The following is a 70,133-nucleotide window of genomic DNA, read 5'->3' as shown; positions in this document are numbered from 1 at the left end:
AAGGGCTGGGGGGACCCCAAAATCCCACCCCAAGGTAGCTGGAGCCCAACAAGCTTGGCCCAAGGGTCCTGAGCTGCTTTCTGGGTCCGGTGTTCAGGGATGGAGGCTGGGGTGGGAAGGATGGATGGATGGATGGATGGATGGATGGATGGATGGATGGGGGCTGGGATGGGAAGGATGGATGGATGGATGCATGGAGGCTGGGGTGGGATGGATGGATGGATGGATGGAGGCTGGGGTGGGATGGATGGATGGATGGATGGATGGATGGATGGATGGATGGATGGATGGATGGGGGCTGGGGTGGGAAGGATGGATGGATGGATGGATGGATAGAGGCTGGGGTGGGAAGGATGGACGGATGGATGGGATGCAGGGCTCAGTCCAGGGCTCCCCTTCCCCACACCTTTCTGTCCCTCCCCCTGCAATCCCACTGGAGGGTTTTAAGGGGGCTGGAGATTTAATATAAAAGCTGCATCTCACCTTGTTCTTATGAATGCATTCACAGTCTTACCCTATGTCATACATTCCCAGCTCTGGTTTGCCAGGAAAAGCTCAAAACCATGACCAAGGTCACCCTAAAGACTCAGGATCAAACCCAGGAAAACGGAAGCGAAACACATTTCTGACCGCAGCAAAATGAGCCCAAGGGCTATAACCCCGCCCACCCCCAAAAGCCAATACCCCTGCCACAGCTAAGACCCCAGACCCCATCCATCCCACAGAGGGCGTCTGGGGGAGGCTGCCAGCTGCTGGCCCTTCTCTTACAGCACATTTCACATTTTACCCAGGACACAGCTCTGAATTCGGAGGCGGAGAGCCGCCAGCCGGACAGAATATAAATGTAGACCCGCAGGCCAACAAATGAACAATATCTTTATTAGCATCTTCTTTTTATTATAGGTTATAAGGATTCCTCCCCCCCCCCCCGCCTCCCCACCTTTTATTGCCTTTCTTATCCTTTTATTCCCATGAACCATGATATTTATGGGACTAGACGGGCAGGATGCCTTTGCCCAGCAACCCCCAGGGGACATAAAGCCGCCCTGGGGACACTGGTCTCCCTTCAAGGAGGGCAGCAGACAGGTACAGTGAAGGAATTGCAATGGCCAAGAAGGGCCTAGGGAATTTTCCCCCCATCAGCAGCAAAGGGCAGAGGGGGGAAAAACACCCATCCTGTAGGAGTTCCCAAAGCTTTTGCTTCCCGAGGAAAGCGCTGAGCTGGGAGCTCACCCCGCCGATGAGCCAGACATCGCAGATGGAGGGACGACAGGCAGAGCTAGACACGTTCCTCAGCACCAAATATAGGAGACCCATCTTTTCCCCACCTCGGAGCCAGCCCATTTACACCGCAAATCAAAACTCCCTGATTATCGAGTTGGAGCATCCCTTCGCCCCTGCGTAACAGACACTACATCCCCCCCCGGCCCCCGGGGACCTCCCATGTCCTCCAGCATCTTCAACCGCTCCCGTGAAAGCTCCCTCCCTTCCCCACAGGCTGCTCTCGGTACCTCGCGTCCCCGGGGAAGACAGAGATGCTCGGTGATGTGCTTAAAAGCAAGCTGACCTCTTTAGCCATGCATGGATGCTGCCGAACAGCCGGCGGGCCAGGAAAACATCTGCGGCTCCCCCTCCTAGGGGATTCAAACAGCCTCCGGGTGAGGCTGGGGGGCTCGGCAGGATCAGCCCCCCTGCTGGGGAGCTCCGGCAGGTGGGTCATGCACAAGAAAAAAAGTGCCTCTATAATAATAAATATATCAGCAACGCGCCCATCCTGGCAGAGCCGTTAAGCTTCCCAAAAAACATCCCAACCTGCCGCTGAGCTCCCCAGGAGCAACACGACTTGGTTTGCAAAGAGGACCATGGTTTCCTCTCAGCCCCTCCCCATGGGGTAAAAATGGACTTTTTTTTTTTTTTAATTATTGTTCTTTTTCTTCCCGCCCTGTAGGTGAGACTTTGCATTTAGAGGAAAGAGCAGATTGCAGTTTTTAATTAAGAGCTCTAAGCCTTTTCCTGCTTCGAGTTGCACTAGGAGCCATCTCTAAACAACGTTCAGCAGAGAGGAAACAGCCCTGACTGCTGCTCTGCTTTAAAAAAAAAAAAAAAATTGAAAAAAAATAAAATAGCACAAGCCATGGAACAGGGAGTTCTTCCAACAATCTGTTTTCTGTACCCTGGAAAATAATAGCAACCCATATGGAAAGCCCACACAGCTATTTTCCAGGTGCCTCGTACGGCGTGAGATCCCCCGGAATAAATTACCTGTGTAACAGGGGAGGGATGCTGGGACTGTGTTTATTTGCTGCATCTCATTCCCTCGGGATGCAAACGCGCAGCGCGGTGCAGGATTTCCCCCTCCGTGGGAAACGTCACCCTAAATACCAGCGGCAGGGGGGCATCGCCGCGGCAGAGCCCTGTTCCCAGCCCAGCTGGGAGCAGTCGGTGAGGGAGGGGGAAGAAAAAGGCTGTGAAATATGTTCCAGGCGCATCTGATCACCAAGGGGTGAAATTTAATGGTATTTTTTTCCTCTGTGTTGCTTATTCAAGGTGTTTATGGGGCGCCCGGATCCTCCAGCAGAGCTGGCATTGCAGGGGCAAGGGGTGAGGGAGCAAAGCTGGCAGTAAAAGGGAAACTGAGGCACGGCGACATGCTGCAGGATGATGCTTAAATCGAATACACGAAGGAGATCAGAGTAGCTAAAGCCATGAAAATTTTCCGGTTTTCAGAGACGCCAGCAAGATTTTGCCTGGGCCACGATTAAAACCCTGAAGCCACTTGCAGGCACTCGGGTTTCTTTCTCAAACCCCAAAAATGCTCCCCAGCACCCAACCCTGCCCTGCCCCCGCGCAGACAACCAGCTCTTCTGTTCGATGAGGGGATGAAGGACATTGGGGACACGCTCCCAAAGACGATGCTGCTCTTGGTCAGCCGTTCCCCAAACACCTTGGAAAGCTGTTTTCGTTCAGAAAATGTGGTGATTCTGTTCTCCTCCTGCCTCAGCTTTTAAACCCAGGGGTTTATTTTATTTTATTTTATTCTCTTCCAGGCCAAAACGGCATCAGTTTGCGTACATGCTCACGCTGCCCGAATCTCCCCTCCAAGCCAGTGCAGGAGCCACAGCAGGTCCTGGCACAGGGTCACCACCAGCTTGCAGCATCGAGCAACCCCTCCATGCCCTCAAAAATCCCCTGCAACTCCCTTTGACCCCTCCTAAATTGGCTCGGACAGGTTTAAGCCCTTTTCCCTCCTGTTTTTAACCCAAAGCAAGCAGATCTCCATGGCTAGAGCCGCCAGGCCAGGCTCTGCTCCAGGTGCTGGGATGGTTTCACCTCCTGGATGTCATAGATGGGTGGCAAGGAGAGAGCCAGACTCCCGCGTCCCGAAAATTTACTTGGGGTACCCCTACAGAGCCCACTCAGGTGGGGTGTGAAATATATTTAATTAAATTGGGAATTAAAGGCTTTTCAAGCTGATGGGAAGAAAAACAAGCCTTTCTTTCTGGAGAGCCAGCGCCAGCATCTTCTGGGGTGAAGATAAATGGGCTGGTGTGATTTCGTCCCTCTCCTCGAGAGCGAAGCATCCAAGAGGTGTCTCAGCAAAGACCAGCACAAACTCAATGCAGAGGTTCGTCTCCCGCTCTTCCTCCTCATCCTCAACCACACCGACGTGTTTTTCCCACCTCCCCATCCTTAAGGCGCTTACTTGCGGAGACATAACGCAAATCCAGACAGAAAATTAAAATGTTGTAAAAAAAAAAAAATAATGTAGAACTAATTAAAGCTATGATCATCCCGCACTGCAAAATGATCTCAGGTTTTCCTAGCTGATAAATCAGAGGGGGAGGGCGCTGGGGATGCTTCTCCACCTGGTTGAGCTCTTACAGCCATTGTCAACACTAGGAGAGAGTAATTAGGAAGCTGGACCATAAACTTTTATAATTGGTGGGCCCTTTCCCTCCCTTCACATCTGCTCCTACCTCGAAGGCATCGCCCAGCGCTACCTTTGATCCCCGTCTCCCAAAGTCCTGGCTTTTTTCTTTTAAACTCTCCGCCTGATAATCCCCATTCCTCGCACCTTGTCAGCTCCGTTCTCACCCTCCGCTTTCCTTTCAAGCCTCCCTAAGCTGCGGGCAGGGGAGAAACGCTGGCAGTGTCGTCCCTCCTTCCCGTCCCCATGGGGGGACATCGCATCCCACTGCCAGGGCTGAAACACCGCTCGGGGAAGGACGTGCAGCTCCACCGTCTCTCCCAGGTCATGGTTCTGAGGGAGCCCTATTCCTTCGCAAGGGAATTAGCAAAGCCTCCAAAGCCCGGCCAGCAAAGAAGGGTTTCTGCCTCAAAATGGGGATGACCACTGGTAGCCCAGTTTGTTGCAGCAGGATGCTAAAGGGTAAGCTGCCAGGCTCTGCCCTGGCACTCACTCGGCCCCATCCAGCCTGGATCCTCATCCCAGCACTGCCTGCGAGTGGGTCCTGCCCCGTAGCCCACCCCCAAATCCCTCCTGCCATGGCGACGCAGCTCCGAGCGCAATCAGGAGCATCCCTGGTGCTGGGCTGACACAGGGGGCCCATCACCCAGGGGCCCGCCCTGACCCCCTCGGCCCAGCAGGCACCGCTGGGGCAGGGACCCCCATCCCGCAGATCCAAATTTGGGGTTCTAGTTCCCCCATCGTGGCCAGCAGAGCCGTGCCCCTGAAGCACCGAGCAGCTCCCATGCCTGGCAGCAGCCGTATTTTGGGGATGCTCAGCCCCAGCCTTCTCTAAAGCACTAAAGGGCTCCCTAAAGGGCTTAAACCCCCCCCCGCCCCAACCCAGACAGTGAGAAAAGCAGATTATGGTTAACCCACACTTGGCAGGGGGGGCGGTCACTGGAGGGGAGGGCAGGGTGTCCCCATGCATCAGGGTTTGCCCACCCTGAATAACCTCACGGGAGGAGGACAGGACAGACAGCCGTACGCGGGGCGCTCCGCTTCCTCCAGATCTCCCCCCAAAAAAGCCACCTAGCAGCACCTGCTTCCATCATCCCACTGGGGAGGGACCAGCACGTGTACCCGGAATTAATATTATTCTCATTTTCTAGTGCTGGCTCCCAAAAACACATCGTTTGAGCCTGGGGGAACGTTCCAAGCAGCCCCTGGGGAAGATGCTCATCTCCAAGATGCCTGTCAACCTCAGCACCCAATTTACAGCATAAAACCAGCCCAGGGTGTGAAGAATTTAATAATACAAGCTATTGCGTGACAAAGCCCGGAAAGTAATATCCATATTACGGTTATTATTAAATCGGAGCAGTCTCCTATGTTTTGTCCTGCTTGTAATTTAAATGGATCCTTGGCTATATTTGGGTGCTTTCGCAGGGAAAATACCGTGAGTTCTATCCGAGTAACCATTAAAAATGTCCGAGGAGCAGCATTCCTCTCTCCAAATCAAAATCTAAATATGAAAAATACATATTTTAAATATTTTATAGGGTTTTTTTGCCACCCTCCTAGTGCTGGTAAAGACTCAGTGGGTGTCCTTTGCCCAGCAAAACAGGAATGTCCCCACGCGACAGGACATCCCACACGGAGAGGGGACATTTTCACCAGTGCTTCCCCTGAGACGGTTCAATCCTCATCTGAGGGAATTTCTTTCTTTTTTTTTTTTTTTTTTTGGCTTTTCAATCTCCCCGCTCATTTGCACAGCCAATGCTCCTGCGTCCCGCTGGCCGGCAGCATTTGATGAACACCGCGGAGCTCCTTCCTCATTAAAAACCGAAGTTCTCAATTTTAGTATCCAAGGGGGGGGGCGGGAAAAAAGAAAAAGAAAGAAAGAAATAGAAAAAAAAAAAAAACTCACCGATTTCCCTAGCTTCAAAGCGCTTTTGAAGATCAGTCGGGAGAGCACCAGTGGAGTTACAGCCTTTCCCATCAACTTTTCCTCCCTGGAAACAGTCAGCCCATGGCATGGAGCCGGTGGGTGATGGAAAGGGATGGAGAGGGTTCTGCAAGCCCCAGGGAAAGGAGTTTGGGCTGGACAACATTATCCGACAGAGCCCGCAGGGCTGGGATTTGCAGCCAGGTGTGTTTAGATGTACCTATTTCCCCTTGTCTAACACCAAGGATGCTGCTCCTCACGGAGGATGCCGTTGCGAGGAGCTGGTCCGGCCCTCTGCTTTCCCCACGTGGAAAAACCCTCTAAAATTCGGTATTTCGTGCAAACACTGTGCAGGAAGACAGCAGGGAAAAGGGAAATTTTCCTTTTGGATGACTGGAAATATGTCATTCGCAGGCCCGACGGGAAGGTGAGGGCCAGCGGTGGCCGTCCTACGCCAGGGATGAGCCGTGCAAATGCCGTAGGCAGGAAGCTAAAGCCAGGCTGGCCGGCTTTCAGAAATGAAGGATTAGCGTCATTTTCATGCGGCGCGTGAGCCGACTTGCTGAATTAGCAAAGCCAGGCTGAGGGGCAGGGACGGGGTGGCACGGGAGCCAGCGACAGAGCCGTGACTATTTATAGAAAGGCTGAACTCGGCTCTGCCGCAGGCCATTTTACAGAGGGGAAATAACATCCCAGCTTCGCCGCCGAGTTTTGTGATGAGGAATATCAATCGGCCACACAACGGCGGAGTTCGGAAAGGGGGCTGTTGGCTCTGCGCCGGAGCAAGCTGCCGCAGGGGACCACAAGTGAAATGAGTTGTGTCGGGTCAATGCGATTCCCGGCGCTGGCTCGCCTGCTGCACTGGATCCCAGGGGGATCCCTTTTGGGGGAGCGGAGCACCGGGACCAGATCCATCCCCCTCCCTGGCGTCGGGGCTGGGGTGCCATTTGCTCCCCCGTGGGATGCCTGAAACAAGCACAGACCAGGTGCCACCCAGCCGGGTGCTCCTGGTCTCGTGCCTCAGTTTCCCCTTCTGCTGCATGGGTGCGAGCGACTCAGGGAGTTGTTGAGATGGTGGCTCAGCTCAGCAAGGGCCATGCCAGAATGACGCCTGCCCCCACACACCTCAAAATGAGCCCTGAAAACCAAAAGAAGACCTAAATAAAATTTAATGGAGATGCCACACGATTAAAAGAGGGGAAACCCAGCGAAGGTCCACGGGCAGCCCGAGAGCTCCAGAGACTTGGACTGGCTCCGAGACTCTCCGAAGAGACTGGAGAAAAGCAAAGAGAGCCCCTGAATCCCTAAACAGCACTTTGCAGGATCAAACTACCCTCCGGAGCTGGGACTGCCTCTCTGTAAAACACTCGAGCTCTCTCAGCCCGCTACATTTAAAAAAGGAAAGGAAATATGTTTCCCGGTAGGTGAAAATGAGTTTGCTTCTGGGAGGTAGGAATCACCTTTTCGTGGTAATTATGAACAAAAAACATCATTTACTAAATGCCTGCACGGTGGTTAATTAGCAGAGAAGTGAGCCTCTAGCAATTACAAGGCGTTTTTGCGATGATTCAGGGTGGCAGGGTCAGGAAACAAGAGGAATAGAGGATCAGAAGGAGGGCTCGGCTTCGGCATCCACCACTGTGCAAGGACATGGAAAGGCTCAGCCCCAGGGACAGCCCTGGATCCACACGCCCCCCCCAAAAAAAAAACAAAAAAACCCCACAGGTATTGCACGATTTTTGGGTTGGAGAAACCATCTCCTGCATAGCCCTTACACAGCGGGGCTGCCCTGTGCCTCAGTTTCCCCATCAGCACCACCTATGGCTAGGGATGCTGGGGAGATGATGCTGTTGGTGCTGCTCCCAGCTGAAGACCGTCTGCTTCAAGACATCCCCTTCCCCTCCCTGTGAGCACCTCCAGCCTGGCTAATCCCCCTGGCAAGGCTCTTCTTTGGGGACACAGACGTCACATCCCCTCCTGTTTGTCCTCGACGTCCCCAGCTCTGCCTCGGCATTCCAACAGCAGACAGATTTCAGCAGAACCCCAGCCCTCTGCACCACCGGGGCCGTCCCCATTTAACGGGTTATTTGCTTCCCCTTTCCGCTCCACCGCATTTCGGCATCTGCAAATATGTCCAGCGCTTATTTTAGATCATTTTTCAGCTCAGTGACAAATATAGCAAAGAGCAGAGGAGCGACACCGACGATCTCTCCATTAACCGGCTTTTAATCCATTTAACGCGGGCCGCCCAGGGCTGGCGCGGTGCTGGATTTTTATCAGGCCTGGGACGCACGATTAAGTCAAATGCCTCACACAAGTCAAAGTGCATTAAGTCAAGTTGTCTTTATCAACCGACCTTGCGAAGTAATAATAATAATAATAGAAAAATAGTCGCGAGGTTGTTCAGCAAGAGCGGGCTCCAGCATCGCTGCAGCTCTGAGGTGGCAATAATCCCCCCGTCCTGCTGCTCTGGGATGGAGAAACACGTGCCGTACCCTTGCCTTCATCCCACAGTGTGCTCCTGTCATTCAGCAGCGTCACTTGAGCACGTGGAGAAGATTTAAATACCACTCTGGGGGAGAAAGAGCCTTGGAAAGAGGCTCTCCTCCAGCCTCAGGGACCAGGGATTGCTGAGCTGGAGGTCCGGGATGCTGGGAGAGGGCAGGACCAAACCCCTCCCCGTCCTCAAAGCCCTACACATTGGGGATAAAAGCGGGCAGGTGATGGGGACACCTTAGGCACAAGGGCTGGCAGGAGCTGCTGGGGACATCCTGCAAACAGCATGGGTCAGGATGTGGTGCTGCCCATTGGGATCTCCGGGGATGGATAAGGGGGGTACCGCTGAGCACACGAAGGGGGCTGTGGCTGCAATAAAGGGTGTTGGGGGGCCACTACCTTCCCTCCAGCCTCCCCATCCTCGCTGGAGGCCATTTCCTACGGAGGACCCCGCAGCATCTGCCCGCGACTCTCCAACTGCCTGTCCCAGTGAATCATCCCGGGAGACTCCCATCTCCAGCGATGCACGAGCATCCCAAAAAAGCGACCGTACCATCCCCTCTTCGCCCCCACCATGAGCCTGCGGCCACGGCTCCCCAAAGGGCCTCATCAGCTATAAAACCATCCCAACTGCCATGACTTTCCCTCTCCGGGCTTCCTGAGCACAGAGCAAGGAGAAAAGGAGCGAGAAGAGAGAGGACAGGCTATGGAGGAGAAAGCAGACTTGTCCTGCTGGATAAAGCCGGGAATAAGGAGTATTCAGAAGGGAGATGGGGACACCTCCCCATCCCAGAAGGGTAAGGTTTCTGCTCTGCCCTAAGAAAACACCACCAAAATGTTTTTGTTCTGGGTGGTTTGAAAGCAATAAAACGATGAATAAATCCAAGATGCACCGGGGAAGGAGGAATGTTAAATCCCGCGCTCTCTCAATCGCATCTCTCTGGCTTCATCCCATCCCTAAAGCACCGCTGATACCCCGGTGCCCCCAAATCCCCAAGCCAGAGCAAGGATTACGCGCCTTCTTTGCACTCACTCTCTTGGCCCTGCCCCGGCCAAGCTCCCCCAGCTCCCCACAAGGATTTTTCTTTTTTTGGCTAGTTTTGACTCTTTCGTTTAGTTTTTCATGGGGTTTAAGCTCAGGCTGTCGGGAGCAGCGGGTGGAGGCAGGAATTAGGGGGGAAAACACCAAAGCAGCACTGGGAGTGCTGCATTCCCTATCTGATCATACTAATTTGAAGCAGATCAAATTTGATGCCTAGAGGCTGATGGCAACCCTCTAAATGATTCTTTTTCCCCCCTCCCTTCTTAAATATTCCACTTTAAGGAAACAAGTGTGGACAATGAAATTAAACCCGTTCAGATTGCCCGTTGATACTGGGATGTAGCTGTTCACCTGCGGTGGGATTTGCTCTGATTTGGGCATCTCCATTTTGGATGATCTCAACTGCTCTGGACCCCCTTTTCTATCTGAGAAATGGTGTGAGCATCAATTTTTCACCCTGCTATGGGGAAAAAAAAAAAAGGCTAGCCTGCTGTTTCCAAAGCGCTTGCGTGGCCGGGTGCCTCCACATGCTAAAGGGTGCTCCATCATTGCACCATGCAAGCAGGTGCTTTGAAGACCATCAACATGCAGCCAGCATCTACCTCTGGACCAGCTTTTGTTTTTTTCCTCCCTCATTGAACACATTTGCCCATTCTCAAGAGCTCACCATGAACCAGAGAAGGTCTCGCACTGGTCCAGCACCAGCAGAGCAACCTGATTGCAACGGTTGGCAGCAAGTGGGCCGACCCTTCAACCCCAGCAACCCTGGATGAGCTTCAGGGTGGATTTTCCCTTGCTCGATCCTTGCAAGAGCATAGCATGGGACACCGTGCAGACCTACCTCAGCAGATCTGGCTTGAAAAAGCCTCGTAGGTGCTCCCACGGCTTGTGGTGGCTCTTCTGCAGATGGTGAGTGGATGATGGGAACTTGAAGAGCAGGGTTACGAACACGCAGCATGGTGGGATGCAGAGGTCCACCCAAATCAGCTCTCTGGTACCTATGCTCTTCAGCTGGACTCTGTGTGAGGAAAGAGAGAAGGTACCAGTGAAGGTCTATGTCTACCTCTACATGGAGCAAGTAACAGCATAGACAGTTAGCTCAGGGAACAACCCAAAATCTTGAGAGAAAAAAAAAAAAACCAAAAAAAACCCACAAAATGTTTAGGTTGATAAGAAACAGAAACTTTTTCAGAAAGCTGCAGTAAAATCAAAGAGAAAAAAAAATGGGTGGAGGACAAGCAGATATTTTCTTTGCCTCCAGACAACATGTGTTTCTTTGCCCCAACGTGACGCGTGCTATTTCAGGTTTTTATATCCTCTATTTAGATCCATTTTTCTACTTAAAAAAAAATAAATTTAAAAAGCAAAAGTCAAACCGTTTGCTTTTTTTAAATTAGCAGTGTGCCAGGATGCCTGAAAGAAAACATTTAATTAAAAAGAAAACAAAAAGGCAAGATGAAAGATCTCGGAAGTTCCTCCTTTACTTCCCCCAAGGGCAAAGGTTGACACAATGCTCCCCAGACCCCTGAAACACCAACGCCCACATAGCGCACTCACGGAATGTGCTGCCTGGGTGGCCACATACAGGCTTGTCTGAGACATCCATCCCTGGGATGTGACCTGGTTGGTGGGACCACCACGTGGACACCCAAGTGACTCCCATTGGTCCATATGGTCCTTCTAAACGGCGCCACCTCCATCCAAGCTCAGGTTTGCAGGGTCCTGGTGGTAAAGTGACATCAAGGCCCCCTTAGGAAGGACCCAGGATGTCATCTCTGCTTGGTTTTGGGGTAAACGTGGAGGAAGCTCTCTACCCCGGAGCAGGGAGCAGCTCCTCCATGCATTGGGTCTGGCACCTGGGAGGGACCTCACTCCTCATGTGGATAACATCTGCATCTCGCCACCTCCCTTGTTTATCAGCGAGTTTACTCTGGGAAATCTAATCACCATTTTGGAGTTAATCCCTCTAACAAACCCTTGCAAATCCCTTCATCCAGAAGTTTATTAATATTAGCTCCTCTCGAGCAGAAGTGAATTAAGCGCCTTTACCTCCCGTTTGGCTTTTTGTTCCTCTTCTCTTCACTGCTGTTAACAGGAGCAATTCAATTAAGGAAGAAACAACTTCCCAATAAAAATCCTTCCTCGCCGCCTCCCTCCTCCTTTTGCTCAAGTACTAATAATGTTTAATTGGGGAAATGAGCTCTGCTGGTTGTGCTGCTGGGGGCAAGGAGAAGCCCTGGTGAGCTCTGGGCATGCAGCAGAGGGGCTCGGCTCATCCCAGGGAAATGAGATGTTTGGATGGGCACCCCACCCGAACCCCAGATTTGCTGGAGGGAGGTCTTTCAGCCCCAAAGTGGCTGTCTCAGTGCCCAGCTGATGCCATCCTGCTTGGTTGACAGAGCAGGGAATGCTTGAAGGCAGGATCAAATTGGGAGTGTGGAGGGCAAGCAATGCTCTCCAGCTGCCCATCGTCTCACTGGTGCTCAACAAAGCCCTGAGACTTCCCCCATCTTGATGCAAAATCGTATGAACCTCAGCAGACACTGCTGCAGGTCCACCAGGACAGGACTCTGAACCTGGCACCGTCTGAGCTGGCTGCAGTGGAGGGATCAGGACCCACATCCAGAACCCTGCAACTGGCGAAAGGGGATAAAAACAGCAACAAGGCTTGAAAAGAGGACAACACGCTATGGGTGTAGCTTGCACCCTGCATGCAAAAGTACAAGCCGCTTCCAAGGGGGGCTCCAAGGGGTCCAAGCCTGCCTTTACTGACACCATCTCTAAGCACCGTGTTGCCGCAGGCACGGTCCCCGCTGAGCAGCTCTGGAAGAGGAGACTTAGCCTGCCCAGGGAGCAGCACTGCCCGTCAGCTCAGCTCCATCGCAAAGGCGGCGGCATTTCCTGGCTGTCAAAAAGGATTTGTTCGGTGCTACACGCTCCCTCTTCCACCTCCTCCAGTGGCAGAGCTGCTCTTCTCCTAAACCAGAGGTTAGCCTGGGAAAGGAGGTTGCATCTCTCTGCCCAGCCCAGGCTCCTTCCATGCATTTGGCTTGTACCCATCTGCATCAGTGGCAGGAGGACGTGAGGGACCAAAGATGCTCAACCAGGAACTGAGGTGCCACCTGTGAGGACAAGACACATGTGAGCAAGGACAGGGAGCAGATCCAAGACACAGAAAACACATGAGCCTGGGAGAGCTGGCTCAGGGAGTCACATAGACGTGGTGCTTAGGGACACGGTTTAGTGATGGTTTTGCCAGTGTTACGTTGATGGTTGGATTCGATGATCTTAAAGATCCCTTCCAACCTAGACAATTCGGTGATTAAATACCAGCTCCCCTGATATATGCTCATCATCTCCCCAGACCTCCTGGTGAAGTTGGGGGGCAGCCAGAGAACAGTGACCCCCCTTCCTTTGGCGTGTCCCACTTGCTGGCCAAGCTCGGCGTCTGCCCTCCCGACTCCACCTGGGAGGCCATACCACACCTTCACCAGCACCGAAACTCTTTAACAGGGAACTGATGTGAGAAAAAGTCATGGCGTGGTCTGGGGTGACCTCTTGACATGCTCCACTTGCACGTCACCCCAGGGTCTGCCCGGTGACAACCCAACATGCATTCACCCATGTTTTCCTATGGTTTTTCCTTCCAGAATATCTCCTTTTTCCAGACCTCAGGGTCATTCCCGTAACACCTTCCTGCCGTGCCCGGGGATGCATTGAGTGGCATCCCCCTGCCCTGATTGCCAGCAGGGGAGGATGAGGTGTGGGTACCCAGCCTCGCTGGTGGCCACATTTCGGTGCCAGGAGAAGCAACACAGCTTGCAAGGTGCTCAGGAATCCCTTCGGGAAGAAAGGTGCTACTGAAACATCAGTGGCAGTTATAGTAATGGGAGAGAGAGATGTATCTGCTAGGGGACGGTTCAGATCAGGACCTATGGGTGTTTGATAAAGGTGTTTCAAGCCAAGAAAAACTCTGGCCCCAGGGCTGGTGGCCCTGCACCCCTCCTGGGTGGACTGCAGGCTGGCAGAGGGACAGAGATGGTACTGCCAGCAAGGAAAGGGCTGTGGGATGCTCTGGAAATGGTCACGTCACCTGGACTGACCTATCTTTAGGCAGAAAGAAACAGAGAGCCACACAGCTCCACCTCCAGCTTAGTCTTGTTGCCCAGGGACCGCGCCTCTTCTCAGAGCCACTGGAAAGTCTCCAAGACAGGGCTGCAGGAAGGGCAGAGCTGCTTTAAAAAGAAGATTTCCATGAAGCAAAGCGGATTGAGCACACCAGCAATGAAAAACGTTTCATTTCCCCTCTCTGCTTCTTCAGATGCCCCAGGAGACACTTTCACCGCGGTCACATCATCACCAGGACTTACACCTGGGTTTCCTCCGGACTCGTGTTCCTTCCAGACCCCAGAGTTACCCGCGAACAACAGGGTCCCATCTTTATCATGTCAGGGTGGTCGCATCCAGCCCGTGCGCCCAGCAAGTCAGGTCTCACCTTAGCATGGTCAAGGTGATGGAGCAGCAAGTGTGCTTATCCAGGCATGTCTGTGTGAGGGTCATCACCTGAAGAACAGCAAAAGCTTGAGACTAACACATCAACAAGCATATGATGGCATCCTTGAGGGGGTGGGAAAAGGATTATTCCCCCTCCTGAGGCTGAAAACAGAAAAAAAGCCCCAGGTACGAAGCTCTCTGCATCAACATTTTCTTCTCCAGGGCAAGGGGAAGACACCAAGCTGCTCCACAGGGCCAGTAATACAGCTAACAGGCCCCCTTGCCCTTCCTTGGGCTTCACTGAAGGGACGGCTGCTCATTAGCGAGTGGCACTAATTAAGAGGAATGAACCTAATTTGCAAGAGCAGAGTGAACAGCCTCCACCTGCTCCCCTTTGCACCAGCAAGCAGCTTCACAGGGGATTATTTGGCCACTAGACCACATTGAGGGCTGTAAATGCTGGACACAACGTGTCCCATCGAGGATGAAGAAGCTCCTCTGGGACACACAGGCATTTGCAGACACAGATCACAGGAGTTTCAGCAGAAATCAGACTTTTTTTTTTTTTAAATGACACAGTCACAGAAAACCACAGTTGAAAGTATTTCCAAACCTTGACGGGCCTGCCTTTGATTTCTTCAAAACAAAATGAGGTTTCCACAAATAAATTAATTTATTTTTAACAAGGAGTTTCTTGTCAGGTCCTCTGACACCTGCTGACCCAAAATGGAAACTTTAAAAAAAACCTCCCCGCCCCCCCGCCAAAAAAAAAAAAGAAAAAAGATTCAGTTCACATTGACCCAAATTCAGAACTTTTTTTATTATTAGTTTTCACTCCGGACAGAAAACAGAAGCAGCAACCGCTCTCCCATCTCCAGGGGACCCCCAACTGATGCTGTCATGAGAACAGGAACGTGATCAAACATCCAGGTGGGATCAGCAATTCCTGCCTTCGAAGGAGGCCAAGAGGAGAGGTGGGAGCTTGCAAGCAGCAAACCGAGAGCACGGAGATGCTTTTCCTGTGTTTAAAAACTCATTTCTGGCTTTTAGTGTGTCCTAGCGCAGGGCTGCTGGAGGCTGTATCCAGACCATGGTACCCAAAAGCCCCTCAAAAAGTCTTCTCTGCAAGCTGGCGAAGACCATTTTGTCCTCCAGAGCATCCCGCAGCAAGGAGTCCAAGGAGTGAACATCCCACTGCAATGGAATTACATGGCGGGGGGGGGGGGGGGGGGGGGGGAGAGGGGAAGGAAATCAGGTGATTTGAGTTTTTTAATTGATTAAAAGACATTAACCGAGTTATATAGGGCAAGCTTGCCCTTGGACCTGCCAGGGAGCTTGGCAAGACCCGGCTTGCAGATGGAAATGGGGAAGGAGAGGAGAGCTGAGCCACCAGCGGTTCCTTGAAGCTCTAGATTTCACCTTTAATGTATTTCAGCGCATGATTCAAGCACATTATCTGCATGAAATGCTGCATTAGCATCAAAATGAGGGGAGTTCTGTTCAATATATTAAAGTGTCTCTGATGGGTTTGAAGGTAGCTTAGCACAAGAGAGGCATTAAGGAAGTAAATGCCACATTTGTATTCAAAAGAGCTTTCTTTTTTTCACTTAAAGCCGTTGATCTAAGAAGTGGTGTTTAAGACGGGCTTATAAAAGCAAAAAGTGCATCTTTGCTATGAGACAAAAAGCTGTGTTTATGGTGAATGGTAAAGGAAAGCAAATAGCCCATTTAGAAAATATATTTCTTTGGGCTTTTGGCACATCAGCTGGAAGAGTCGAGGGCTGGCAGGGACAGGGCCTTCTGGTGGTGCCACCACAGAGAGCTGTTTTCTTCCCCGATATCTCCCCTGATGCCTTTTTTTTTTGGTTTGAGGCTGGAATTAGATATGGGTTTTCCAAGTTGGCCACCCCCACCATCCTTTTTCCTGGGGGCCATAAAACCAAAAAACCAACCAAACCAAAAAAAAAAAAGGAGATTCATTGACCCAACTGCCTGTTGGGCCAACACCAAACACCCAGTTTGCCTTTTTTCTGCTAAATTTCCAGCAAAAACATGGCCTGTTTAAGCTTTATTATTATTATTATTATTTAAATTAGAGTGGCTTTCTGCTTGACAAAACAGCTTCAAACTTAATTTGAGCACCAAAAAGTTGAAGTCCTGTCAAAGCAAGCAGCATCGGCAGTTCCTCTAGGACAATTCTGATGGTCTTGTTCACTATGAATTTTTAAAAAAATGGTAATTCTACTTCAGAATATTCCTTATCCTGAAATTGCCACGTAACTAAAAAAAAAAAAAAGTCTGTTTTTTTACCCGGCTCTGAGAAAAGCAAGTTTTGCCCAAAAATCAGACTCCACACCACAGTCCTGTTTAGACCACGATGAATTTTTACTTGCTCTGTTAATGCCGGACAAGGAGCATTTTGGCTAAAAACGCTGGGATTTCTGCTGAGTTTTGCGGGGGGATCAAACTGGTTTAGTTTCATTATCTGAAGAAAACAGAAACTGCGCTGAAAGCTCAGGGCGAGCATTAACTGGCTTCATCCATCTTTGCCACCTCCGAGGGCAATTAATAATCCCCTTGTCTTTCCAAATGGAGAAAGTGAGGGGTTAAATTAATTGCTTCTGACCACTTAATGAGTCAGGGAGACACCCTGGGAAGTTTGTCTCGCTGCTGCCTGCAAATCAGCCAGGGGAAAAATATACTTTTCTTGGCCAAGGTGCATTGCCTATGGAAATATTTATGGCTTGGAGCTGGCGCGGGTGCTATCACCCCCTGGACGCGGGGCTGGTGGAGGTTGTCACCCTGCAAAATTCAACCACGTATGGCTTCCCCGGCCGTTGGGGTGAATGAAATAAATTAGAATATTTGTTCCAAGGGGAGCTGTGAGCAGCACAACCGGGGAGAGCTGCTTTCTCATGGGCGCTGGGAAATTTTGGGGTTGTCCAGCACAGAGCACCACCAAGCCTTGGTACACATCAGGACCTCCCACGACCACACTGCCGACGTGTCACCGATGTCACCCCTCCCTGGAGAGCCACGCCAGGAGGAAAAACACACCAAGAAAGAGCTGGACATCTTACAAGTCTTAATAAATTAACAGCCCCTTCCTGCCAATGGCAGTAAATCAACAGCCCAGAGGATGGTCATTTTTTACCTCTCAGCCTCCAGCCTTCCTCCCCTCCCTGCATCGCGCTCTTCCTCCATCACCCCACAAGGCAAAACTGGGCATCTTGGGGACATGTCAGCACTCCCCAGCTTTCCACCCAGCTCCCCCCAAACACAAGCTGTCCCAGAGGGCATCCAGCCCCTGGAGCATCCCCAGCCGACCCATGAGGATGGGGCTTGTTGGTGAGGAGAACATTTCCCACTTTGGGGGCAGACCCTTCTCCCACCCCAGTATCTCCCTCTGCCAGCTTTCTTTCCCATCACAGCTCGTTTTCTCCCTCCTCCCCGCAGGGGGTTGTCATGTCAGAGAAGAAGGGAAGGAAACAATGCAGAGGAAATTGATAAGCATGGCTTGAAACCCAGAGAAAAGGAACATTTGCCTGGGAGAAGCTGTGATTAGATCCATGTGTGTGTGTCCTTTGCCAGCGCTCCTAAAAATAGAGCTTGGCTGCACAGACTGTCACACGCATGCAGACATGCTCTCGCTGAAGCTATATTTACCAGTCTTGGAGACAGCCAGAATCCCATATATGAGCTGTACTTCCTCCCCCAGCGCCAGCACACGAGGTTCACGCAGCCAGGAAGGGACCATAGTGGTGGTGAGGGACCTCCCCAAGCATCCATTCCTGTGGGCTTGGGGGCACTGAGAGAAATGGGGTGGGGAGCACAGGAGTGGGGAAATTTATTTCTGGAAGGTCCTTGAGACCATCTAGAAAAGGAAAGAGCGTGATTTAGAGACATGCACATGGGACAAGCATCGCAGAGGCCTTCCAGACAGCCAGCTCGCTCCTGGTCCTACTACTCTGCGTGGCTCCCAAAGCAAGAGCTGTCAAAAGGGGTACTTATCCCCCAACCCATCTTCCCACTTCTCTCCAAAAGCAAGCAAGCGCTCGTGGCCTGGTCCTCCAAGCCCAACATCCGGACAGCACAAACATCTGCAGCCATGCGCTGGAGAAGGTTGACAGTGAGCTCCAGTGTTTCTCCAATGCGTGAGACCTCGCTGCCATCGGACACGATGCTGCAGTCGTGGGTCTGGATATGAATAGGTTTGGAAGGAGAAAGGTCCCACAGCTGCTTATTGGAGAAAGAAAAACTAGAGCATGACCTACATCGCCTGCTGGAAACCAGCTCCTCCGCCCCCCGCTGTGCTCGTTAGCCTCGTGATGAAGCAGGGAGTGTTTAAAGGGACAAAATTGAGGCATTTTAGTCATATTCATGAGATTTCTGAAGAGGATATTTGAAAACCGAGGTATTATTATCTACATATGTCTTCACAGAGGTTGCGTGCAATTAGCATTATTCAAGAGATATGCAATTAGCATTATCCAGAGATATGTATTTCGGGTGGCAAAATAATTGTTTTTCTTCCCAGAGAAGTTGTTTTCTGCACAGTTTTCTCAGCTCTGAGTGTTTGGGTCCAATTGGAAATTGGAAGAGTGCCATTTGCCCCAGCTTACCCCTGGAAGCAGAGCGGGCAGCAGCAAAGGATAGCTCTGCCACTGCAACTTCTGTTGAATCGGTGAATTTTGGACAAGCTCAAGGTGTCTGTAGATCCAACGGGCACCTACGCAACAAACTGGCCCAACACCACCTGCGGCATCATTCCCTGGTGGCCGATGTCATGTCCCCAGCATCTCCACTCCCCATCCTGCCTGGTGCAGAGCATCTGCCCCAATCCTCTGCCGTTCCCAGGAAAATGAGTCTCATCTCCAGACTCTAGTCATGGCTTTGGTTGCAAACCTTCCCCTGTGACACCTGGGGGTGATGCTTGGGTTGGACCCAGGCTTCAGAGGTGTTCCCATGGGGGAAGCAGGGGATGGCAGCTCCAAGGGGGTGGCACATGGGTCTCCTCAGTCCATTTTCATGGTCTCTTGGCAAAACAAAATCATCTTGCCTCGCACAGAGAGCAGCGGATGCCTTCTGGGACTTGTCTTCATTTTTCAACTCAAATATCCTCTGTTTAATCAGCTAGTTGTAATATCACCTTGCGAAATGTCATTAACGGAGGGTGAGAGGTGAGCTCCATCCCATTATTGAAATGCAGAAGAGCAGGGTGCCTTGCCCCAAGTGTGCACGTTTGGGTGTCTGGGCACACAGAGAGCATTTGTGCTCACCAACCTCAGAGCACCGCTTCGAAAGCCGCAGAAGAGACTTTCCAATGGGGAAAAATCGATTAGGTTGACTGTACTAACAGCCGCCGGTTTTAAGAGCAAGCTGTAGCACCCTAAATCATGCCAATAAACACTGAAGAAACAGCTTGGATTTAACTTGGTGAAGATCTGAGCTGCATGTGAAGAGGCATTTTGTAAATTAGGAATTTGAGGGTCATTTAGCGAGGCCAACTCCATAAATCCAGCCCTTCCCCTGGCCTGCCTCAGCTTTAAGTTTAAAAGCCCAGGCAAGGGAAAGGTCTAGACCTACCCAGATGCTCTAGGGATAACTTTACCACCTGCAGGAGTTGTCCTCAACATGAGGACTCCAGGCGATCATGCTGCAGACACGACTCGTCTGGCTCCAGGTAGATTCTTTCTCCATTGCTGACAATTTGCTCACTGCATCCATAGGGTCCTTTGAACCGAATCCAACCGGTCTCTGGAGACACTGATGCTCTGAGGAGCAAACTAAACCCAGAAAGTGATATTTCACTGAGCTCTTTAGGCAAGATGAAGGCGTTGGGTGCCATAAGGGTTACTTAAAACTGCTTGAAGGCGACAGTTGTTTGGGCATAGCTGAGTACCTTGACTTCTCAGGTGACTTGACTTGAGATGGGAATGTGGACCACCACCCAGGAGCCCCCCTCCCACATAGCCGTGCAGCGCTGTGGGAGCACTCATTCCCAAATCCTCCCCCCATCCTCCTGGGAGGCAGGTTAACCTAACAAGACAGTGCAGAGAGACCACACTACAAGTGTGGACATGGGCTGATAGTCAAGCCAAGAGCAGAGCCCAATGCCCTGCCTCCACCATGGACTCTAAGGGCAGCAGGGCACCACTGTACATCTAACCAAGCCTCCCAGCTCAGAAGAACCACCAGGACCACCACATGGTCCTGCTGTTTCTTTCAGGAAGAGCCAAGCCCTGCAAAAATACATCATTTTTCACCAGCAGCACTTGCTCCAGAGCTTCCCATACCAGGTGGCTCCACACTGCGCCAGTCCCCACTGTCACTCCCCGCTCTCCCTGGCTGCAGACAAGGACTTTCACAAATAAATAATGCTCTACTCCAATCTGTTTGAAGAAGCTGGCCTCCTTGATGCCACCAGGGAGGGCAGCAGATGAGAAAGGGTGGAGGAGCTGCATGGAAAACACCTGCCCATTGCCCAGAAATACAGACAAGCTGCCTGGGTGCTCTGAAAATATCTGAAATGAGGAAATCTGACATTACATCTGTCAGTGGTGCAGCCAGCACCAGCTTCCAAAACGTCACGGCAAAGAGGCACAACGTTGAGGGAGGTTCAAAGGACCCCAAAGACTTGAGGTAGGGGCATGAAGATTTTCCAAGGGATGGTGTCCCAGATGAGGGGTTGGTTGAAGCAGATGGAGGTCAGTCAAGCACCAGGATGAGCTGCTGCAAGAGGAACCGTTCACTCATAGGCAGCTCCAGGCTGGGCAGGCGCTCGCTCGGCTGCACACAGATGTCTCTGCATCCATCCTCGGGGCTGTTAAACCCCTTCATTTCCCCAGCAAGAACACCACTTAAGCGCAAGCTACAGCAAAGCCACAAGTGGGCTCTGGAGCTAATGCACAAATTATATTTCAAAAACACTTCTCCCCAGTGCCGGCTATGCAATACAGGGAAATTGCTGTAATAAAAAGCCATCCTCTCCAAATGCAAAAGGCGATGAGAGGGGCAGGAGGGAGAGCAGGGGCCTTGCTGTGAGGCCAGAGGCAGGGCAGCCCTTTGGGATGGGATTGCACAGCATCGCTCACCTCCAAGTACAAGGTGATGCTCCCCCAGGCAGCTGGCCAGGCACAAGGTTTTCCCAGCACAATTGCTGAGACATGAAGATGCAAAACTCTGGATAGGAAGGAGCTAAGGGTGAGGAACCCATGCTATTAAAAAAAAAAAAACAAACAACACAAAGCAAAAAAAAAAAACCACAAACCACAGGGTACAGGTCCTGCTTCTCCACCAAAAGCCTCTGGGGCAGCATCCCCAGGGCATAGGGATCACAGTTTCCTCTTCAGCATTTTTCTGTTGTGGGCTTTCAAAATCTAAGGTCAAGCACCTGATGATGCAGGTCATCCTTAAGGCTCTTATACTCACAGACAGAGTATCTTCAATCAGTGGCAAATCAGCAGAAAGTCCAGAATCCAAGGGGAGAATCCTACCGCTGTGCCCTTCGGGTGAAACCCAGGCACTCCAAAGCAGGGTTGCCCCAATAAGTCATTTATAAATGAGCAATCGGAAAAGGATTATTTGTGCAAATGATTAGAAGAGTAATTTCCAAGAGTAATTTCCACTCAGCACCCACTCAGGAACCAGCTGTTCCAGCCAGGAGCCCGAGATGAGAAGGTGCAGGGTGAGACACCTCAACCAGTTGCCCTTGCACGATGCCTCACTGTGCCCAGCCATAGAAGATGCGAAGCACGATGGCCCTTCTACATAAACACCCTAGTCTGGAGCATCACCGCCTCAGCAGAGCCAGCCCCAGGGAGCACCTGGAGAGGAAAACAAGCTGGGGAACACCTAATGCCAACGTGCGCTCCAGGTTGGCACCTACAAAGGTCACTTTGCAGGCTAGGGGTAATCAAGGGGCTTCAAGGACTTGTCACCCATGCTGATACCACCCTTCTCCTTGCCAGCTGGTTATGCGCTACAGTTTGTCATCAAAAAGACAAACCAAAAAGACTCCACAACCACCATATTGGCCAGAAAGGCTCCACAACCCCGACTTTTGAAAAACTACCAGAGCTCAGGAAAGGGTCATCCTGCAGCTCCTCCCCAAGCAAGGCTGAAGCAGCATAATCTGACCCACAATTTTATAAGTTCAGGATGATTCCCATTTGGGGCATTTTCAGCCAGAACTGGACACGTCAATATACGAAGTGTCAAGACAATCAGTAGCTGGGTAGGAATGAGTGAGCAAGCCTGAAAGAAAAGCAGGTCTGGAGCTGGCTGCCAGACAGCTACAGCCATCCGACCACTCAGAGTTGAGGACAAGGTAGAGGAGCCCCCAAACCAGCCCCCAAAGCCCCATATTTGCTTATTTTATGCCCTCACACCATGCTCTGCTCCACACTCAGGAGCTCAGCTCCACTCTCATGGCTGAGAGGCCAAAAGCAGCTCCCTACCCTGATTGCTGCTGCTTCCAGCAAAGCAATGATTAAGGGGAGGATCAAACGGTATCATCAGTGTTAACCAGAAAGTCCTTGCTCCTCTCCACCCTGCTCTCAGCTTCCATTGCTGTGCAACCCCTCTGGTTCGGGGATTGCTCCAAAATTACAGCTGAGAGTCGGAGAGGTGTTAGAAGGGTGCAGAAGGCAGCAGCAGCAGCTCTCCTGCTCCCAGCACCTTCCCAGTAGCCCAGCAAAGGAGCCCCAACCTCTTCTGCTGACCCCATAACAAGTGGGATCCCTCCGGTCCATCCTTGCAGCACTCGGACTGTGCTGGGATCCTCACCCTTGGGTCCAAAAAAGCCTGGAAAACATGACATGGATGGACTCTCAGGATGCAAGACACAAACAACCCAACGCTTCAGCAAAGTCTCCTAAGACTCAAGAGGTGGAGTAGACCAGCTCAGCCAGAGCTTCACAGACCAGAGCTGCCCAACAGCAAGAACAATCAAAGACCCCTCCAAAGGCAAATCCATCCTCTGCTCAGCCCCACGGGGTGCAGGGTCAGCCCTTTGCCCCATGGGTTAAGGCAGGGCAAGTAGGAGAACCCAGATAAATGCTGCAGGACTTGACTGATGGGGAAATCCCTGGTGAAGGGAGCTGCCATGGACCAGGGGCACACATTGACCAGATCCTGCAAAAAGTAATGCTCACTTTTACAGCAAAAGTATCTGGGAAGTGGCTTGTCTCCCTCTGTGCCCAGGGCACAAAAAGTGAAAAAGTTTTCATGGAAGGTGGAAAATTCAAAGCTGCTTTAATTTTGTGGTGGATCCTCTACCTAGCTCATGCTTCCAAACTCGTTAGCTGCCGTCCAATTCTTGCCTGACAGCAGGATCGCTAATTTTGCACATCCCAAAATAATATTTGCCGAGCAGCACTCCTCGCTATGATTAAAACAATATCGGGCCCTAAAAATATACAGCTCCTGGGGGAATCCTGTCTGCCCAAGACAACAAACCATTTAAGACACATCAAGGAGGAGCTTCTTTCTGACTAAAGGCAAAGCGGGTCCATGCTCTGTGTTGGGGAGCTCAGGAGGGATGAAGGCAATGAGGGTAAAATAGAGGATGAGGGAGGGACAACAAGGGGTGGAAGGGGTTGTTTCAAGCATGAGATACCTGTGATGGGAGAGCCATAGCTGGGGAAGTGGACATCTGCCAGCAATGAAACCCAATGCCCAGAGATGAACCCAGGTGTCATCTCCATACCCTCCCACCTGCAGGAATTCCCATTGCTGGTTAAATCATCTTCCCAAACAGGTTACTCTACTAATAGCTCCTGCCGGCTAACGGACAAAATATCTGTGTGTAAGCGGTTCATTATTCAACCAGCCCCCATGGCCAGATACAATTCATCAAGGCAAATATTTGCATTTTTATTCCATCAACTAGGTAACGAATTATCAGGCAATACCCGTTCCCGGTCCTCAGCAGCAAGGAAGTGTCCCCGAGAGCCTCTCTCCATGGCGGTGGCTTTACGTGTTTGCCAACCTCTGTCCTCTGTACATTTTCTCCTCATTTCCAACCTAAATACATTCTCCATCGGGTTTTCCCCATTTACCTTGTGCCAATATTGACATTTAGCTTAACCTCTTCCCAATCCCTAGGTCCTCTTCCCCCCCTGCCCAGGGCATTGCCCAGTGCCCATGGGCAGCTCAGCCTCCCTGGAGCCAACGTTGTGTTTCTGGGCCAGTATAACCCAAGAGATCCAAAGCCCCATGCCCTTCCCCAGCTAAATAATTAATAATCACTTCTCTGATCCTATGATTAGCATGGCCGGCAGCCAAGGTCACACCACAGAGCGCTTCCTGGTGGAGAACAGCCTCTGATGGATGCCCCATCACCCTTGACAGTCCAGACGAGAGCAAGGACCTTCTCGATATATCCTGGGTAAGTCCCTGCAGAGCAGCCCCCACGGTGAGCTGTGGTTTTGAACTCGGTGTGCTCGCTGCTCCCTTTGATCTCCCCTTCATTAGTGTTTCTCCTTTGCTTTCGAATGTAATTAATACTTCCCTGATCAAAAGCCCCGGCACAAGGAGAGCTTTAACAACTCTTGTTTCACCGCATGTTCCCATTAAAGGAGGGCTCGGGCAGAGGGGAAGAATGAGACCTCATTTGGAGCCTCAAAACCACAGCAGTTTCCCCTCCCTCTGCCCCATCCCTGGGTCTCACTGCCAGGACCGTCAGCAGAGTCGGAGCATGCCGTGTCCCACTTCTTCCCAGCACCCAACCACCCAAACACAGGTTCTCCGGGGGACTTGAGACCTGTGTAACAGCTGCTTGGGGTCTGGTCAAACACCCACCTAACCCATCAGCAGCACCCAGAAGAGGAAAGGGCCAGGACAAGCACATGGATAATTTCCCCCAGCACCCAGGTGCTGTCACCTCACTCCTGAACCAGGAGGACCATGTCCTACAGAACCCTCACTGGATTTCCTCATCCAGCCCTCTGACCTACCCCAATTCGTATCACTCAGCATCAAACTCCAGCCCAAGCTTTGAGCAACCCTGATGCCCTTCCAAAACCCTTATAATTTAATTAACAGCCTTGCTGCTTGGGCACTCGACCCACAATCAGATAATCCAGGACCTGCATGATCACCCCTCACCTGGTTTAACCTCCACTTCCAGAAACCCCCAGCACATATCCCGTAAGGTCTCAACCAGCTCAGGGGGCTGTGGAGAGCAGCCTTGATTGTTGTGATTAGAGGGAACAGTACAGGGCAGGAGGCGGTTTCTGAGATATTGAGAGCACTGGGCACCCAGAGGGCCCAGCTTGGTCCCTCCATCCCAACACTGAACCCCCTATGGACCATCAGATGCTGCTTGGAAGAGCCACAAAGCATGACATCATAGAATCATAGGGTTGGAAGGGACCTCTGGAGATCATCTAGTCCAACTCCCCTGCCAGAGCAGGGTCACCCAGAGCAGGTGGCACAGCAACGCGTCCAGGTGGGTTTGGAATGTCTCCAGAGATGGAGACTCCACCACCTCTCTGGGCAGCCTGTGCCAGGGCTCTGCCACCCTCACAGGAAAGAAGTTCCTCCTCATGTTGAGGTGGAACTTCCTATGCTCACTTTTGTGCCCGTTACCTCTTGTCCTGTCCCCGGGCACCACTGAAAAGAGCCTGGCCCCATCCTCCTGACACCCACCCTTTACGTATTTATAAGTGTTGATAAGGTCCCCCTCAGCCGTCTTTTCTTCAGACTGAAGAGACCCAAATCCCTCAGCTTTTCTCATAAGAGAGGCGTTCCAGTCCCCTCAGCATCTTGGTAGCCCTTTGCTGCACCCTCTCCAGGATTTGCCTGTCCCTCTTGAATCAGGGAGCCCAGAACTGGACATGTCTCTTCTGCTGGCCACATGCCCCCCACTGACCCAAAACACCCACCCAGGACAAGCCAGAGCCGAGTTGCAGCCCCGCACACCAGGAGGAAGGTGTTGATCCAACCCCCCAGCCTTTACTGCGCACCGAGGGTCTCCAGAGCCCCAGCTCCTCCCTGCACGGGGCGAAACACCGTTTCCCCAGGCGAGCTGGGGAAGGAGATGCTGATCTTACATTTTCATCTGTCAGTGAGCAGTTTGCAATTTTGCTGAGAGGAAAAGAAAACAAAACCACCATCCAACGCATGTTCAGCCCTGGCCAGATACATCTCCCCCCCCTGCCCCCCCCCCCCCAAGACATCTGAATTTTGATAAAAGCGCATTGCCCGCACACAGCATCCCCTGCCACAGCATCCTTCTATCCTCCTGCTTCCCCTGCAACTCAAAGACAAAAGGAAACCAAAGATTTTTTTTTTTTTTTTTTTTTTTTTTTTTTTTTTACTTCAAGGGTTGCTTTTAGGGCTCACCAGAGCTTTGCTCACCCACTCATCTCCCTTGCAGGGACCTGCCGACACCGGAGCCAAGGTCATTACATCCAGGTGACATTACCCAGCAGGCACATCCAAGGGCTTGGCTTTGCTCCCTGGCACCGTCAGCCTGGCCAGACCTTGCAAAGTCACATAAGGTGCCATTTTCCAAAGAATTTAACTCACCCTGATAAAAAGCCAGCTAAAAAAAAAAAAAAGTCATCCTGCCCGTATGTATCCCTGCTGGGAAATACTGTTCTGGGAGAACGGGCTGTTTTTACTGGTATTTATTAGTGGGAAGGAAAGGGAACGAGCTCTTTCCCAAGGTAGGAACCCCACGAGAAGATTATTTCCTTTGAAGAGGCGTTTGGTTGGGCTCTATTTCTTATTTTGTACCGCAGCAGGCACAACGATACACATCTGTTCAAAGGCAAAAGGAGAACACAACGCCCTGATCTGTTCAGACAGCCCAAACTGCGCCCCCCCCCCCCCCCCCCCAGTTATCATGGTTCACCTTCCTCTCGCTGAAAACATTGGTTTTTATTCCACCTGCGAAGGACAGGGAAACAGAGCAGCCAAACACCCCGCGATGCCGGGCCCTGGCAGCCCTCAGGCATTTTGAGAACAAGCATCTTCCCCCCCACGCCCCCCCCACCCAGCAAAACATGGAATTTTTTTTTTCCCTCCTGTGTGCTTCAGGGTAAAGAGCAGAGAAAAGCCCAAAGCTTCTTGGGGCAGGGAAGCTACAGAAAAATATCTCATTTCAAGATGTTTTCACAACCTTCCCCTTGCCTAGAGCTGCTGTTGCTGACACAAATCACAGCCCCCGACTCAGGCAAGCCGGCAACTGGAAAACACAGCTGAGGAGCAAAGATTTTATTTGTCTTGTGATGATAATATAAGGAGGTGGGAACGGGGTGATCCTCCACCTTGGGGGTGTCTCCTGAGGACCTGCCTGCCCAGCTCTGGCAGGTCCCATGGCTGGAGAATGGGGTCGCTGGGGTTGGTCCTTATACGTAGCACAAGGGAGGAGCAACTTAAAAGAGTTAAAGGAGATGCGGCGCTCATGCTGAAGACTGGAAACTCAGAAATGAAAAAAAAAAAAACAAACAAACCCAAACAACCACCCCAAAGCATGAAAAAAAAAAAAAGCCTAGAGCAGCAGAGCAGAGAGGACACTTGGTGCATGCTGCAGCCCAGGACACTCTGGTCCTGCTCCCGCCACCGCTCGTCCGATCTTCATCCACCAGCAACACAAAAATCCATGGCCAGGGACCACAAACACAACCGAGCAGCCAGAACCTGCACTCAGCTCTTTTGCAAGGGCAGGGTTAGAGCAACAGGCTGGGTTTTTTTGTTTCAGTTTGTTTTTTTTTTTTTTTTTTTTTTTTTTTTTCATCTGGTTGTCTGTTCTTGCAGCCCTTAAGGTGCTACACCATAGTTAAGATCCCAGCCCCATACCATGCTCCAGCTGCTCCCCTCCTGCCTAAACTCAAGCTGCCAGCAATAAATGTCTTCTACTACTTAAAAGCTGTTCTAATATAATTTAAGAATAACTCAAAGTTGAGACTAACTTCTTTGCCAGTGAGGAAATGTGCCCTCCCAAAGCTCAGGATAGCTGTCCCCAAGCAAGGCAGCCTGTTCAGTGTCTGTCCCAGGCAAATCAGAGCATTTTTCCAGCAGGCTGGAAAAATTCATCCATCTCCGAACACCATCAGGAAGCATTTAAAAAAAAAAGACAGATTTAATGTCTCTGGACAGGGGAAAACCTGTAAAAGTTTATGTTTTTACGTAGCCAACAGCAGAAACTGGGAAACATTAAAACAAGCAGACCGAGCGCAGGACATTAAGAAATCTTTTTACGGGATCATTTTATTCCAATCCCTCTCCTTACCAGCCCAGCACACTTATTTCTCACTGTCCCACCATGCCTTCCCAAAAGGGGGAATGCGTAACCTCAGGATAAACCTCCCATAAAGGATGCGCAGAGACAGGGATAGAGGTTCAGGGAATTACCATCAGAGGAGTTGGGGACAGAGGCACTGAGTTACAGAGGTTTGGAGTTGTGGAGTTTGTGGCTTTTTTTTTTTTATTTCCCCTCTCTCCTTGCTTTTCTCGCGGTATGACACAATCCTCTCAAAGCTATTTTTAAGCCCTCATGACTTGGTTTCACCTCAGGACAGATGCTAATCCCGGGAGCGGGGGGTAATTCCTGCACAGTAGCATTATTCCAGGAGAGATGGCACAGCCTTGGCTGGTCACCTTTTGTACATGCTGAAACAGGTTCTAAAAATACCAGATTTTTTTGTAACAGAAACAAGGGAGCTGGACAGGGAGGAGCGGGGGGGAATAAATCCCAGTTTTGTTTTCCTAATGCATTTCCTCACCCCAAGCTTGCTGGAAGACACAGCTGGGGACAACCAGCCCAATTTCTCCTTCTCAGAGCCCACCCCAAGCATGATCATTTTGGGATACATCACCAGAAGAGAGGGTTTTGACCATTTTTTTTGGATAGCAGGAAAGACCAGGACTGTCCCTTTCTTGGGGGGGGGGGCGGGGGCAGGCCTCTTCCCAGGACATCTCTTCCTGGAGCAGGAAAGAGCATCCCGCATCCAGACAGAGCTATTGTAGGGGGAAGAGATGGTCAAGGACAAGGTCCAGGTGACTTCTCACCAGCTTTGGCCTTCAGGGTTACAGCACCGGCAGGAAGGGCAGCGTGTCCTCTGAGCTCCCATTTCTCCTCATCCCCCTCCCACTTCTTCACATGAAATGTGTTTGAGGGGTCTCAGCCTCAAAACCATGCAGTAAGGGCTTGGGAGATTTTGTGGGACATCTGCAAGCTGTTGCATTTGCAAAGTAACAGTACAGTCATATTCTGGGTGCACCAGGGAGCACATAAAAGCTGCTGGACCAGCCTGGGTCCCAGCAGCAGGGTCCCACAAGAGGCAGTGGTGCTTTTGCTCCTACAGCCTCAGCATCCCTGGGGTTTCCCCACTGGGAAATGGGATGTACCTCCAAAACAAAACCAGCCCTCCTGCCCGATCCCAGCACCTCCTCTCCCTTCATGCAGCCAGGCCGGGGGGGGTGTGGTTCAGGTGGGAGAGCGAGGGAAAAGCCTGGTGAGATAGCAATCCACAGCCAAAGCCAGCCATAAGCACCCTCATCCCTCCACCTCCAGACTGCACCCAAGTCCCACGGGAGGATGAATGTTCCAATTTGTGTCCAGGTTGCCCCCCTTCAGGGGATGCATTGGGAACAAGCACCTTGGCTTTGAGGAGGGGATATCACACCAAGAGGTAGGACCCACCCATAGCCCCCCAGGGTTTACATAGCCCCCCAGGGTTTACAGGGTGCTGTGCACCCCACGCACAACAGAAAGCCACCCAACCACAGCTTCAAGTCCCCAGTACAAGCTGATGGCCCAGCCTGGAGCTCACAGGACTGTCACAGGGCACCAGCCGGTTGCTCCACACACGGGGGTTAATTTTCTGACTTTCAGCATGGGGAGAACCGGTGCTTTCCTTCTGCTGTGCAGAAGTGGAACAGACACGTTGCTGCCAGGTTGGGGAGAGCATCCCCCAGACGAACCAGCAGCACCAAAACCCTACAGTGCACCAGCAGCTCGTCACCCCCAGAGCCGAAACTCAACCACAGCCCAAACTCGAGGTGACCTGAGAGTGCACACACACACGTGCAATTTTACACACATCCCCCCCCACAAGCGAGAGCTCAGATGCTCCAACGACACATCCCCACCTCACCCAAACACACAGCACCCTCCCTCGCTCCTGCCCACGCACCCGCAAAGCTGTTTAAACAAACCATCCTATTTCTCCTAGGAGCTTTAAGGGAAGCAATATATATATATTGCAGTTGCTTCTATACTTAAGCACTTGGCTCTTACCGAAGAGAGGGAGATAGCGATGGGTAATCCAAGCCTTGTAGCAAACATCTTTGAGTCGGAAAGTTTGAACCCGCAGAACTAAAGCGATGCCTTCTGAAGTTTCAGGCACCGGCACTCGCATCTTGCCATCAGCTCTGAAGCAAAGAAGGTTTCAGGAAAATTTGTCTAATCCTTTCCGAGTTACGAAGCTTTAAATCCTTTGCATTTTCATCAAGTGTATTCCAGCTCACAAGGAGGAACAGATCCTCTCTAAGCACACCGAGGAGAGACGAGTCAAGCCTGCATGGTGTTAGGAGCACTTTTTCCACGGCTTCCCATCCACATCCCATCCCTTACAGGACCTTTCAGCTAAAGAAATAAATCAGTCACAGCATTATTTATGTCTATTTTCCCCAAAGCTCAGAAGTAGCCAGCTGTATTTTGTTCAACCTGCCCCAAAAGGCTCCTAACAAAGAGGAGACCAAAGCTGGAACATGCGCTGGATGATTTTGAAAGCTACGAATGACTGCGGCAAGGAAGCAGCTGGGAAGTCCCCAGGCGGACACAGCCCATTGGCATGCCCCATGCCCTGCAGGATCCTTATTTCTTCTTGGGGGGACTCGGGATGAGGGAAGGAGAGGGAGAAGAGGCCGCTTGTTGTCCTGGTGGGCTCTCAGCATCATCTAGACATGCTCACCCAGCTCCCTGCCCCAGCCTCTCCTCCGCAGGCAGTGCTGGGGTAAGAAAGGCTTTGAGACACAATACAACCCTTGCAGAGGCCATTAAACCCTCCCAGGCTCATCAGCAGAGGAATTAAGTTCCCCCTTCACACCATTCACGGAGAGAACGCATCCTCAAGTGGCTCACCTGGCCCCGGGAACACCAGCTTTTGCTTTTAAACCAACAAACAAGGGGTAGAAACTCAGGGTAACCACAGCCACATGAGGACCAAGACTCAACAGGAGATGGTAGGAAGGATCTGCTGGTGGGAAAACTGTAAACCCAGGTCAAGGAGAAGGGCAAGGGATGGACATCTAAAGCCCATTTTTCCTCATTTCCCAGTAGAGCTGGGAAATGGGGACACCACCTCACTCACCTTCATTTCCTAAACTCTTGAGATGATCCCAAAAAAAATCTGGAAATCCCAAACTATGTAGGCTACGAAGCCCTTTCCACCAGGCTGATGGGTGGATGGTTCCTCTCCAAGCTAAACCCAACACGACCCTGCCTGAATCTCCCTGTATTTCTTCTGATGGGCTGAGGTAACCTTCTTTGCCACAGACCTTGCTTTGGAGCATCCCACCTGTGCAGGGGACATCAAAATGAACACTTCTTAATGGCAGGAGGAAAGCAAACATCAACCAGAGGAGGAATTGCAAAAAAGCAGCGAAATTTAAAATAAATAAATAAATAAAATAGAAGCCCTTCAAAGGCAGCTCCTCAAGGTTCGAAGGAACACGGCCTTAATTTCATCAACTGTGAAAACCCATTAGCATCTTACTAAAGGCCATTCAAAATGTTCATCTGAAGGATATTTTACACGAAACTGCCGCTGTGTCTTAAAAGCTGCTGCAAAACATTAACAGCAGCCACATTGAGACCCCCCTCCCGGGGCGGTCACCTCCCCGTGGGTTTTAGTGAAGGTGGCAGCAGGGACAACAGCACGAGGTGACCCAAGGGAAGAATAAAGAACAGAGCAAAGTTTGGCCTCATCGATGCAGCCGGGCTGAAAACCAACATCGGGGCAGGGTGACATGCAGACCCTGTAGCGTCAAAAGGTGGAGGGAAGGGGCTGGTCCTGGGTCACAACCCAAATCCAAGTGGGATTTACAAGCCCCTTCCTCCTCCCTGCCAGCTCGCAGGAGGTTTTGGGGGCAATTATTGGCTTTTTCTCCCCCCTTGAAAGCACCACAGTGGTTTATTTAACAAGCCCCAGCTCTGCCACGGTGGGGAATTAGAAGGCAAGAAGCTCTCTGCTGTGGCCTCCGATTAACAAAATATATTATTAGCATCCCAAAGTGAGCTTTGCCAGTGCCTACCAACACAAGCCAGCAGTGACTCAGCAAAGCTGTAGCTATTTCTCTCCCCCACACACACACACCTCAATATCCCAGGTAGCCGCATCTTGGGGTGTGCATGCGTGTGCGGTCCTGGCTCCCGGGATGCTGTGCAGGTCGTCATGGAAACCCAACGCTGCTGAAATCATCCCTGCTCCGGAGAATCCTGCACTAAATTTCCCCTCCCAAGCCTGGCCAGGAATGCCCCAACCAGAAGCGAGACCAGGCTGTGGCATAAATTGGCAGCACGGGAAGGAGGAAAGTGATGGGGTTTCCCTTTTTTTAAGCTATTCCTGGCCTTTAAAGTCACCCAAACAGCAGGGAAGATTCTCTGTTGTCTCGTACGAGGCTGTGCTGGGCACCCTGCCCTTGCCCAGCACCACGTCCACATTCTAAGCCCCAGCCAGGGCATAACATCACGCTTTATATTTTTTAAGTAGCAAAGTTATCTTGGCCAGACCAACCAAGGGATATGACATGAAAAAGCACATTATAGCGAGGGTTTCCCACCACCTCGGGCAGCTCTGTCCACTGCTAGTTAATTCTGCTGGGAAACCAAGCAGATTTTGTACACCTGCCCTGCAAAAATATCAACACCTGTAAGATTTGGGGTCTCTAATGGCCTTTCCTACATCTCACTAGTGGACTCACCCAGCCCCACGGCGCAAAACCCTTTGGCTGTTACCAAGCGTAAAGGATTTTCATCTGTGAATTCGCCACACTAAGCAGGGGCCTGGAGCAGAGACAGGCAAAGTTTTCCAGGAGAAAAAAAAATAAAATAAAAAAGCAGCCCAAAAAAACCCACAGAAATGTTTGGCAACCCCCAAATTTCCATTCCTTTGTCCAAGTTTCAAAGAGCTGTTTGTGCCTGGAGGGTGCCAGCGCTGTGTCGCTGCAGCATTTAAACAAGCCGCTGCCACAGAAAAGGAGATTTGTGTTTGGAAACTCCCCGTGATTTTGTTTTTCCATTCCTATCGCAAAAAAAAAAAAAAAGATGCAGTTTGAAAGCAATTTTGATAGAAATTTCTATTTTGGCTAACCACAAGTGGGTCACCAAGGGATGGCTCAGACCCTCCTGGACCAGACTCTACAGGGATGGGCACTGCGGGGTGAGATGGGAGCAGTAACCAACACCATTAATATTAATATTTCCTATTAGGCCGCAGGAGGTTCTGGTCAGTGAAATAAGGAGGAGGGGGTGGCCCAAATGAGTAGAGTTTGTCCCCCATCCTAAGTCCTGCCCCTCACACCTATAGCCAGCTCTGCAGCAGCCCCCTCGCTGTACCACCGCCCTCCGGGACCAGAGGCACCCCCCCTGATTAATTATTTGTCATTGCACACCATAAACCATGAAGAATTTGAAATGGAAACCTTACGGTGCAACACAAACAAGGTCACCTTTCCCCTGCCCGGGCTCGGCTCTCACATTCCCGGGTTCAACACCAAGATACCAGCCCAGCGGGAGAAGATGCTGTAATTACATCCCACCCTCGTGATGGTCATGTACTGCAACCGGAGATTTGGTCTCCCCATCCCAGCACCACAATGATCCAAACAAAGGAAGCGAATGGGATCTGGGATGAAAGTATCAGGTAACATCAAGAAATCGTTAAATTCAAGTCATCTCAATGAGCAACGCTGTGGCTGGGCTCTGGCAAGACCGCTGGTCCCAAGGGGTGCTCAACTGCCTGCTGCAGACTTGGCCCTACAAATCTAACTTTGCTTTTGGAGATGCCCCCTAAATAATTTGGGGTCTTCAAAGCCGACAAAGCAACACATCCCCAAACCCGCTAATTTTATCCTTCCTATTTATAGCCATGCCCACAGCCCAGCCATGCCAGAGCATCTTTGAGCCCTTGCCGGCACAGCTGGGTCCCCACAGAGCTACAGAAGACGGACGAGAGCCAGAAACTTGGATAAGGTCACGGACAAGGCTTTTAAAAATGTAAATGAAGCCCAAGGAGCTGGCCTAATCCTGCAGGCAGGCGCTCCGCAAAATGAGATTAGCACAAGGTCCCCTTGGCGCAGGTCGGGCCCATCTGCTTGGTATTCTCCTTGCGGAGGGTCTCCTTGAGGACGGGACCAAAAGCCCAGAGCTCCCAAGGACATCTCCCACCCCAGCACCGTCCTGCTCAGGCATAATCATACTGGCAGGTGTCAAATGGCAGGGGGGGGGAAATAAAATAAATGCAGTTTTGGGCCAAATCAGCATTTCGTTCACAGAACATCACTGCTGATGCTGCATCCCTCGAAGGGAAAGGAAAGTGCAAGGGAAGCTGGAAAACCCTCTTCCAAGGCTTTGGGGAAAGGCTTATTTTTCTTTTCAGCATTTATTTGGGTAGGGTTTGGTTGTGGTTTTTGTTTTTTGGGTTTTTTTTTTTTTTGAAAAGCAGCTGGAAAAATCTGCTTTGCTGTCGAGCTCCAGCACTGGCCCACAGCCCTTGGCCGCTGCTGGGGCTCCTCCAAGCCCAGCCTTGCTGCATCCCTGGTACCTCCCTGGTCCCCCCAGCTGGGCAGCCCCAGGGGAGCACAAAGCCTGCTGAGCCATGTTTCAAATCAGCCTCTTCACGAAAGATTTCCACTTAAAATATGCCACGCTGAACTCCAAACACGACAGTTGCATACGAGCTGAGGATGGCAGAAGGGAAGCTTTAACCCTTGACCCCACCAGATGCTTTCCAGAGGCTCAACTCAGCCCAAAGGACCATCCGCCTGACATCTTTCATTCTCCCCTGGAACGCTTTCAACCCAAACACAGAAAACAAAGGGAAACTGAGGCACAGGAGGGTTGATGCGACCTGCCAGCTCAGCAGGAAGCATCATCTAGGGGTTTTCAGCCCTGTTGTCGCCACTGGAGCCTATTGCCCCCTGTCAGCAGACACCTCCACCTCTCTACCGAAGCCAAAAACATACATTTGGAAGGCTGCCTGTTTAGGGCACCCCCAGCTCTGCCAGACCCTGTGCTTGGTCCCCGCTCAAGCCCCAGCACAGATGCTCAGAGGTCTCCCCTCTGCTCATTTCCAGTGCTGTTTGCACAGCTAAGCCATCCCCGAGCAGGCTCGGCTCCCCTCACCGGGGTGATTAATAGTGGTTTTGCTAGTAAAACAAAAGGCCATTAAGAGCGCTAATATTTGCTCTCCCTACTCCCTGCCTACTTCATTTCATACTTCAATGCAAGCCCGGCACGCTTTCCCCAATGAGGGATTAAGAAGGGCACAAAGCCACATTGATTTCCCCCACGACGGGGGATCGGATACGTCTGCCTGAACCCAAAGAGACCCGGACCCACTGGCTAGGCAAGCAGGGATGCTCCTAGCTCCATCCACCCAAGCAAGCAATAAATCCCAGACCAGGGTGGAGAGAACGGCAATGCCCTGTCTCCATCTGAGGCCAAGTTTTTTAATATTAAGGAGAAGAGCAGCATCTCCGTAGGGATTTTAGCTGACCTTGTGATAGGAAGAGTGGCACATCCATCCCCAACCCAGCCCTGCAGCAGTGGGGACCCCATTAACAGCAAAAAGCTTCATTTATAGCAGCTTCAAGCAGCCTAGACCCCACAGCCTCTAATGAGCTTGGAAATCAGGAAATAAACCCCAAAGGACCAAATCCTGGGGAGAAAAGCCCCAATTTGGGGTTCCTCACTGCTCACCAATGCTGGGTCCTCCACAGCTCGCACACAGACAATCTTCCCTCGCCAAAAACCTCCAAGCCAGAAGAAACCACCTTACTCTAAGACCCTTTAAGAGGATGCTAGGACTGCTTGAATCCTTTTATATGAAAGGTCCCACCCTCCCCAGGTGAGATATATCTGGGCTAAAAGCCCTGGGGAGGGAGGTTGAGTGCTTTTGGGTTTATTTGGGGTATCAGCTGGGACGGTGATTTGCTCCGGTTCTTGACACAAGAGCCGGACGAGCCAGTATAACACAGGCCAACAGCCCCATGTGATGGGATACACATTTTTCCATTCAGGATACACAAATTCGTTAAAATATAACCTTTTTTTCTCAGGGTAGGAACAGTTTCCCATTTCAAGAGCAGTCGCGAATTTTCCCATGTCCCCTTCCCAACAAAGCAGATGGTTTTTACAGGTCATACTCGTGCTGCCGCTCTATTTTAATAGGCTCTTTTTTTTTTTAACCTGCTTAAATGCATCAAGTTGACCTGGAACCACCTGACCGCAGCACACGGCCTGAGTACGTTGGCTGAGCAAAACCACCACGGCTCAACACCAGCAGCAGTTTCAACTCCTCATCTCCATCACGCCCAGGATGGGATTTGAAACTCGAGGATGCTCTGCTCGCTGGGATGAGCCGGTACTGGGAATTTGGGGATTTGGACCCTCCAAGATGTGGTTTTGAGCTGGAACGTGATGTTGAGGGTGCCAACCACGACACCGACGCCAGACAGAGCAGGCAGTGCTGGAGCTGCTGGGCTCTCCTGGTGAGCAACGGACTCAAGCCCCCCAAAAGAGGCCATCATGGACCATCTCACCAAAAAAATCCCTGATTATCACCAAAAGCAAGGATTTGGATTTCAGCCCAGCCCTTGCCCCAGGTAGCAGAGACCCCAGAAGCGGGGGAACCTCCTTCTCCCCCAAACAACATGCTGAACATTAAGGACCACATTTTGGAGCATCTCAGAGATTAATTTCCACGCCCCATGTTTCAAATGATGGCCCAAGGATAAAGTCAATCCAGGAGAAGGCTGTTTCACCGTGAGCGTCCCGTGGGATTTCTCACGGGAGTAGGCACCATCTGCTGCCGCAGGAACGTGGCAGGATGGGACTCGCAGGTCTGCAGGCCAGGGAAGGGCGATGGAAATGGGGAAAAAAACCCAGATTTTGAAATATTGCTCGAAGCAAAGGGTTGTTAGGGGATTATTTCCTTTCTCCTTGGTTTCTTACTATATTCTCCACTGGTTTTTCCCAGATAGCTGGGACCTGAGGTGCTCCCGGGCTCGGTGCTGCTAACAAACGTATTTCTGTATTCTCACATCTCTCCAAGCTAATCTTTAGGGAAAGGGGAATTGACAAACTGGTGAAAAACTGACTGACACTCCAATCAAAATACAAAAGAAACAGAAATAAATGGCTCTGAAAAGAATCGCTATTTAATTAGAAATTACATCTGTGCCAGTGAGTCACGGCGGGGAAGCGATACATCAGCGGTCTCAGCAGCGAAGGGCACCTGCCAGCAGCATGACAATGGGCACCGGCTCCATCCTGGGGCCACAACGGGAGATTTGGGGGGGGCAGAGGGGACCCCCAGCCATGGGGAGTCCCCTGATAAGCCTTGCCGAGCCAAGAGCCACCCTGCAGGAACCAGCCTGGCACCACCCCGGAAAAAAAAATGCCTGCAAGCCCGAAAGCTTTGCAGAGAAATCCCCTCCCAGCAGTTTTCCTGCTGGAAGGGGAAAATCCCTGGTAAATCAGATCTAAAGAAAGGCATCAATAGCGGTTGCAGAATGAGGGAGGGAGAGAGAGTAGGGAGGTGGGAATAAAACCACTTCTCTCTCTCCGTCACTCCCTGGCCACGTCCCTCCCCCGAGGAAACCCTGACCCTCCATCAGTGGGGTACCAAAGCTGGGCAGCATCTGGGGATCCCCCCCAGCTCCTCCAGGAGACCCCAAGGAAGGTGGGATGGGGTAGGAGAGGATGTCCAGGAGGGAGATGGGGGACATGGATCAGTCACAAGGATGCTGAGAGATGCTGAGAGCGGGGTGGTCCGTGACCCCCTAGTTCTGGGCCGCGATGCACAGGTGGGAAGCAACATCCTTGGGGAGGCTCCTGCCGAAAGCTGCATCCGTCGTCAAATTCTTCGCGGGGAGGAATTGGGGCTTTGCAAAGCAGCAAATAAAAGCAGAAAATAGATTAAAAAAAAAAAAAAAAAAAACCAAAAAAAACCCCCCATCCTCTCTCTATTCTTCCTCCACAAACGATGAATCCGCCAGCAGCTGGAAGCACAGCCGGGGCGAAGCAGGTCAGACGGACATCCCTACCCACAGCCACCGCTACGCCCCGCAGTGCTGGTGGTGCTCAGAGCCAGGGGTGCCCCTCGGCATGGGACCAGCTGAGGGTGTACCATCCCAGGCTTCGGAGCAAAGGAAAGCAGGAGCGAAGGGTGGGACGTGCTGCAGGCTTGGCTTCTCGGGAGTCTTGTAAAGGCTGAGCCTTTCTGTCCCCCGCCGTTTCCAGGGGTGGAGTTCGTTGGCTCAAGAACACCATCCAGAAGGTTTCGGGAGGTGATAGGAAATACAGCTTGGGCCTCTGACCTCATGCTCGGGGCTTTGGACATCCCTGCAGGGCCATTTCTGCTGCCTTAGCTTCACCAGCATGGGCAGGACTTTCCAAGGTGAGTTTTGGGGCAGCACCGATGCTCGGGGTCCTGCTCTGCAGTGCTGGGTATTTTCAAGCATCAACCTGGCTCGGACGGAAACTCCCTGGAGTGCTGGTACCCATCACAGAGGTGATGAGCAGATGCCTACAGGAGAGAGAAAGAGCAAGTCATGGATGGAGCAGTGTTTCCTCCCCAGTCCAGGGCTCAGACACTTGTTTAATTCCCTGATGTAGTTTATTCAGGTCCTGTTCTGGCCCAAATCATTCGATGTCTTTTATTGCCTTTGCCAGATACGCTGTGCATGTTCGGAGGTGAGACGTCACGCGGTCCCGCATCAGCAGTCTGATGTTGATTTCCCAGGAGCAGCACCTCCATCTCCATTTTACCACCTCCACTCTTTCCCCAGTTTACTGTCCAAATGTCCCTGCTGATTTTCGGCTCTGCCTGGTTAACGGCAGGGGCAGAGCGTGAGCTGGCATTAACCTGCTATTAGAGGAAATCAAAGCCTGGGAGCAGAGGAGAGAGTGTCATGGTTGTTGGAGACCTGGGTGGCCACGTTGTGCCTGGTGGAGCTTCAGGTGCAAATAATTGCATGGAGGAGGTTCCTGCTGAAAACTTCCCACCGACCATGTCATTACCCTGGAAAATTTCATTACAATAAGGCTGTGCACTGAGGGATTGCTCGCCAGCATCCGCCACTCACCCGGCGCTCCTGCCATCCCGGGCATCCACCGCTGGACCCCAGCCCGAATGCCCAGTGGGAGTGGGAAGAGCCCCCAAAGCATCATCTCGCGACGAGCTGCTCGCTGAAGGATGAGTCAGTTCGGGTCCACGCCAAAAAGTGTGTTCAGCACTTTTGAATATACCCGGTAGGAGGCAATAAATAACACGTATGCGCACACGCCGCCTCGCCTCTGGCAGACCTGGGATTGCCACCTATCGTCGCCGTTCAGCTCTAGGACAGGAATCTCTCCTTTCTTCCATTGCTTCTAAACTGGATGGATTTTCCCAGGCTGGATCCTTGCATCGGGCCAATTTCCTCCCTTCATTGGGGCTCCCCCCCGAGACCAGACCCCCCACACACATGCACACACAGGCCTGTGGGCATTATTTTCCTCCTGTCCAGGCAAGTCCTGCAGCAGGGACCTTTGTTTAGGATGATGGTCCTGCATCCTGAGAGCGCTGGGGGTTTTTTACAGATCCTGCAGAAATTGCCCCCAAACATGACCCACAGAGCGCCGGGGGGGGGGGGGGGGGGGCGGGGGCGCATTTTGTGTTCAGAAGGGACCAGCCTTAATGACATTATTGTTTAAAGACAGGGAACAGAGTGGGGAAACTGAGGCACAGCCCCCCTCCCCGCCAAGTAAAGGACCCCCCACCTCAGCTCTGCCTCAGTTTCCCCGGGTGCTGCCCCCCCCAACCCTTGCCCGCTCCGCACCGTGCAAAGGGACTCCCGGCCCCTTTAAGCCCCCCCCGCCCGGCGGAGGCTCGGCCCCTTTCTCTGACACAGCAGCCGCCGGGGCGAGCCGAAACCGGGAGCCGCGGGGAGCGGGGAGGCTGCGGCCGGGGCCGGGGGCCGGGCGCCCACCGCCGCTCCGCCCGCCCCATGGCTCTGCCCGGGGCGCCGGGAGCCGCCCGCCCCCCTCCGCCCCCCCGGCGCCCAGGGGGCGGCCGGCCCTGAACCGGCATCGCTGCCGCCGGTCGGTCCCGGGGGCACCGGGGAAGGGTGCGGGGGTGCGGGGCAGCGGGGGCAGCGGGGAGGGAGGGATTGGGGGGGGGGGGGGAGGGGGTGGATGCGGGAAGCGGGGATGCGGGCAGCGGGGATGGATGATGCGGGGATGCGGGCATACGGGGGGATGGAGGATGCGAGCAGCGGAGATGGAGGATGCGGGTACCGGGGATGGAGGATGCGGGTACTGGCATCATCCGTCCCCGGTGCCCCGGAGGATGCGGGTACCGGGGATGGAGGCTGAGGGTACCGGGGATGGAGATGCGGGTACCGGCGATGGAGGATGCGGGTACCAGGGATGGAGGATGGGGGTACCAGGGATGGAGATGCGGGTACCGGCGATGGAGGATGCGGGTACCAGGGATGGAGGATGGGGGTACCAGGGATGGAGATGCGAGCATGCCGGGATCCCCCAGCCCTCCTTCCCTGTGAGCACCCCCGGGCTGGGGGGATGTGCCCCCCCCACCGCACTCCATCTCCACCCGTGCTCCTTCCCCCGCTCCCCTTGAGGGAAGGGGGGGTGTCGTTTGGGGGCAAGGTGGGTTTCCCCCCGCCCTCGTCGGCCGAGGCGGGGTTGGGGCTTGAACCCGGGAGGGAGGGTGGCGGCGGAAAGGCGGCTGCCTGACACTCCCCCCCGCGCCGAAGCAGAGGGGTCCCCTGGGACGTGTCCCTTCCCCCCGGCGGACTGTCACCTCTGATAACGTCTCACCCCTTCCGACAGCGACCGAAGGAAAGTGGCCCCCGGACTCCTCTTGTGTCACGCAAAAACCCTGAGGGAGGAGGAAGAGGAGGAGGAGGAGGAGGGGGAGGAAATAAGAAAAGGAGAAGGGGAAAAAAAGGAAAAAAAAAGGACCAGGAAGAGCTTGGACTGGAGCCAAGGAGGGGTTCTGGATCACGACGGTAAGTTCCTGAGCTGCACGCCTGTCTGGCTGTCTGGCTGTCCGTCTATCCATCCATCTGGCTCAGCGAGACCCCGATGTGCCTAGTCTTGGGGTCTCAAACTGGAAGGCGGGGGGTGGGGGGGAGAAAAGAGGACAGGAACAGTGTCAGGCTGCATCCTGCCCCCTGCCTCAATTAGGGGGAGGGCACTGTGGGGGTACGCGGCGGCTTGTCCTTATGCTGAGGCTGCGATCAAGGTAAGGCAGGAGTAGGCAGGACCCCCCTCCCCCCCCCCCCATCTTTCTGGCTCTGGAAGGGATGGCTCCCTCACGTTGTTTGTCTGTCTGTCCTTGCAGGAGGGGACCCTGTGCTCCCCAGGACACCTGTGCCCAGCTGGGAGACCCCCCACCACCACCACCCAGCGTTGGAGCTGGAGACCCCGGAGCAAGGGACCGACACGGGGAACAGCATCGCTCCCTGGGGACACCCAGACCTGCGTCCTCTTCCCCAGCACCAGGGAGCAGGCAAGGCGTGAGCCACTGGATTTCAGCTTCCTGGGACATCCGACAGACTCTTCCTCTTCCTCCTCCTCCTCCTGCTCACCTGACCAGGCAGTGCTTGCCTCCTCCACTCACTCCATGGCCACTCCACATCTCCCCACGGCCACCGGCTGAACTCCCTCTGCAGCGTTCCCGACTCCGCATGGTGCATCCTGACCCAGCTCTCTGCTCCGAACCGGAGCCCCCCGACCTCGCAGGGAGGCGAGTGTGCGGCTGGGACTTTCTTGGAGGCAGGGGAACGTTAAGATGTTGAAAGCTCCCCGGCCGAGAGGGGCTGCGCGGACGCCAGGCCACCCGGCTAGAGGGGAGCAGGATGGACAGAGCCGTTGGGGCCGGGAACCGAGGCCGGTAGGGAAGGATGGACTCCCGGACCTGCCAGGACAGGCAGCCCAGTGACCACCCCAGCAGCAGCAGCAGCAATTGTAGCAGCAGCAAGAGTAATTGTGAAAGGGAAAGGATCCGGAGTCGGATGAAAATGGTGATCGGGCAACTGGAAGGCATCTTACAGGAGCTTAAGGAGGTGGCCAAGGAGCTCCGGGAGGTAGGAAAACCCCAGGGTGCCATCACATCCCTGCGCGGGGTCGCGGTAGCTGCTGGCCTCAAATGCGGGTGCCCTGTCCCCGTCCCCCTGCCTGTCCCCTGCCTCAGGGCCGGGCTGGGGGGAGCAGGGGCAACTCAGCACCCGCAACCCATCAGCCCCAGGAGGGACCTGGGGCAGCACGGCACAACTGATGTGCAATAGGATTTTCAAAAAGAGGGGGGAGAAAAAAAATATACGGTTTGTAAAACTGCCCTTGACCTTGACTCTGGGGTTTGCTCGGGGTCAGGGGGCCCGGCTGAGGCACCCATCCTGTGGGTGCTGGGGGTGGGAGAAGCACCGTGGGGTCAGATGCTGGGGCTGGGGGAGCCGGTGCTGGTGGCACCGTGTCACGGTCAGCTCTGTTCTGCCTTGGGCAGGGGGGATTGGGAATGCTTTCCAGGCCCCTTTCAAATGAGGGAGGTGGATGGAGAGGGGATGGTGGGTCCCTCTGGCATTGCAGAGAGCACTAAAAATACGTCATCGGCCCTGGGTGCGATGAAGGAGGGTGGTCCACAGGCTGGGCAGGGGGCCAAAGCGATGGGCTGTCCCGTAGCCTGGCTGTCGGTGTCCACTGCTCCTGCAAAACAAAAAATAATACATATATACACACACATATAAAGTGTGGCTGGGGTTTCCTCCCAGTGGCAGTGGCAGTTTGGTGGGGAATTTAATATTTTTGCGGCTCAAGGGGGAGTGTCACACATTCCCAGGGGAAGGGGACCTGGATGAGGCTGGTAATTTGGGACGTCTCTGCGGGCGACAGGGAAAGTGGTGGATGGAAAGCATGTGGTAGCCTTGGGCACGGCGTGGCAGCTTGTTTTGCAATGGGGCAGGCGGGCGTTTGCACCCTCTTTGTGACCTGAGCCAAACATGATGGCGTTACACCCAGGGTCCTGTGAAACCTCTTTTCCCCCCCACCAAGGAAGGGCAGAAATTGGTGGAGGTTTTGCCACGGGGCTGTGCCGGAGCAGCCCCACATGGGTCAGTGACACGGGGATGCCACCAAGAGAGCGCTGATGCAGGTGGACTAACGTCATCCTCGGTGCGGACGTGGCTGTGGTCAGGGAGGTGATATCTTCCAGCCTGAAGCATCCTCTGGGATGCAGCGTCCTCCTTTGGGATGGCTCCGCTCAGGCCAGGAAATTTTGGGGAGGCCATCCTGCCGGGGGGGGTATGCCACATCCCATCACGCCGCCCCACTGGGTTCCCACAAGGGCTTGACCTGGTCGCAGCATCCCTACAGATTTTCCTTCCTCTTGTGGCTTCGCCAGTCCTTCCTGCAACAGAAAGCGAAAAGCAAACCCGGCCACCCAAAGCAAAAAGTGCCCTCCCCTCATTCCCCCAGCGCCAACAGGGGAGCCCAAAACCCCTTCAACAAATCCCATGCGGATTAAAAATAGTCATAATAGTAATAATCAGGAGGCAGAGCTATTTTCCATTTAGCCTGAGCTTGCTTCATGCTCCTCCAGGAGCTTAAGGAGGCCTTTAAAGTGAGGATGACGGCAGTTCGGCCCCTTTTGTTGAGCCTGCGGATTTAAGGCTGGGTAGGACCACCACGATCATACAAGCATCCCTCTTGCCAGGGATGGGGAGGGATGGGGAGGGATGAGATGGGACAAATCTCTGACCATTTCACGGCTGAGGCCAGGTTGTGCTTCCCGCCAAGCCTCGGGTGGCTCCACGGGATCCCCGACCAGCTCTTGGGGCCAGAAGGACCTTGAGCATCCCCGCAGCACCTTTGGTCAGCTGCCCAAGTGAGGTTGTACCCGTGCATCTCGGAACAGAGTGGGAACAGTGGCCTGAGGACACAGGGGAGGGGGAAAGGGCTCTCAGCATTCCCTGGGGACATGTTTTGGGAAGCAGGCTCAAAGGAGGAGGAATAATGCTGGAGGGTGGAAGAGCTGAGCTGAGCGCGGGCAGGTCCCTGTGCTTTGAGGAGCAGAGGGCGGCTAGAGGACACCCATCCTCTGGCCCTCACCCCAGGGAGACCCTGCTCTTGTGCCAGGGAGGGGGTCCACATACCATGAAATGGCTTCTCCCGAGGGTACTGGGAAGCACTGAGGACTGGGAATGATTTTTCCATGGAGCTGGCACATCCCTAGACACTAATGACCTCCAAGGCTGCATCCCATAACTGCCCTGGAAGAGCTCCTCACATCACGGAGCAACACGACCAGGTGAGCGTAGAACTAGCCACAAGGTGCCCACCACGAGAGGGGTCCTAAACTTCAACCTTTCTCAACAACTCCTACCACATACCCATATAACTTTGCAGCAATTAGTTGAATTTATACAAAACAGCAAAAAACCAAGCACAAGAGCAGGCTCCAGAGCTAAAACACACTGGTCCGACCAAGCTAAACTGAGCTCCAGCAACTCAGAGGTCTGATTTTCCCCAAACCAGGCAGATGTTGGGCTTTAGAGGCTTTGGAAGTTCAATCCCTTGTCTTCTGGGTCTCTCAGAGCAAGCTCGATGGGAGCACGTTACAGAGAATTCTCTTTCAAACCCGCCCAGAAAAGTACGTGGTAGACACCAGGCTGGCAAATTGTAAGCTCTAAGATATTGCTGAAAGAAAAGATGATAAAAAAAATATAAGTACCTGCAGCTGTCTGCCTTGCATGTAGTGATGTTCTTTCTCAGCTGGAGGTGGGGGCTAGGACATGGGGACAAGGCTGGGGACAGGCAGCCCTGCAGCCCCTGGCGGGGACCGATGGCCCCAAGCGTAAGTGGGCTCATGGGTGGGGGTCCCAGGAGGGGCTGCTCAGGGTCATTAAAGCCCTTTAGTGCCCACAGGGCCCTGGCGCTTGGGACACTGGTGTATTCTCCAACAGAGCCACCACAGGGGCTTTGGAAACGTCTGTCCCTGTGGCCATCTCCTCTGCCTGGGGCTTTGTTGGTGGGTTGGGACGCAGAGCTGGATGCGCTCGGTGAGGGCAGTGGTGGACCCGATCCTGCTGCACCCGAGGCACCTGCGGAGCCAGAAAACCTTCACGGGAACCTGCTCCTTCCCGCTTCTCCTTGCAAGAGGAGCTGGGTACCAGGACTTTGGAGGTCTGGAAAAAGCCGCCAGGTCATAACCACCTTAACAAAAACAACCCCAAAGTCATCAAAACCCCTGTCTGGGCACAAGGGCTTTCACCCAGGGACGATTCCTGCTCTGAAACCACTCCCCAGCTCCAGGTGCAGCCAGCTCTGGCTCATATGAGTCTTCTCTCCCAGGTTGTCCCTGCTTCAGCAGAGAGTTTGAGTCCAGAATTGCGGGATGCTCTGGGGAAAGGTTTCAGTGGGGGACCCCAGGGCAGCCCCGTTCCATCAGCCCATCCGTGGGGATGCGATGTGGGACCAGACCCCAGTTCGGGCTCCATCCCCGGCTGCCGGGAGCGGTTCCCACCTGAAGGCTGTCATTCCAGATGTCCGTTTGATTCAGGATGCTGTTTTACCAGTTTCCCCGATCCCACTCTCCCTCCCTCCCTCTCTCCCTTTTGTGTATATAATTATTCCCCAGCACTCCAAGACAGGGCTGTATTATGTGCGGGGAAAATGATTATTAAAATCTTTGATTGAAATCGCACACTGGAAGTAGAAATCAGGCAGGAGGCAGGCAGGGAAGGCGCTTCCGCCGAGCGCTTGCCACGCTGCCTTCCCTCCCACGCACCTCCTGCCAGCCCCGGCCTTTTCCCGCAGGAATAAGAGTGATGCCACAGGGAAGAAGATACCCCAGGAGGTCCCAACCGTCTCCACTTGCAAGGCTGAGCTCCTTGGGGCATCCCTTTGATTAGTGCTGGGAGTGGGAAACCATCCGTGGAATACATTCAGAGGTGGGAAATAAAAACAAACATCTGTGCACTTCTCCCTATGTGCAACCCCCCCTCCAAAATCCCATGGGAAGGGTGCTATCGCCCCTGTGCCCCCTGACATGGGAGCAGTGGGGTCCCACCACGCAGGGAAGCAGCACCGAGGGGTCCCCTCCAAGCCTTTGGCAGGAAGAAAGTCCTCCCTGCAACCCCTTATGATAATAAATACTTTAATAATGTTGTAATCAATAAGTGATTAGCTGGGAACGCTTGGGAAAGTTCACGGTGAGAAGGCGCCTTATTATTCTAATAATAACATGTTTTAGAGATCTGCACGATGATTTCGAACTATTTAGTGGCTGATGATCTAGCAAATGATCCTGAGATCCGCGGTGCGCTCATTTATAAGCGTCAGCTCAGGGAAGAGAGGCCCCCCTGTAACCCAGCTTCTCTTAGCCAGCTCCAATTAATCATTTATTCCTTATTAAATATTTACTCACCTTGCCTGTGCCGGGCAGCAGTTTGGGAGATGCGGGAAGGTCCCTGCTCCAGGAGAGTTTGGCTGTGGGGTTGCAGGGGCTCTGCCGGAGGCTTTGGGGTGACTCTTTTCCCCATCCCCCAGGGAAGGAGGAACTGATGTTCAAGGTGACAGTGTCAAATGCCTCCAGGATGATTTGATGCTTTGGGAATAGGGTTGGGGATTTTTTTCACAGGGGCCACGTGGTCCCATTGCACGTCCTCTCTGTGTGCCAGCTGGCAGCGAAGGAGGGTGCGGGGCCAGGCGGGTCGGATCCAGCCTGGAAAAGCATCTGTGTAGCGTGGAAAGATGCTTTGGACTCCAAAATGTGCTGCTGGAGGGGGACTGGGGCTGGGGATCCAGCCAGCAGCCGAGGGAGCATGGGGCCTGGGGGGGCACACACAAAAAATCCCTGCTCCTCTCCCAGCAGGACGAGATGTTTGGCTCTGGGTTGGGAAAAGAGTCACATCTCGCAGAAGGGTAGCCAAGGGGACGCGCACACGGGTCCCCTCCATATCAAAGCTAAGACCCCCCCGCTTTGATATCCCCACTCTGGACCCCCCCCTTTGCCCAGCGGTACCCACCCCGAGTGCCAATCCGCTTCACCCACCCACTTCAAAGGCCGTGCCAGGATGAAGGGGCCATTAGACCATAACACTTTGATCCCAGCATCTTCCAGCTCCTTCCCCGGCCTCGGGAATATATGCATTACCAATTACCGGCCATGAAGCCTTTGAGGTCCCCTCTTGTCCCCCCGCCTCGTCCCCCCCGCCTCGTCCCTCACCTCTCCAGCATCTTCTCAAGCTTCCAGGCCGTTTAGCTCCTCGAGAGGAAACAGCGTGGCCCAAATGTGGAAGCTGGAGCCACCAAGCCAGGAACCTCCGTTGCTTGATTTGCAGCCAATAATCAAAAAAATCATTAAAAAACAACAATGCTCCAGATGTTCAACATCTGGCCTCAGCTGGGGAGGTAAACACCTGATTTGGGACACCCAGGCTTTTATCAGGAAAGCTCCTGGCTGCCAGCAGCATCTGTGGGTGTGGGGACAGTACGTGGGGTGAGGGGAGCACCCAGCACTCCCAGTTGGGCTGAATGACGGGAAGTGGGTTTTGGGGTGGGAGCGAACTGTCCAGCACCGTGGTTTAGCGCATCCTCGCTCAGTGCCGGTCTCTACAGGGTACCATGGGGACATGGGTCCATCCCTCTGCCGCGCTCCAGTTCATCCTCCAGCTGCTGAAAGCTCTTTGCTTTGGGCAACAGATGAGCACCTTTGGCCACCCAGCACCTACTTTCAGGGCACTTGGACACAAGATGAGGCCTCTTGGTGACACCATGCACAAGGTCAAGGGGAATTATTTTTTCTCCCTGTTTTCCTGCTGCCGGGTACCCCTGGTTTGACCAGGGATGCTCTGCTGTTACCAAAAAGGTGGCTCTTTGCAGCAAGGCAAAACGTAAAGGCGAGGGAGGATGGAGGCACGTCCTCCCTTAGTCACCCCCATGGCACCTCCAGCACACACCAGGGACACCCCAACCCTCCTCACTTGCCTGTAGGGGGACAGAGCCACCCCGACTCATGGGGGGTGAGAGCGTCACCAGGGTCTCACCCCAAAGCACCCAACCTCGGGTCTGGTCCATCCCTCCATCCATCCCTCCCCATCGCTCTCACCCCAGCTCCCTCTGCCAGCAGTGATGGCCCCGGCTAAAAATCTTTGACAACCTGCCTTGGGAAGGAGACAAGGGGGGAGCAATCCTTCTTTACATTTAAATCCTCAGCGAGTACCAAGTGTCACATAGGTATTTAACACACACACCCCCCCTCTGCGCCGCCACCACCATCCGTTTAAAATAGAAAGCGGCCTTAAAAATAGCCCCGAGTGAGCCACCGCTGATGTGACACTAATCCCTGTGTGCCGTGGCAAGGACTGGGATGGGGACAAGGACCAGGATTGGGACGTGCCTCCTTTCCTGGCACTCACTGAGCCTGAATTGCAGCAGGTCCCTTTAACGAGGAGGAGCAGGGACCCTGGGTGACAGGGAGCCAGCTCGAAGCCCAGGGAGATGCTTACCCTGAACCCGGTGTTGTAATCACTGAGCCTTTGTGAAAACAGAGGTGATCTCATTTTAGCTGAGGGTTTCAGCAGAATCATTTGCCACCTTATTAAAAAATAATAATAGCCAGGTGTTTCCCAGAGACAGCTCTTTTCCTGCCCTTTCTTCCTAATTCTTTCTTGTCACCGAAAAAAGAAGAGGTCACAGCACCTTTTTTATTCTCTTTTCCTCAAGTTTCACCCTTTCTCCTCCAAAGAAAAGGGGGGGGGGAAGGGGGGAGGGGGGAGGGGGGAGGAATTTTGGTGGTGCATTGGGAACAGAAGCATTTGCCTTTTCTAATGTCAAGACTTCCTTGCGGGTGCTGGTGAGGGTGCTCACAGCTTGCCCCCAGCACCCTTCAAAGCCAAAGCTTGAAGGATGGATGCTTTCCCTGCGGGCTCTCTCTGGAGGTCTTGCGTGGGCAAGGAGGCAGGAAAAATAAGTCAGCCATCATGGGTGAGGAGCTTGGGTAGAGCCCATCGCCTTCTGCTGCCTGGGATGAGAAGCCCTCAGCTCACTGTCCCCAGCACTACCCTGCTTTGGGAACCCAAAGTCCCCGCGGGTGACAGTGCCATGATGTAGGTCCAAGGTCCACCCCTGAGGCGGGACCAGGGATGGGCTTCAACATACCTTCAAGAGGTCCACCCAGGAGAGAAGCCAGTCATGGGGGTGGGGACAGGTCAGACTGCAGCACAGCTCAGGATGGGATTCCTGGGCCGTGGACAGGGTGTGGTGGAGGTCCCAGGTGGGGCTGATTGAGGCTGTTGAGGTGTATTAGTGCCCATCACCATGTGCTCAGGTATGACGTTGGGAGCGCACCTCTCATTTCCAACTCAAACTTCATCCAGACTCCACTGCACCCTTTTTTTCATGGAAAGATGTTTTTTGGCATCTCTTATTGCCAGTATGTCCAACATGCTCCCAGGGAGCAACCCCCAGCCCTTCAGCCTGCGTTTTCCTGGTGACACCAGCTGGTCCCATCTCAGAAAGGGTCTCCTCATTCCCAGATCTCCCCAGTTGCTCTTCTCCACGTTTGCAGCAGGCTGCAAACCCAGACATCCAGCCCCATCACCCTCACCCAAACCATATCAGACCCCTGTGCCCCTTGGGATTGTGCTCTCGTGGAGGTGACACTATTTTGTCCTCCACAGATGCTTATCCAGGTTGTCCCCAGGTTGTCACACAGCGTTTGGTGGCCCAAGAAATGGTCCTAGCTACAGCCAGAGCCTGGAGATGTCCCATAGGGACCTGCAGATGATTTAAAAGAGGGGGTGCTGTATGCCCACAGCTGGACCCCCCAACAACCGACTCAGGGGGGGTGTTGGGGTCCTCCATCTGTGGTGCCATCTCCTCGGGAGCTTGGCAGAGCAGGAGAGCTGCATGGGTAGGGCTGTCGAATGAGTGGAAATTTGGAGATCACATATGAGAATTTTATTAAAATTAGGTCAGCAGAGTGTAACGGAGCCACTTCGGCTGCTGGCTGTGTAATCATCCCCTCGGGCGCCGGTTTCCGATGCCCAGACATATTAAATTACCCTTAACTCTGCCCACGCGTCCTCATCCACCACGAGGGCTTTGTGAGGAGCCTGTCCTGCTGAGCTGTGGTTTATGGTGCATTTCGAGTGATTTATAGTATTGGCCCAAGCCCCTGCGTGTTGGCATCTAGCAAAGGGATGCAGAGACGAAGGGCAACCTGGCACCGTGACATCAGCTTTGGGGTGCCCACGCTTGGCCCACCCAACACAAGGGTGGGATGGGGTGTCTGAGCCCAAGGACTCAGTTTCCCCCAACAGAAGTGCTTGAAAAAATGGAGTTATGGGATAACAGCAGTGTAAAAATGATGGAGAGATGCACTATGACTAATTATTCTTGGTGGATGAGGAGGTCTGACACCTGTTGATGAACCACGGCACCGATGGAGATACGGCAGGGCTTTTTGGTGGTCTGAGAAGGAAACAAAACATATCTGGCAAGATATTGCCCATTGATTTGTCTTCCCTCCCTTATTTTGGGAAAATTGTGGCTGATTTCCACCAAGAAAGGATGTGTGGAAGGGCAAGGGAAGGAAAGAGACGCGGAGAGAAAGGCAATAATGAAAAATAACCAGAAAAAACCACATTTATGCATGGAGAAACCACCTGGAAAATACTAAGCACAGGGTTCTTCTCACTCCCAAATGCTCCGTGTGCGAGATGGGGGTGTCGGGGAGCAACAATGCCCGCGGATGCCCATGATGGGGCAGGGGGGGAAGAACAAAATGCATCAACTGGGTACACAAACAGGTAGGGGGGGTGTCGAGGGGTTCCCCCCAGCACCCCCGCATCTGCCGTTGCCCACCTCCTGCTTGGCAGTGTTGGGACCAGCCAGGCCCTCTGCCAGCTCCCCCTGAAGAGGGGGGTAGAGGCGAGCCGGCAACCCTGCCAAAAATACGCACTTCCAACTGCTGCCGAGTTGAATTTTCATGTTGTGCTCTGCCTCCCACACAAAATAAAGCCACACACCACTACCACCACCACCACCCCGCCGTGCATATATATACACGCAGAAACACCAGCCAAGAAACACCACGGTGCTGCCAGAGACACAGGGATGGCTCCGGCCAGATGCCACGGCAGAGGGTGCTTGGGTGGGATTGGGGAGCCCCCAGCAGCGTTAGTGCTGTGCTTGGTGCTGGGCAGCCCTCGAGCTGGATGGGATTAAAGACTTGAAGGTGGGTGATGAGCCTTTTGCATCCGAAACCTCATCAAGGTCATCACACAGAGACCACAGTCCATGGGAGCCGCAGAAGGAAGGAGGTCCTTCCTCCCTTCCTTCCCCTTCCAGCCCTGCCCATGGCTTGAACATCAGCTAGGACACTACATCTATTATTGTTAATTTTTGAAGGGCTTGTATTATTCATGCCCCACGTGAGGTCCGTCCCCTGTGGTGTGGTCAGGGCCATGACCCCATGCCCAAGCCACTACAGGTCTTGATAAACTCAACACCTTGCAAAAGATGGAGGAATGGCGATCAAGCCCACCAAGCGTCCTAACCAAGGCTGTCCTCGCAGCCCCCCACCACCTTCCCATGTATTTTATCCCACAATCTTGGGATATTTTCCACTCCCTGGCTCAGTTTCCCCACCTGCAGGGCCATCTTTCCCAGGGGGAGGAGGTGGCAGTCACAGGTGGCTCCCCATGGTCAAGTGTGAGGAACCAGGGGACACCACATGCTTGGGGGTTTGGGGTGACACTCATTGTCCCAGGGGACAAGGCAGACTCCCCCCCCCAGAGCCACCCTGAGAAGGTCCATCCTGACACACCAAGCACCCACAGTCACCCGAGGTTTCACCGCTGGCTTGGGGCCCACGGATGCCGTGCCACCAGGTGGGCTTTGGCTCCTGCCAAGGGGCTTCTGGAGCGGCTGCACGTAGGCTGAGACCTCCCAACTCATCACACCAGTGGTGCCGGGGGAAATGGCAGAGATTTAGGGATGTGGTGTTATTAAGGAGCAAAAATGGGAGGGTGTCCCGTCCGGCGGCTCCTCTCTGCCCATCCATCCGTATGTCCGCAGGTGGTGAGCCAGATCGACCGACTGACGTCCGACTTCGAGTTTGAGCTGGAGCCTGACGACTGGACGACGGCGACGGCCAGCAGCACCTCCAGCAGCGAGAAGGGGGGAGGTGCCTTTGAGCTGGGACCCCTCGATTTCGCCGCCTCCGACATCCTCTCCGACAGCTGGGAATTCTGCTCCTTCCTGGATGCTTCCACCCCCTCCGACCCGGGCGACGGTCCTGAGCCCTCCCGGTCGCAGCCACAGCCCCCGCCGGTTCGCCAGCCCGATTACCGGCTGATGAACGGGGGGATCCCCATCACCAACGGTCCCCGGGGCGGTGGGACCCCGGACTCATCCAGCGAGGAAGCCTTTGGCACAACGGCCAGCCAGAAGATCCCACATCACCGACCGGCTGGCACGAGGGAACGAGTCCGATTCAGCGACAAGGTGCTTTACCACGCTCTGTGCTGCGACGACGACCGGGACGGTGACAGCACGGCGTCCCCGGGGGATGATGGCCCTGAGGAGCCTGTCCGTAAGGTGCTGGCGGGGCCACCCTCAAAGCATCCTTCCACCGGTGGTGGTGGTGGTGGACCTCCGGCACGGCGGCTGACAAGGAACAGCAGCACGCAGACCGTAGCTGACAAAAGCACCCAGACAGTGCTGCCTTACATCCCCGCCAAGCAGAAAATTAAAAATAAAAACTGACGCCGGCTCCGCCGCACGGATTTGGGGAGGGTGGGGGGATGGGGGGGGCGATTCCTGGGGAGGGACAGAAAAATATATATATATATATAAAAATATATATTTAAATAAATCAATACTAATAATAAAATCAACATGAAAAGGTGGCAAAGAAGACGAATGTCCCAACTACCTACCCGTCATTTTCGAGGCTCAGGGAATTTTAAACTATTTTTTTTTTTGTGGACAGAAGCTTCAGATCAATAAACCGTCCATCATGGAGAAACGATAACAATAACATATATATATATTATATGTATATATGTACCAAGAGGGAAGCCTCTACGGAGGGGAGAGCCAGAACATCTGAGGTCGCTGCCAGGGGATGGAGGGGGATGTGGGGATGCTGGGAGGGGGTGGGGGAGTGGCTGGGCTGTGGGTCGTGGGGGGAATGTCCCTCCCTCGGGACATTTTACCCCCGTTTGGCTTAAGAAGGGCCGGTGTGATCTGCTTTGTCATAGCTGATGTCTGAGGGGAGTGGGGATGTCACCAGGGATGTCACCCGAGATGTCACACACACACACACCCCCGCCCTGGCCTGAGGGGGGTTTGCAGAGGGCAAAACTACACCAGTGCTGAAGAGTCGGGGGGGGGGACAACTCCCCCTTCCAATTTCATTCCTTTATATCAGATCCAGGGGAAATATTAGTGACCTCCAAGTCCTGTAACCATCTTAAAATAATGTGGGAAAGGTCCCCGGCTTTCCTTTAGGTACCCGCTTCTCGTTTCACATTTCAAAAGCCGCAGCCCCGATGTGTGTGTGCGGGGGAAAAAGCTGGATTTTTCTCTAAAAAATTAAGGAATCTGGACCTCCAAATCCACCCTTGGCACTTTTTTCAGCCTCCAGGTTTTGCTGAAGCCTTCAGCATCCAAAGGGGTTGGTGCAGCACCTGGTCCTGGAGAAAATCACGCCGTGTCTTCCCCATCGGCTCTTCTTCCCGCAGAGATGCGTTTGCACCGCCAGCCCTCGAGCATCCCTGGCACGACAGTGTTTTTTTCCAAGCCTGGCTGCAAAAAAAAATCATCACCTTGACTCCTTATTTTTAATCCAGGTCAGAGATGCTCCATTTCAAGCCTTTTCTGGATGCCACCCCAATCGTTACTCCGGAGCTGGGACCCTCGCTGCCAGTCAGCGTCGCTACCAAGGGCAAGGGATGCTCCTGTGAAATGTCCATCAAAAAGAACGCGGTGGTGATCAAAACACACTGAATTCAACCCAAATCATAGCAGGAGAAAAGCCTTTCACCCAAATTATGTTGAATTACTTTTTTTTTTTTTTTTTTTTTTTAGTTTTTAGGACCCAATGGGTATGGCATTTCCTGGGGATCAGCATCCGTTCCCAAGATGTGCAGAGCCTTGGTGCCATCCAGGGAGCATCCATCCCCACTGAGACATCCCACCGCTGGGCAAAGCTGGGAGAGGGAAGACCCCCGCAGAGGAGACCATGGGGGGAAGGTGATGCTGATGATGCTGATGCATCATCTTCTTCCGCATCTCCTCCTATGCCCAGGGCTGGACCCCGAGGGGAGCCTTAACCCCTTGTTTTTCACAAATAGGGCCACCGAAGGACCGGATGTCCCTATCCCACATCCCGGAGAGGGGACAGCTGGGCTCACCCGGCACCGGCACTGGAAGATGTGGGATGGGACAACTCCTCTCCACTCCCTCCGCATGTCAACAGCTGGCTATTTATTTATTTTTATGAGCTTTTTACAGCCTGGCCCCATTGTAAAAGCATGATTAATAGATGTAGCTTTGTTCTTTAATAACTCCTCCTGAAGGATACCAGGAAGAGCATGAGGGAAAAATTCGGAGCAGCCGGAGCTGCAGAAGGAGATGTTTTTCGGCTGATACAGATTCGGGGGTGCCCGCATCGCCTGCAGCCCTGGAACAAGCTGCAAAAGCAGCCAGAGGGGAAACTGAGGCAAGGCGTTGGGGATGCAAAAGCTCTGGCTCCTGCACGGCTCAGGGCAAAGCTGCTCACCTTGGGGCTGGGGATTTAAAGCTATTTGCTTGCAGTCGGGGCCATACGGACAAGGGTAATGGCTTCTTCCCCCACATTTCTATTAAGAATGAATTTACAGCCCTGCAAGCTTTATTTCATGCTCTCCAATAAATCCAAGCGACAGCGGGCAGTAAGCGCTGTATTAACCTTTCGTGCCCACGGATGGAAAAAGCTCCATAAAACAGGGGTAAACAGCGAGGGGGGCAATTCCTCCACTCCCGTTTGCTTGGCTTAAAGGGTAATAAAAGCCACTGCTGATATACAGAGAACCGCGGGCGATGCCCTTGCTGCTCCTCTGCACACCCAGAGGGGTTTTGCTGTTCTTATTTAGCAGGAAAACCTATCAGTTTGGGGTTTTTTAGGGTAAAATTCAAGAGGATGGGGGTGATTATTAACACCAATACAAAGAAACCATTCAAACTAGTAAAAATGGCTTTGTTACAGCAGTAACTGAGTCATTAATGGTGTTATTAATTGCACCACCAGACCAGCTATTGATGACGAAATAATGGGCTTTGCTCTTGCAGGGACAAGATCCAGCTCGTCGGAGCTGTCGCCCATGGCCGCGGGGAGGGAGATAGGGGGTGAAACTGTGCTGAGAAAACACCTTGCCTTTCTCTTGATGCTATATATTAACAAATTAACGAGCCTTTCCCCCCACAGCATCCCAGTAATGTCCCTGTCCTCCACCCCCAACCCCTCCCCGGACCCCAAAACCTGTTCAGGAACACCTGAAACAGCAACAAGAGAGTCACCGGAGATGGCAAAGGAAGGGGCAAAGGGCTTGTGTTTCCTCCAAGAAGCAATAAAGAACTATCAGCAAATAAAATGAGGACACGGACTAGCCAGTGACCCAGAATGGTGGGTACCTTCTGCCATGCATCCCGCTGATTTTTGGCCGGGAAGGATGCTCGGCGGCTGCTCTGGCCGGAGCCAGGTTTTGATGGGGTTTAAAGCAGAATTTCGGCTCCACATTTGAATCCTCCAGCTCTGACTCTCCCCACGGGTCCGGTTCGAGTTGACCCGAATTGCGAGAGGCTCTGCTGGGGTTTGTGTTTTGAAGAAAGTCCTCCGAGCTCACCCAATCCCTCTGGCTCATGAAATCCAGCTGGAAAGTTTCTCCCCCCCTACAATAAGCCGTCTTGCTACATCTCACTTTGGCGGGGCTGAAAATAGCCCCCGACTGCCTGGAGACTTCACTTCTGAGCTTGCTGACATGAAAGGCAGCCATCAAAGTGGATAACAGGATATTTTCCAGCCTAAGGAAGAATGCCGGTTCGGTTTCGGGCTTTGGGAAGACCAGTTCTGCAGGGTATGGGAGCTCAAACTGCACCTGTGAGTCCCTGTGCTCATCCCACCCCCGCCCCGGGAAGCCAAAAACATCTACGTCCCCATACATAGATGCAGCTTTTTTCCTCAAATCTCTTACGATCTGCTCTTAGGGGACTGCAGCAACCTCTCCCCACCCCGCCACCAGAGATGGGTTTTATTTCCCATAGCCCTGGCTACAACCAGCCCCTTTTGTAGCTCATCAGCCGGTAAAAACATCCCTGGATTTTTAGCTGGCCCCCCCCTGCACCGCTCGGGGCTGGTCGCTCGCTGCGGCTGGAAGACAAATGCTTTGTTTTCCAAGGGAGAGGCTATGCCTCCTGCCTCTGCTAATGTACAGCATCTTGTCTTATTTGTTCCTCGCTGTTCCACAGCTGAATTACTGCGAGTGATGTACCGGCGCTTTGTACGATGATGCTTCTTTGTAGCTGCAAGACGAGCGCTCCTTCAGCCTCTCCTTCCAGCTCTCGGAAGTTAAATCCATCTTCTGCCCTGCGAGGGGACGGCCAAGGCTCTTACCTCCTCATCCTCATCCCTCCAGCCAGGGTGCTTTGATCCAAGGGGAGCAAAGGAGCATCGCCCCAAAAGCTACAGTCCCCGTGGGCTGACGCAGCTCAGCTGCACCTTCCCAGCTTGATTTTGCTCTGCGGTGCAGCGAGCCGGGGGGTCGCATCCTCCCCAGCTCTGCTTATCTCCAGCCTCAGAGCCAGATAACTCGCTGGCGGCAAGTTATCTTCTCGCAAGAAAAGGCTGCACGGGGAGGAGGCGAGGAGCCCCACGCCGAGCAGAGGGTACCCACGCCGCTCGCAGCACCCCGAAGCAAACCCAGCCCTCTCTCCCTGGGGAGTTACCCTGCAGCATCCCACAGCATCCCACAGCATCCCGCATCCCTTTGCCTCCTCGCCCCCAGCCCAGGGCATCCCCGTTGGAGGAGAAAGGCGGGTTCAGGGGCACCCCCAAGCCACATATCAGGGCACTCGGTGACTCAGCGCTGGGTTGTGGAGCCACCCCAATGCAATTTGGCACTAAAGCCCCAACTAGAGCATCTCCCCTGCTCATGCTCCTCTCTGGGCTCTGACAGCCAAGCCTTCCTGGCAGCCACAGGATGGAGATGTATAAGCCCGGCCAGACATGGGCCTGAAACAGGTACTCGTGGTCATGGCACGCTAATTAATCCTCGTTTGCTCCTGGCACTTGCCAGCCTGCAATTTCACAGCTTGCTGGAGGCCTCCGTGCCGCAGGATGGCTGCCAGTCGCTCCGTGGCCGGGACAGCTTCCCCGTGCTCATGGATGGAGTCGTGGGCTCCAACCTTCTCCGGGGCTGATAACCCAAGGATGGAGCGGTGTTGGCTGGACACCAGAAGAAAACCTTCTGCTCTGCCAGGAGAGGGAAAGAGAGCCTGGATGGATACTCAGCAGTGGGGCAAGAGCCATCAACCCAGGGAGCAAGGTGGGATGAGGGGGACACCAATGTCAACAGGGCGCTCAGAGCATCAGGCAAGGTGGTGAGGCTGAGGCAGGTCCAAGGCAAGGTGGGGATAAGTTTGTGGTCAATGGGCATGGCTGGAGAGCAGCATCCTTGCAGCACAGCTCAAGTAGGGACCGATAAGCCCAGGCTGAGCTTAAATGCGCTTCTGGGGCCACGAGCAGGGTGCAGGTAGGGGTCCCAGGTGGGGCTGGCCAGGCCACTTAATGTCCCCAAGGCCACAGGAGGCCAGACTCAGGGTGAGGGCCTCTGCCTGACATACTGAGCTGAGCTGGCAGCTCCACCACCACCTCCAGCCCAGCAAAATCTGCTTCTCCAGTGGCCACCTCTCCTGGAGCTCGGTCTTCCAGTACCTGGATACAGCGCCTGCTACGCCAACGGGAAACGTATATTTATTTATTACGTTATCTCGCCTTATAATATGCATTTTGCTGGGTGATGGCTGGGTGCTCTCCCACCACTGGGTGGCAGTGGGCACACATGCACACACACACACACGCATGCACATGCATGCCCCACGCAGGGCCTGCCTCCATCCTCACCTCCGCTTCCGAGACCTGTGCTAGGGGCCAAAGTTGGCCCCACGTCACATCACCTCCGTGGGTGAATTTTGTCATCACCCCACGCTTCATCCCTGGTGGGAAAATGGGGACCGGACAGCTTCAGCCTGGCCCCATCCTGCTTTCAAGAGTAGAGCATCCCCCCCAAATTGCAGCCAAAAAAAGGGAATTTGGGACGAAAGGGGCTTCTTAACTCCATGCCCTGGAGGTAGAAGCAATCTGGGTCTTGCCTTGACCATGGGACAAGGGGTGCTTGGCTGGAGAACCCCCTGTTTGCAGGGCAGGACCCCCCAGAAGAGTCCCAGGCCCCTCGGAGCCGTCGCGTCCAGCTGAGCCTGTTGAAACGCAGCCGTGCCAGAGGAGCCCTGGAGGTACTTGTAAGACAAGGGATGACATGCTTGATGGGACTTCTTAATTAGATCTTGCTAAACCAAAATGTACCGGGGCTCCCCTGGCAGAACAACGTCAGACAAAACATTAATCACGCTCCAAATAAATAATTAAAACGTCAAGGCTCTTGGAAGGAGAAAGAAAAAAAAACCCAGGAAAAAATCAAAGGTGTCAGTGCCAACCCATAATAACGAGCACTGCCACAGGGCCCGGCAATGCCGTCCTTGGAGGGGAGCAGAACTGTGTCCCCAGGGCCACCTGAGCCAGGTGGAACCCAAAATGTTCGTTGAAATATGTGCCCAAAGTCCCAGGACATGTCAGGATGAGGTCTGGGACCTTGTAACCTCGTACTTGGACCCATGGGATTACATCCCCATCTCAGCTTTATGTTAAAACGTGTCTTTTCACAACTAGCACCTGTGGACTCAAACAATGGATTAAAAAAAAAAAAATATTTCCCAACGGTTGGCTCATGCAGTGCCCTGGGACATCACCCATGGACACCTTTGGGATGCTGGGGGGAACCCAGATCTTGGGCTCCGGCAGATGCCTGATGCAGCGTGGGAAAAAAATCTCTTCACCCAGCACTTAGGAAACGCTTTTGGGAGAGAAAAACAAAAAAAAGGCTTGAAAAAGGAAGCTGTCCCTCCCCATCCCTTCTTAGCCGGAGCAGAGATGATTATTCGGTGTAAGCCTTAAATTATGCGTGGAGCCATTTGCATCAAAGAACATGATTGAGGCAGAGCCGGTCCTGTCCCTCCTGGCTCCCCAGCCATGCAGGTGGGATGGTGGAAACGGTCCTTGGGACCACACAACCCCCAGCCCAGCATCAGCCTTGGCCAAAGCCTCCGGTGCAACTTTATGGCGGGGGAGAAGATGAAAAAAGAAGTATGAGGGGCTGCAGAGGGGTGTTTTCCCCCATGTGGCCATCAGAGCCACTTGGGTACCAGTCTTCAGAAACAAACATCACCTGCGCTCTGCTTTCTTCTTCTTTACCTTTCCTACAGTGCATTTATTAAAGAGCAAGCTATAGCTACTAAAAAGCAAAGCCAAGGCTCTGGTGGGATGGGGCTGCTCCCCTGATGAGCCGACAGCTGAGGATTAATTTAATGCAATGACCGTATTTTTTAGCTTCTGGTTTTTCCTCCCTGTAAGGCTGTGATGCTGTGGGGAAATGAGGTGTTTTCTGCCAAGGGTGGAGCAACCCCGTAGCCTTTGGACGCAGCTGCCAAGAGATGATGCTGCTCAACCAGAAGCTGATGGGTGCCTACAAAGCCTCACTGGTGGGCAGCATCCCTGACCTTCCTCCTCCTCCCAGCCCTTCCCCAGCACATCACCTGGGAACAAAGCTCGCTAGGGATGAAGGACTCCACCAAACCCCACTTTATTACATTAATATTTGCTGGTAATGAAGCTAGCTAGCACTTAGAGCTCCAATCAAATTAGGGAAGCTATAATGAACAAGAAGTGGTGCATTAATTCATTAGTGGGGAATTACGCTAAATTATCTCAGCAAATACAGCAAAACTTTAATTTACTGGCGGTGTTTTCAAATGGCTTTTGCTCCTTTGCCTCCATTTACACCGCGGCGCATTTTTTTTCTGGCAGCAAAAACACAAGAAGTGAATTAACTCCAGCTCCTTCGGGAAGTGCTTTATTCGCTTAGATGGGAATAAATACCCGTAAGAGATATCAGAAATTTTCCTTTTCGGCTCCTTCTCCAGGTCTATGCGGGGAAAATGGATATTATTTACGATAAACAATTTAAGTGCTCAGGAAACACCCTTCTAAAGGTCACTGCTTGGTAAAAGCTCCACCGGCAGGATTGCAAGGCTTAGAATAACATTCTGCTTTGCTGATCATCACAGAAAGGGAAAAAGGAGGAAGAAAAAAGGTGAAGAAATTTCCTCGAACATGTGGAGGTAGGGCATTAATTGCGTAGGTCCTGGGGAAATTAGCCCTGATACTCAGCTGCCAGTTTGTATGCGCTGAATGCAGAAACTTGGGCATCAAAATGTAACGTCCTCTCTAACGTCCACAGACCTGTGCGGACGCAGAGGGCTGAGAAAGGACACAACTCGTGCCACATCCTCAGCCTGAAGAAACACAACTCAAGAAATAAATCCCTGGACCCTTCTCATCACATCTGTGGCGGGGGGGGGGGGGGTGTTTCCCCTTGCAAGAGCCAGCTCCACATAATGTCAACGATGGAAAAGCCCCTCTTGCAGGTCCCCTCTCCCCACACCCTCTTAGCTTTAAAGAAGAAAAGGTAGAAGATAACTTTTAAAAAACACCAGAGGGTAATTTTCGTAAGGGGTTTTTTTTTTTTTTTCAGTAAAAGGAATATTTATCTATTTTTGAAGAGTTTCCCATACGCTCACAGGACACCAGGAGCTCCTGATGGAGGGACACTTCTGCGGTGGGAGAGCACAACTAAAGCCCCTGAGCTGGGGCGGGTCAAAGCGCAGCCGAAAGAGCGGGGCAAGGTCCAGAAGACATTTGGGGCAGAAAGAGGATATTTGAGACATCAGGGAGCTTATTCACAGGGGTAAAACGAGGGCGGAACGGAGCCCGTGGCACACAGGGCATGGGTGCCTGCAGCCTCCTATTTAAATGACCAGGTCTGCAGCAATGCACACACACAGCGTTAAGGCAAGAGGGCTTTTGGCTTGGGGGGAGGGGGGGGAAAGAAGAAAAAAAAAAAAGGCAATAAATAAGGCTAGGACGTCCTTGGGCTGCACATATGTACCTCCCTGCGGCTGCAGGGCTCCAGGAACCAGGTTTGGTTTGCGTTTAAGTGCAAGGCAGGCAGCTCCGGGATAACAGGGGAGGCTCCTTCCTCTTGAAACTGGACAATAACCCCCCTGAAATGACACCCTGGCCTCAGCAACCTGGAGTTTCCAATCAGATTTGGAAATTTTGGTTGCCTTTTTTTTTTTTTTTTTTTTTAAGCTACCTACTTTACAGACCAGGAATCCTTTAATCCTTTGCAGAACGGTCCCTCCTGCTGGACGGCAGTGCCACGAAGGGGATAGTCCCGTGGGGCTGAACTGAAGAACCTCAAGTCTTGCCGTGTCAAATATCCTCTTAAAAATTAAACTGCAACCCCCTTGAGTTGGAGGATAAGGGCAGACCATGGTCAGAGAGAAGGCTGTCTGGCAACAAAAATTCTTTGGGTACTGCAACAAGACGTTTAGGAATGGTTAAAATGAACATGTTCTCCTTTTCCTGGTTGCTGCTGCATGTCCAAGGAGGTCATCTCCAGCCTGCCCTTGAGTGCTACAGCAATGCAAAAAGCTTGTGCACCCTTCCCTGCTTGTCCAAGCACCTGCGTCCGGGTTGGTCCAGGGCTGCTGCTGTCTCTCCAAGATCAACCCCACGTGGATGTGGCCAGGCCACCCACCAAGGCACAGGCAAGAGGACCTCCAAGTCCACCCAGTCTCCCTGCTGGCTTGCACAAGCGAGTTGCTACAAGCCCCAACTCACTTCCTGGGGAAGTCTTCCGTTCATTTTTTTACCCTGTCATTAATTTTTCTTGTTGTCTGATGAGAGATGGGCCACACCCAGAGGCGGACGTGGACAGAGCAGCTCCTGCTGTGCAGAAGGGAGGTGGGCATCAACATTCACACCACTTCCATGGGACAGCATAAATCTGCAAATGAACACACCAAGCAGCTCACTCTTACCCTGAAATTCCTGTAAGAAGTACCTGAGCATTCTTCTGCGTGGTAAATTATTTTTCTTTTAATTAATACCTTGAAGGCTGCTTATAGTCTGTCACCAACATCTCCGTATTACTGGGCACTTACAGCAAGCCAGAGACACAAGTGAATGACCGCAATGCATCCTTGTTCACATTATTAATTCCCACAAATTGATCGTTCTGCCAGCATCTTACAGCTTTCTAATTAAGTCTTTACACGGATGCTCCTGCGTGCGAGGGAGATGAATGCTAACAAAGTCCAGAAGCAGCAGTTATGGGATTGGGGTTGATGGGGCTCACGGCTGGGGAAGAGCAGGTGAGTCAGGCATCACATGCCCTGCACTTCCTCTCTTCACCCATCGGGCAGTTGTGTCAAACCAGACAGGAAAAGGGAACCGACAACATCACCCGCTACAGCTCCAGCAGGAGGTCTCACCGCCTTTGGGGACAGGAGAGTGGCACCTGGCACCGCCCAACTTTTAAGAGCATCCTGCAGCAAAATCCTGCCAAATTCCTTATCCATCAGATAAGCCAAGATCCCTTGGCTTGGTCCCTGAATCGGATCATCATCCCCCCAAGACGCCTTTTTCTCCACCAAGTCCTTCTCCTCTTTGGCCCTCCTATGAGAGTTGTTTTCCTGGTAAATAGCATGGGGGAAAAAAAAAAGAAGTTGGTTTGGGATTAGCAATTTATTAGAGAAGTAGTAGCTGTGTTAAATCATAATACTAAAACCCACACACATGCTGGCCTCCCCAGGGGAAGCAAACAGCTTTATAAGCAGCAGTAGCTGATGTGCAGCCCCTCCTGGGCTGGGAAGGAGGAAGAGCAGAAGGAAAGGACAGCCCGGAGCACAACAGCTCCCAACACAAGTCTCTCCTGCTGAAGATGGGCCTCAAAAGAGGATCTGAGCACAGGCTGGTGGATTAGTGCTAGTAGGATTGGATCCAACAGGGCTTGGAGCCCAAAACCCAGCCAGATCTCCTCAGCTGGATGCTGAAGCCCTGAGAGGGGAGAAGTCCTGTGCTGACAGTTACCTCCATAGAGCCTGCACCAGAGGAGGTCACAAGTCTGCAGCTTGAATTAAAAAGAAATAACCACAAAGTTTGGCTTTTTTATTAAGCTCCTGATAAGTCTGGGACAGGAGGTGGTGCTGGCAGCATATGTCAAGCTTTCACAGCCAGAAGAGCTTGCAGGAGATGCAACACCCAAAGAAGCGCAGTCTCAGTGGCATAGAACAACAGTTACAAGAGCAGCAGGTGGCAGATTTCTTCAGATGGGGGGAAGAAAGTAGCTTTATAGATTAATGAGGAGCCTCAAAACAGATGGTTGAGAGGACCATGCATGGGGGGACTGCCCATAAAGACAACTTCCAGCTCCCACCCCCAGCCAGGGGACGGGGCTAGGGTCTCTGTGCCCATGGGAGGAACACCAACAGCCTTTCGGAAGTCTAGCATCACAGCCTGGCCACACACTCAGCATGTGCATGGCACCCTGTCAAGGTAAAAAAAAAAATTAAGAAAAAAAAAAAAGAGGTTGTTTTAATCTCCTGTAGCTCCTTCAGGAAGGAGCTTGTGCATTAAACATGAAGGCTGACAGCCTGATCTGGAAAGATTTTAGCCAAAAAAAAAAAAAAAAAGGAAAGCAAGCTTACACAGCTGCCTCATTTTTCCACCTGATTATTTTGGCCCAGCTGCTTAACTCATTGAAAACAGAAGCAAAAAAAAAAAAAAAACCAAAAAAACCACACACACAACACATTTGTCTTAAGCACATCATTCCTGGGCTTTCAAAGCCAGCTTGCTTGGGGAGGGGGTTCCTGCTCCACACCCTGCCGGGGCCACAGAGTGCAAACGCCAAGCTGATTTCTCAGGGCTGGGGAAAGCTCATTTGCAGGGCCGGAGCCACACTCGGGCTGTGTTGGAGTGTATTGTAAGGAGAATCAGCATCACTAGGCTGCATCCTAATGGCTAGGGGATTGCAGCCCAAGAGCTTCAGGGCAGACTTGCTGTTTCCAGCCTTCAGCTGCCAGATTTAGCTAATGCCTTTAACAGCAGCAGTTTTCAGAAGGCGCTAGCAAAAGCAAAAGGCCAAACGTGAGAACTAAGGCTGCTGGCATTGCTCTGAGTCAACCATGCCACTTTGCCCCTCTCTGCTCTTTATCCAGGGCCAGGAGCAGTTTCCTCCACTCAGAAAAGGCTTTTTGCCTTTTCTGTTGCAAGCATCGGGTCTTTGACTTCTCTTGGGGTACTGAAAGCAAGAACATGAGGCATTCAGTCAGTTCAGACCGGAAGGATGGAGGGGAGGCAACAGGTTTGGGGATTCTCCCTGCGAAGCACACGAGGGTCACCAGCACCAACCAAGGCACAGCCATGCTTCAAGGAACCTGACCCCATTGCTGTGCGCACTCAGGAGCACAGGGTTCCTGCACTCTATCAGATAAATCAATTACTTAACCTGATGCAATGTAGATAATCCCAGATAGCACTGCAAAGCACATGGCCCTGCAGGCATGGCCTAAGAGCATCCTGCAGCCTCCAAGTTGGCCTGGAGGTGACCACAGCTCCCAGGGCATCCTCTGGGACTGACAAGTGGCCCCCAGCCCAGGGTAAGCAAACCACTTTTGAGAAGCATCACTGTTACTCAAATTCTTGAGAAGTGCAACTGGTATTAAAAACTCACCACATCAGGAACAGAGACACCAAGAGTTCATACCCAGCTTGAATCCCACCAGGCTGAAGACACCTCAAGTATAAGCCAAGAGGTCAGAATAAGGCTATGCTGTGTAGGAGGGGAAGCCACAGATCAAGGAGAATGGTTTCACACAGCTTTGCTGCTTGTCTTATGCATGTTGACTCCATTTTAGTGTGATGAGGACTCCAGGGCCCTGCGGCTCAGATCCTCCAGCACACCAGAGACAAGGCTTTTGCGAGGAGTGGTGATGAGAATCTAGATCATACCTACTGACTAAAGGCTTTCTCCTACCCCTAATATTTCAAAAAACGTCTGTTTAGAGCGGGTGGACCAATAGCTTTCTCTATTTGTCCCCTCTCTTTTAATAACAAAGAGAAAATAGAAGCCATACTCTGCCTACAGCAAACATTTAGGAGTCCATGCACAGCACTGCATGCCAGGTACACAATATACAGGGAGCCTCAGCAGCAGCACTGGACATTTGGAAAGGCTTCCTGCAGAGACACACTTTCCATCCCCAAGTGCTGCGGCTTGGGAGACGCTTTCAGGTGACAACAGCTGTCCACATTTCCTAGAGCTTGTGGCTAGCCCAGGAGACGGCTTACCTGGAGGACGTACTCATGACCGGGTGCATGAGCACAACCCCAACTCCCATCTGAGCAGACCCAAGCAAAGCCTGACGGCTGTCCCTCCTCCCCACTGAGGACACAAGGGGAAGACAGAAACAACTGTCTTTTATTAGGGTTGGGCATTTACAGTGACACTCCAGGAGGGCAGATACATTTCCTGGACACAAGAAACAATCCAAGAGCAGTTAAGCTCAGCACAGTGGCTGCTGTGAGCACGACAACTTGGACCAGCACAGGAACTCCTTCAGCAACACCTGGAAGAGAAACAAGGAAAAAAAAAAAAAAAAATCACACACTTACTCCACATTTAATGGCTTTCCACCATCTGTCAGTGGATGAACTTGCAGGGGGTTCTGAGAAGACAACACTCAGACTGACTTCTGGAGATTATACTGGAAAATCCCTGTCCAGGTGTGACATCAGGGGGCATTCATGACCAGATCAACCTGGACTCCCCTTCATCTGAGACCTGAAGGCACCTCCACTCAAACAAGAAGCACCACATACCATGTGAGGTCTTCCCTGCCGGTGCAAGACCTCTCGAGGAACTCCACAGTCCCTGAGCTGGATCAAGGATTACTAGCGGCCCAAGCGAGACTTCAGCCTCCGCTGCCCTGGAGGACCCACCTAAGAAGAGATGGACATGAGGGAGTTCACAGGGACGCTAATTCCTGCCTCGTCTGGATTTCAGGGCTTACAGGAGGGTGGACCCTGCCAGAGCAGTTCTTCTAGTAGTTTTCAGTGTCCTCATAGTTACTTGCACAAGGACACGGGAGAAGAGTTAGGTTTGTCCCTAAGAGGAGATGCACTTGCTAAAGGTCTTCCAGCATCTTGGCTGCCCCAACCCGGAGGGTCACTCTGCCGTGGGGGTACGTTTGGGACACGCAGAGCCTTACCTCGACTGGAAGGGATGCCTCTCTTCAGGCGCCTCCCTGGCCATCTGGATGGAGGGTTAATTCTCCGGGAGGATCCCCCATACAGTGGACAGTTGCCCGTCTCACAGCAGCTGCAGATGTCTCCAGTACCCTCCACTGGAGCCCACCTGAAACAGAATTCCCTGTAAGCCCTCTTCTCCAGGCTGGTCCCCTCCCCACATGCACCAGCTACTCACAGGCTGCTGGCTTTGTTGAAGGAACAGGCCTTGTTCAGTGGATCTGGGGCTTGGTCAGCTGGGGAGACCTTCAGGTGGCAGGTGATATAGATCTGGAAGGGCAATTAAACCCACAGCCAAGGTTCAGTAAGTGTCTTCAGGCAGAAGAGCACAGCTGCTGGCCATGCTGGGGGAGGAAGGGCAGGCACCACAGCTCACCAAGTTCCTGTCATCTCCTGCAAACTTGAAGGCATCAACTGTGAACTGCAGCATGTCCTGCCTCAGCCTTGGAGAGATGAAGGCTGAGGTGGTGTCCTCTGATCTCCCATCCACCAAGCACCTGCACAAGGGTCACAAGTCAGGGACGTCCCAGCCAGCTGCAGCAGCACCCCCAAGACACCACCATACCCCTTACCCGCTGAGCTCAATCAAGGCATATCGGGGAGAGGAGTTCCTGTGGGGACTCAGGGTAGCAACACAGTCATCCACAAAGAGCCTCAGGGGTACGTGGCCCCCAGAGGCAACATCAGCCTGGAGGTGCAGGCTTTCCCCCAGCTGGAAGCCATTGGAGAGTCTCTCAGTGCTCCAGTCATCTGGAAGGGAGATCCAAGGCCACAGGTCACTCTGGACACAAGCACATTGCCCTCCCTTCCCCATGGCACCTCTTGACTAAGCAGCCAGCAACCCCATATCCCACCAAACAAGGTTTCACTTTAGCCCCCATTACAGCTCTGGTTGGGCACTCAGCACGTGGCCAAGAGCCGGCAGCAGCAGGGACCCGAGGGAAACGGGGCTGCCAGGTCTGCACCCACCGGTCATGAGGCGTAGGGAGAACGTCAGCCTCTCCTCGGCCGACACGGTGGAGCGGAAGGGAGCCCACGTGGGCCGGACAGCATTGCCGCTCACATTGCTCTTCCTAAATGCAAGAGACCAGCATTAACAAAGGTGCCACCATCACCTCGGGTCCACCGCACCAGAGACACAGCCCCCACTTGCTCACCTGGGATAGTGACACTCAATAGGAACCACAGCCGGGTTGGTCCTTACAATGACCACATTGCCAGGAGGACTAGGTTTGTAGGACAGACTTGTCTTGTAGATCAAGGAGTCTGGGGTCACCTGGAAGAAAGATTTGGGAGAGCTGACGAGGCAGACAGAAGCTCAGAACCAGCAGATACCCAGCACTGCCTGGCCTAGGACACACAGGGCACCAGCTGTAAAGGCTCTGCCACACTCCTGATCCAGAGCATCACAGGGAGGCATGAAGCTTTGAACTGGCATCTCAACAAGGTGCCAGCCCTGTAGGAGGTCAGGCTCAAGGACTTGGGCACTCCAGCAAGAGCCCACATCGGGTCCTCAAGCCTCCTCCCCCAGGTCAACTGGGGCACACCAGCTCCAGGCAGCCCTTCGGCTCTCCTGCTGAGCAGGTCAGCAGGTTCCCAGCAAGCCCCTTTGGAATCATAGGATCAGTTGGGTTGGAAGGGTTCTTTAAAGGCCACCTAGTCCAACCCCCCTGCAGTCAGCAGGGACATCTTCAACTACATCAGGTTGCTCAGAGCCTCATCCAGCCTGGCCTTGAATGTCTCCAGGGATGGGGCCTCCACCACCTCTCTGGGCAACCTGGGCCAGTGTCTCACCACCCTCAGTGCAAAGAGCTTCTCCCTTATGTCTAATCTAAACCTGCCCCGCTCCAGTTTAAAACCATTGCCCCTCATCCTATCGCTACGTGCCCTTGCAGACAGCCTTTCTTGTAGGCCCCCTTCAGGTACTGGAAGGCCGCCATAAGGTCTCCCCAGAGCCTTCTCTTCTCCAGGCTGAAGAACCCCAGCTCTCTCAGCCTGTCTTCATAGCAGGGGGGCTCCAGCCCTCTGAACTTCCCTAGGGACAAGTGTCAAGCTACACCCAGCTCTCCCATGTACTCATGCTTCCACTTCCATCTAGCCAAGTCCTAAAACCACTGCAAGGCTTGATTGCTCCTGAGTGTGCTCCTCACCCAGGGCTCCATGAGAGCGCCCACACGCCAAAGACTAGCTCTGCTACGGTCACTCCACCCCTCACTGGACAAATGCCGCAACCCGATGAATCCCTCCTCACCCCAAATCCTGACACCACCTTTACCAGGTCATTTTGAGGACCGAGACCTTCACCCAGATGAATTAGGCAGCGAGACAGCACATTGCTCTTTCACAGTTCCCAAGTACCCACCCAAAGTTGGTCAAAGCCCAGAGAGGGTCCAGTCCCTACACAACATCACCAGGGAGGGAGCAGCCCCTCACCCCGGCAGCCCACCTCACCTGCAGGGTGCTGCCACACTCGTGCAGCCCAGCCACAAAGGTCACCGTGCTCTCAGCACCAGCACCCTGGGCCACAGGCAAGCAGGCAGCTGAGCCCAGGGTCAGGTCCACAGCCTTGACCAGGTGTCCCGTGCCAAAGAGGTCCCTGTGCACCGTGACCACCACCTGCGCCTCCTGGCACTGAACAGCCACAGGGTGCCGCGGGGCTGCAGCCTGGAGCTGGGAGACATCCACCCATGCCCAGGGAGAGGGCCGGGAGAAGGAAGGCACACGGGGACGGCTCCAAGACGAGTCCCCCCTCAGAGGGAAGCTCCAAGGGCTGTAAGACGTCGCTTCAGCCAGCGCCCAGCACAACAACACTACCACCAACCCCAAGCTGCCTCCAAAGCCCATCCTGACCACAGGAAAACCAGCTCAGGAAGCAAAGGGCTGCTCAGGAGCCTTTTCTAGCGGCCCTCCCAGCAGCCCAGCCCAGATGGGGCACACCTGGGGGCTGCAGGCATGGCCCCCAACCAGCCAGGAGCAGCTCAGGACAACGCGACCCAGCTGGGACCATCCCTCCCTCTCAGGGTGTGCAGGGTGATTCCCCTCCACCTGCACCTGGAAATTGCCCTGGAGCACTTTCTCCCATGTCCCTCTCTCTTGCCTGTGGGAGGTGGCATCGGCCATTGCCACATTGGTGGCCAACTGGCCACAAGCCCTCTGCTCTTCTCCTTTATACCTCTGCCTCTCTGAGATGGAGCCAATTTTGGCCACCAACGTGGCAAGGGCTCAGCCAGGCCCCCACAACCATTTCCTCCCTGGGCTCCCCCACAGCATCAGCGTCAGCAGTTCCCCAAAACCCGGGGCCTGCAGCACCGCTCGAGGTGGCGCGTCCCGAAATGGAGAGGACCTCAACTGCAAAACCCACCTGGGCTCTGGCCCGTGTGTGCTGGCAATCTGTCCTTGCTCGATTTCATGGGTATCTGCACTGGGTAATTGTGTATCGAGTAATGAAGGCATCGTAACCGGCTTATTTGC

General features: G+C 53.1%; 2 protein-coding genes across 3 annotated transcripts; one reads left to right on the top strand and one right to left on the bottom strand.

Annotated features, from left to right (window-relative positions):
- The first annotated feature begins 40,076 nt into the window (after positions 1–40,076).
- Positions 40,077–52,912, top strand: INSYN1 (inhibitory synaptic factor 1). 2 transcript variants are annotated; one of them, XM_054215624.1, is made up of 4 exons: positions 40,077–40,210; positions 40,961–41,139; positions 41,475–42,219; positions 52,211–52,912. In XM_054215624.1, the coding sequence occupies exons 3-4, from the start codon at positions 42,037–42,039 to the stop codon at positions 52,898–52,900; spliced, it is 873 nt and encodes a 290-aa protein (XP_054071599.1). In that variant the 5' UTR covers positions 40,077–40,210; positions 40,961–41,139; positions 41,475–42,036; the 3' UTR covers positions 52,901–52,912. The 2 variants fall into 2 exon arrangements, with proteins under 2 accessions (XP_054071599.1, XP_054071600.1); XM_054215625.1 differs by lacking the exon at positions 40,077–40,210 and having other exon boundaries at positions 40,864–41,139.
- A 12,940-nt stretch (positions 52,913–65,852) lies between these two features.
- Positions 65,853–69,506, bottom strand: LOC128914962 (zona pellucida sperm-binding protein 3-like). The gene is made up of 9 exons (XM_054214694.1): positions 69,114–69,506; positions 67,820–67,938; positions 67,632–67,735; positions 67,235–67,412; positions 67,039–67,159; positions 66,841–66,932; positions 66,626–66,771; positions 66,237–66,356; positions 65,853–65,983 (listed from the first exon to the last, which is right to left on the bottom strand). Exons 1-9 carry the CDS (start codon positions 69,504–69,506, stop codon positions 65,853–65,855), a joined length of 1,404 nt encoding a protein of 467 aa, XP_054070669.1.
- Positions 69,507–70,133: the final 627 nt, after the last annotated feature.

This window comes from Rissa tridactyla, chromosome 9, assembly GCF_028500815.1.
Source record: "Rissa tridactyla isolate bRisTri1 chromosome 9, bRisTri1.patW.cur.20221130, whole genome shotgun sequence".
Lineage (NCBI taxonomy): Eukaryota > Metazoa > Chordata > Aves > Charadriiformes > Laridae > Rissa > Rissa tridactyla.
The sequence above is the reverse complement of the archived record's forward strand: the minus strand, read 5'-3'. Positions and strand labels throughout refer to the sequence as shown.

Coding starts and splice junctions, on each gene's coding strand:
- INSYN1 (XM_054215624.1), top strand. CDS start 42,037: ATGGACTCCCGGACCTGCCAGGACAGGCAGCCCAGTGACCACCCCAGC. Junction 42,220..52,210: donor TGGCCAAGGAGCTCCGGGAG/GTAGGAAAACCC, acceptor GTATGTCCGCAG/GTGGTGAGCCAGATCGACCG.
- LOC128914962 (XM_054214694.1), bottom strand. CDS start 69,506: ATGGGCTTTGGAGGCAGCTTGGGGTTGGTGGTAGTGTTGTTGTGCTGG. Junction 67,939..69,113: donor AGTGTGGCAGCACCCTGCAG/GTGAGGTGGGCT, acceptor TCTTTCTTCCAG/GTGACCCCAGACTCCTTGAT. Junction 67,160..67,234: donor GCCTTGATTGAGCTCAGCGG/GTAAGGGGTATG, acceptor ACCCTTGTGCAG/GTGCTTGGTGGATGGGAGAT.